The sequence below is a fragment of the Botrytis sinoallii genome (assembly GCF_014898435.1).
Source record: "Botrytis sinoallii strain Bc 23 chromosome Unknown BSIN_005, whole genome shotgun sequence".
NCBI classification, from domain to species: Eukaryota; Fungi; Ascomycota; class Leotiomycetes; order Helotiales; family Sclerotiniaceae; genus Botrytis; species Botrytis sinoallii.
The window spans coordinates 861,421-933,509 of record NW_024066032.1 but is presented as its reverse complement, the minus strand read 5'-3'; the positions used below and the strand labels follow the sequence as shown (position 1 = coordinate 933,509).

The 72,089-nt window shown below is 34.3% G+C and overlaps 7 protein-coding genes across 7 annotated transcripts; 5 read left to right on the top strand and 2 right to left on the bottom strand.

Annotated features, from left to right (window-relative positions):
• Positions 1 to 1,777: 1,777 nt before the first annotated feature.
• Positions 1,778 to 2,766, top strand: EAF02_003473 (uncharacterized protein; the record flags this gene model as incomplete). The annotated part of the gene is given in 5 exon segments (XM_038899521.1): positions 1,778 to 2,022; positions 2,088 to 2,177; positions 2,200 to 2,293; positions 2,309 to 2,597; positions 2,654 to 2,766. 5 exon segments carry the CDS (start codon positions 1,778 to 1,780, stop codon positions 2,764 to 2,766), a joined length of 831 nt encoding a protein of 276 aa, XP_038760448.1.
• Positions 2,767 to 5,455: 2,689 nt separating this feature from the next.
• EAF02_003472 (uncharacterized protein) lies at positions 5,456 to 6,983 on the top strand (the record flags this gene model as incomplete). The annotated part of the gene is made up of 5 exons (XM_038899520.1): positions 5,456 to 5,564; positions 5,623 to 5,688; positions 5,740 to 5,753; positions 5,808 to 5,923; positions 5,978 to 6,983. 5 exons carry the CDS (start codon positions 5,456 to 5,458, stop codon positions 6,981 to 6,983), a joined length of 1,311 nt encoding a protein of 436 aa, XP_038760447.1.
• Positions 6,984 to 48,429: 41,446 nt separating this feature from the next.
• EAF02_003471 (uncharacterized protein) lies at positions 48,430 to 50,089 on the bottom strand (the record flags this gene model as incomplete). The annotated part of the gene is made up of 4 exons (XM_038899519.1): positions 48,430 to 48,494; positions 48,568 to 49,031; positions 49,085 to 49,762; positions 49,833 to 50,089. The coding sequence occupies 4 exons, from the start codon at positions 50,087 to 50,089 to the stop codon at positions 48,430 to 48,432; spliced, it is 1,464 nt and encodes a 487-aa protein (XP_038760446.1).
• Positions 50,090 to 50,999: 910 nt separating this feature from the next.
• Positions 51,000 to 52,506, top strand: EAF02_003470 (uncharacterized protein; the record flags this gene model as incomplete). Its single annotated transcript, XM_038899518.1, has 3 exons — positions 51,000 to 51,469; positions 51,540 to 52,105; positions 52,358 to 52,506. The coding sequence occupies 3 exons, from the start codon at positions 51,000 to 51,002 to the stop codon at positions 52,504 to 52,506; spliced, it is 1,185 nt and encodes a 394-aa protein (XP_038760445.1).
• Positions 52,507 to 53,667: 1,161 nt separating this feature from the next.
• EAF02_003469 (uncharacterized protein) lies at positions 53,668 to 54,481 on the top strand (the record flags this gene model as incomplete). The annotated part of the gene is made up of 4 exons (XM_038899517.1): positions 53,668 to 54,028; positions 54,093 to 54,154; positions 54,211 to 54,285; positions 54,335 to 54,481. 4 exons carry the CDS (start codon positions 53,668 to 53,670, stop codon positions 54,479 to 54,481), a joined length of 645 nt encoding a protein of 214 aa, XP_038760444.1.
• A 31-nt stretch (positions 54,482 to 54,512) lies between these two features.
• Positions 54,513 to 55,827, top strand: EAF02_003468 (uncharacterized protein; the record flags this gene model as incomplete). Its single annotated transcript, XM_038899516.1, has 6 exons — positions 54,513 to 54,604; positions 54,669 to 54,840; positions 54,894 to 55,000; positions 55,064 to 55,148; positions 55,204 to 55,258; positions 55,313 to 55,827. The coding sequence occupies 6 exons, from the start codon at positions 54,513 to 54,515 to the stop codon at positions 55,825 to 55,827; spliced, it is 1,026 nt and encodes a 341-aa protein (XP_038760443.1).
• Positions 55,828 to 59,997: 4,170 nt separating this feature from the next.
• On the bottom strand, positions 59,998 to 61,595 carry EAF02_003467 (uncharacterized protein; the record flags this gene model as incomplete). Its single annotated transcript, XM_038899515.1, has 2 exons — positions 59,998 to 61,435; positions 61,549 to 61,595. 2 exons carry the CDS (start codon positions 61,593 to 61,595, stop codon positions 59,998 to 60,000), a joined length of 1,485 nt encoding a protein of 494 aa, XP_038760442.1.
• Positions 61,596 to 72,089: the final 10,494 nt, after the last annotated feature.

Below are 72,089 nucleotides of genomic sequence, written 5' to 3'. Positions count from 1 at the left end.
GAAGGAAAAACTCCAAAGTCCAAATGTAAGTTCACAAAAGAAAGGTGTTTGAGAAGGGTTAGACTTCTGATTTAAAGTCCGTAGACTGAGGTTTATTTTTGGTAGTTTTGTTTATTTCTGGTTCGACAACACGTAGCTCTATTTTTGCAGTGTGCTTTTTTCACCGAAGCCGCTACAACTCCGTAGATGGGGCTTCTCAGAAGAATGGGACTGAACACCCTAAATAACTGTGCTAACCGATCATACAAACGTGAGCGGTAACTACAATCATGTAGTACAACCCCCACCTTAATCTGTACATCATTCCTGTTCCACTCAAGAAAGCTCCAGAGAATGAATTGGCGGCATGGCATTTACATTGAATTCTACTCTTATTTTCTGATAGGCTCTAGATTATACAGATGAAGCCGAGAGGGACACACGAAGTTGTTGAAAATCTCGGCAGCACTATGGAGCAGTAGACTTGATATCACAACAAAAGTTCCACCAAGCACGATACACTAGTGGGTGTATAGACTGAAGGGATACTGCACAAACTGATTTGGTGATATTTCTTGCAAACTCAGTCTCAATATCCTAATATCTTGAAACTTGTTTTAATGATTAATTGAGAATTGAACAATGAAAAGCATGAGTTTTGGTGTCAAACGATTGAAGAATTAGTTTCTAACAAATCTTCAAGGTAGAGAAGTGCAAATGGTACTACAGAAATCTTAAGAACAATAGTACCTCGTTATAGATACAGAATAACCGCCCCTTCTCACCACTTTTTCATCATACCAGCAGTAAAATGTAGACTGAGATATCGACTATCAATGGATCAAAGTCTAATGACAGTCCCTGTAGTGGTATGTTCCGTAGTTAACGTAACCATCGTTTCGTTAAATACAATAAAAAATTTAATATTTAATATTGTGTTAAAAAAATCATTTGTAAAGTATTAATGTGATTAATCTTATATTTGTATATAATAAGAAAGTTTTGTTTTAACAAGATTTAGAGACTTTTTCGAAATTTCTTGATTTTCAAAGATTCTTGGTTTTCAAAGATTCTAGTTTAAAGCAAATAAAAAACTTTATTTACATTAGAATTAGATTGTTTTCCTATATAAATAATATGTTCTATATTGTATAGCGCAATAATAAAGCTTTTGATTTGAAAAATAAATTGAAAGTAAATAACAAGGAATGAAACCCTTTTTTTTCTTTTAGATTTTCGACTAATACATTTTTCTATTTTTAAATTTCTATATTCACTTTCCTCCTTTTCTTAATTCCTATACTTGTTTCCATTCATTTTTTGATTTCCTCCTAGCTCTTATATATACATACTTTCGTTCATTTGTTCTAAAAAATCTTTAAAAACTTTTCTAGATTCTTAATTTCTTTATATTCATTAAAATTTAGTAATAAATAATTCCAATTTTGAACTAGAAATGCTTGTTACTAACGAATCGATTATTTCATCAATAATAAAAGAAATATTCATGTAATAATTTATATATTAAGAGTTTATATAGAAGTTTATATTAATTTTTATTTTGTATCTAGGTATTAACTTTGTCACTACAGGGAGTAAAAGTCTTATGAAACGGTCCCTACATCAGAAGTATCCATCGGATAATCGAGCCAGAAGTCTACAACAGAACTGGGATCTTCAGCTGCCAATAATCCTGAGTCAACACCGAACAAACCAAGATTATTTTTCAAACTTTCTCTTCCTATCCTAATGCTTGAAGTCTGGGAAGTTGTTTGCCTTGGCAATGGTATTGGCCGCGATGGCTCCACAAGCCTGTAAAGATGTTCTTGGTATGTTTATACATTTGAATCAACAAGTTGCCAAAGCAGTTCAGCTGTTATACCTTGGGAACGATGAAGCATTTTCTGAGTCGCTGCTCGAACAAGTCCGGAACTGCTCCTTAAAGATCGAACGTGTACTCGTGGCGTCAAATGCCCCCACTAATTCTTCTTCTATGGTTCTGATGACACCAGGGATGAGTGTCTATCAACCGGATGGCAGTTTGTGAGTGCGATTTCAACCTGTAGTTCGATCTCCACCAATAACATACTAATAGGTCGCATTACTAGAAACGATGGCCAAGATAGAGCAGCGTGCACGCATATCATCCTCCTAGCAAAAGACGAAGATTCTATGAAGCCTCTGGCTTACCCAACCAGGTATGAACAATAACTGGGTTAGATTTCCGTGGAAAAATCTGTGCGAAAAATGTCCAGTCATCTTGCATCTCCTTGATCACAGTCTCTTACCCCGTGAAGATGTTGAACAGCGTCTCGTGTAAGATCCTCAGAATACCAACTTCCGGAAAGCTTCCTACCACTATGTCGGTGTTTACTTTACAAGATTCATGCGTTACAGGTTCGCCCAAAAGCTGGACGGATACGACAGAGTCAAGGATCTAAATGACTGGGAGGCATTCAGAGCAGTTAGACGCATAGGATTCAGACTGAAAGGCGCCAAGAATTGTGAGAAGGTGGTGGAAGATACGGAAAAGGCAGAGATGATCAACATGAGAAAATTCTTAGGAATGAAAGAAAGCTCGATTAGGGATATCTGCAACAATGGAACCGATACTGACAGTAAGTAGACACTCCATTCGACCGTATCTATCTTGGTGCTGACTTTCCGACAATAGTCACCAGCCTTTCCGGATTAGAGGTGCAGATGCCGCATAAGTTGTTTGAAGGCGACTATGAGTTCGTTTCGTTCGGTGCCTCCTCCCTCAATAAGAAAAGAAAATTTGACTAAAAATGAACAATAGAACATTGAATAGTTGATATAATGGCCATAGAGTCTCAACATGCATTAATATCGGTCTCTGTTTTATGAAAATTGTTCCATTTATGTGCCTTGCGATTATTGTTTTTTCTTTTGAGATTTCATTATGGGAAACATGATACTCGATACCAGCAAAAGATTGCTGATCAGTGCTTTGTGGGTGTGATTAGAGCTCGCAGGCAGCACTTGACGACAAATTGACTGTTTTTATATATGATTGCCCCGGCTAATAGTCTTGACATAACAATCGCACCTGCCTTGTTGAGATAACCGCGGTTTGAGCGGTAATGGATAGCACTAAACTATTATTCCTCGTGTAATTCTTTCTATAAATGTGACAGACCAGCCTTGAGACTAGTAAGTTAACATCATCCAGTGTAGATTCAAACCGAATTGGGTAATAACTTTTGCCAGTCAACAGGTCGTATCATGCTTGCACTGTAATTCCTGTGCATCCAAAGCTCGAATCATCACTAGAATTAAGAGAGAGTTCACAGTCGTATGGATAACGTCTCTTGACAATAAAATCGGGAGGTTAGTCAGGGATCGTGAGTGTTATTGTCTCGCCTTCTCTTATTCACCATACATGGGACGCTGAGAGGGCTAGTTAATTGGGGGAGGAAGGCGCGATGATCATAACATAACATGCCTGCAAAATGTTGAGGGTGAAATATCCAAGCGAATGAGGAAAAATCCCATCCTACGAAAGATTAGTTAATCTCGTAATCTTAGCTCCCGAACGTTGTCAAATAACATATGTTTCGAGTCAAGTTGATGGACGTGAAGTTTGAGTTTAGCGATGAGGTAAGCTTGCTTAGTCATGAATCACGGGGTAATGATCACACATTAACACTGACATAGGTACTGGAGCGTAGCTTGCCTTCAAACTCTAATAAGTTTGGTGTCCTCACAAACTTAGGACATTTTACATCCAAGATTCCAAGCTTGTTGAATTGCTGCCTTGTCTCATATTCAGACCACCAGGACCGATCGGTGGTTACATAATGCATGTTCCAGAATTTGAGGCCATACAATTCAGTCATACAATTTCTCATCAAGCTTGACCAGAATGGCCGTCTGCGAAAGCTTTCACAAGGGTCAAACTTCGATACAAACACCGGCAGTATCGAGCAGTCAAATACTCGGCTTTTGATTTCATGGACGCTGTTGCATCAGCAGTATTTGTGTGTAAGTGCAGCTTCTCATCTCACGTGGAGGAGTGACGCGTCGATCTTAAACATTATGGGGTACAAGCTCATCTGATGCTGGTATTTGCGACATTTCTTTTCAAATACCGACCACGCCAAAGATTATCCTTACAAAAGCACTCTCCACCTCTTGGACTCGGTGGTTAGATTTCGCTTCCACTTCAAGCCCCAAAGACTTAGGTACGCATCGTTGGCTGCAAAATATAGGGGGATGTCGATATCTCGAAAATGGTTAGCGTCCGAATTAATGCCGAAGTTCTTCCTAAGGTCGTTGGTACATCATTTCTCATCCGCTGGGGTTGCGATGGAAGGTTACTAGACACGCCTGACTATTAAGATTCATCACGATGGAAAGATATAATCTCGTGGAGCACGGTTATGACGAAGCATTACTAGGAAGCAGCCAAAGTTTCTTGTTCCACGCGAACTGTGTACACATTTCCTTATCTGCTTATCGCAAAGACCTGTGGGTAAAATTGATCATTCATTCCTTCGGCATAAGTCTTCTGACCGAAATGGACGGATTGAAACATTTGACATATATTCTGAAATCTTGTCCAGGGCCGACTCGAGTGTACACAGAATGCCTGATCAGGTCACCGAGTAACGTTACAATAAGCTTTTTCATCATTCGTTTCATTGAAGCCCTTCAAGCTGAAGTCGTTTTCTCCTAACCGCTGGGGTAAATCCACTTTTTCCTTCATCCCACCAAGTGGCTTATCGGCAATCTTGTACCCCTGACGATCGACCGGGCATTTTATCACCCAGAAGAAGGGCACCTTCCATATTTTGATATTCAATGTTTTGCATGTGCCGGGGAAAGGTAATTCCAGATGTCTCTCACATGCGACTTAATCACCATCCATCAGGATTTAACTCCTTAATTTCCTCAAATTCCGCGCCCGTGATGATTCTTGGAACTGTTTCTTGTTCCCGAGGAGAGTGTTATATCACATTTTCAGTCGAAAGTAGATACTAAGTAGGCCCTCGCGGATATTGAATTCCTTATCGAGAAGTCATTCTAACAACCTCTTACCTCCGTGAGGAATGGACGTGGGCGTCAATGGTTGGAATGTGGGAATCCCAGTTTTGGGAAATTGTCAATATCGTCGTTTGACCTCTTACCTCCAAGAACTCAATCTAAAGTTGTTATTTGATTGCAACCTGATTGACATGTTGCTGTTTGTTAAACTCAATTATCTGGGTAACGTGTGGCCACCTTGAGAGGAGCCACAAATGCACTGCTATGTAATCGCCTGAGTGTTGGTTGTGAAAATAACAAACGTAAGTATAAGAAGGTCGAGTCTACCATCCAAAGAGTGGTTCCAATAAACAACGAGACTTCACTCAAAGTAGACACTTTCGATAGCTGGACTTTTCGAAACTCTCAAGATCCACTCAGTTCATTCTAGACTCACAGTCACAACCGAACTTCAACAATTTCTTCAATTATGCCGTCGCTCTCTGCACTCGCTCCTCTTGCGGGCATTATTACCAGTATTCCTTCTGTGATTGCGGGCTTTGATCCGACCTCGCAGAGTAATGTTGCCGTTTATTGGGGTGAGCTTGCCTGAACGTCTCTAGCATTACTTGTGGATTTTGTATTAACTCAGGAAAGGACAAAACTCATACGGACAGGGCTCTGGAGCTTATGTCCAGCAACGGCTCTCATATTATTGTCAAAGTAAGCTCCCTCAGCCGAACGACATATATTAACAAAGCTAATAAGATAAAGATACGGAAATCAACGTACGGAAATACTCTCAAAGAAGTCCCTATCTAATTTTCTAACCAATCGCGTAGATCATCCCCCTCGCATTTTTGAGTTCTATCAACACGCCAGTCCTCAACTTTGCCAACCAAGGAGACCCATGCACGGTAATTTCAGGATCTACGTTATTTTACTGTTCAGAGCTCGAGTAAGTATAAATTCTTAACTCCTTTTTAGCACCTTCTCTTAACATCCAATCTAGAGCCGACATTACCACATGCCAGGAGACATATGGCAAGACAATTTTGCTTTCTGTTGGCGGGGCCACTTATACCGAGGGCGGTTTTACATCCACACAAGCTGCCACAACCGCTGCAAATAACCTTTGGTCATGGTTTGGACCTGACACCTCAGGTGACATTCGACCTTTCGGAACCGCTGTAATTGATGGATTTGATTTTGACTTCGAAAGCACGGTATCCAATATGCCTGCATTTGGAAATCAGCTCCGCTCGTTGATGGATACAGATAAAAACAAAACATGGCTTCTATCCGCTGCTCCACAGTGTCCTTATCCTGATGCCGCAGATGGACCAATGCTTGCTGGAACAGTATCTTTCGATATCGTTTGGGTGCAATTCTACAACAATTACTGCGGAGTACAATCATTCGTCCCCGGTGTGTCAACGCAGAATAACTTTAATTTTGATACTTGGGACAACTGGGCCAAGACAGTATCACTAAACCCTAACGTTAAAGTCATGCTAGGCATACCATCAAACACTGGAGCTGGAGCTGGGTACACTTCTGGGGCCGCTCTTGCGAGCGTCATCGCATACTCGAAGAGTTTCTCCAGTTTTGGCGGCGTCATGATGTGGGATATGAGTCAACTTTACGCAAATGCCGGATTCCTCGATGCGGTCAACGTGGATCTCGGAAAGCCGGCTGTAACCGTACCAGTCACAACTAGCACTGTTACTAGCACTGTTACTAGCACTGTTACTAGCACTGTTACTAGCACTGTTACTAGCACTAGTACCAGCAAATCTTCAGTCACTTCCACTACTACTTCCGCTACTACAACGACTCCAGGCTCTACTCTCACGACCATAACAACAACTAGCACCAGCCCTACTTCGACTGGCGGTCCGCTTGTCAATGAATGGAACCAATGTGGTGGACAGGGCTGGACTGGAGCCACTAATTGCGTCTCTGGCACAACTTGTGTTGCATATAGCATCTGGTACTCACAGTGCAATCCCAACTAGATTCCGATCTAGTGACAAGGGTGGCGATATTTGAGCCTCAACATATCATGATAGCAAGATGTTATTCATTGTCTCATATTTGTATATTTCTTTCAGATTGTTTCACATACCTTCAACTTATTCGATTCCTTTGTATATACTTGGAGCCGTAGGGTTATTCAACGGTTCGGTCGCTTTTTCTTTCGATTAATCGCACATGTTTCATAAATATGGCAAGTGGATGAGGCATCTTCTTTATCTTTTCAAATAGAATTTTATTTAGTAGCTCATTATATACCAAATTTATAAGACTTTCTGATTCGAGAATGAAACATCCAGACCGTCTATTTCTCGTGATTCCAAGTAGGACTCGATACTTTTTTAACGTGTATGTATTACCCTGTACTCGTGTGTTTCTTCGCATCGACTCCTCGACGTCTTCTTCATGAGAAATACGACATCCCATATCTTCTCTCAAAAATTCTGTGTCTAAGTCGACGTGGATCACTCAGCTTGTTGGGATGGGCTGGTCAACGTTTCCCATGATTCTTGTTCGCCGTGTGGAATTTGATCTTACCTCGTGATTCTACTGTAATGTTATAGAAAAATCAAGTTCTAATCCATCTTTAATTTTTGAAGAGACATTGCATTGATTTAAATACTCGGGAAAGCCAGAAGATTCGAGAGCTAGATAATTTTAGTAGAAAACTAACGATTTAGCTTGAAGGCTTCAATTCAACTCCGTTATACTTTCAAACCTTCAACCCTGTTATTATTCAGCTAGTCAAAAATCTGATTTCAAGCTCTGAAGGTAAACCCCCATTCTTCAATTTCAAAGTTTCGGATGAGCATTTTATGTATTGTTGCGAGGGATACGATGACTCTCACCTGTATGTGGTGTATCCTACGAACCTTCGATCGTGCGATCGGAGAGCTAAGTAGAGTCAGCTGGAGCCGGGTGATGGTTGTACACTAATCGAAGGCCATATTGGGAGCAAAGGTATATATAGCTGATTATCAAAGAGTGATTGTGAAAATATTCGGAACAAAGGATTATTAGTAAAATGGAGATGAAAACCATTTGATGGTGGAAGGGAGATGAAAGTAGGATTGATATGGAACTATATTTTTATGAATTTGTATGAGGAGTAGAGTCAGAGTATATTGTAGCAGAATATTTGTAAAGTAAAATTAGTTTTTGAAATAGCAAATAATGAAGTTTCTATAATATAGCTAAATCTAATTGAAGTTTGTATTAGGAGCAGGGCCAATATCCTTAACTTAATAAACAAAAATCGATAGAACATTTTTGGAGTATTAGTATATAGAGTTTTCACAATCCAATAATACATATAATCTATAAATATACTAAATTGAATATTTACAAATAATAAAGGAAATAATAGAAAGTATATAAAGGACTAAAATAGTATTTATTAAAGCCGGTGGAAGCATATATAGAGTAGGAGAAAAGATGTTTTTAACACTTTATCTCCAAATGTATAGAAGCAATATAAAAATGAAAAGCTCCAGTATAGAAAGAACGCTTTTAGTAAACCATATTCAACAATACTCGATTAATATTACAATAACAAAGAATCTCAGGTAAAAGCTAATCCTACGATATACATATACAACACACTCCTAGCGCTCTACTTTTGACTACAAATTATACATTGAGGGAGTAGATTTTATAAGCAAAGCTTTGATTAGTAGATTGGAAATACTATAAAAGGACTGTTTGGTTAGAGATCTGAAATAGCAAGTCTGCGAGATATAGTCGGCCTTATTGTATAGAAGAGATCCGGCAAGGTAACACAAAACAGCTACTAGCCATGAGGTGTAGTATATAATAACAGTAACAGCAACACTATCTATATAGCTCGAGAGGATAGATATGTATATCGGTTTATAATCGAATACTATAGGGTAGAGAGCATAATGAAGGTATCAGATAGATTTAAGAAACAAACAGGAATAGAGGTGTAAAGGAATAGTTTTGATTCTGACTGAAACTTCCGAAGGTAATCATGCAATAAGTGATTTAATATAATCAGAAGATTCTATAGAAGCCTAGTACTAGTGGCTTTATCACAAGTAAGCTGAGAAAACGTCTATAGGTATAGCGAATCTACTTTGTATTATAATATATTCTAGAAAGTAGTTATAATATAATTCATTTCTGCCAAACAGTACCAGAAATGGGACCCAAAGAGCACGAACAAATGCCCTAAGGAACTAGAACTCTCACGAGCAACTCTCCATCGCATGCTAGCGATCCGCTCAGCACATGACAACTTCGAAAGCTACCACCGATGATTTAAATATAAGGAAGCAATAATTTATTGCTCATGTAGAGCATTCAAATCCCCCGAGCATATTATACATTACCGCAAAGTCCTCGCAATCTATGAAACTTGACCCCTAGATATCAAGTCCAAATATCCACTCTACAATCAAGTAGCTTAAGAACGACTACTAAAACAGTTAATGCATATATCAATCAAATTCGCTAAATTTATTGTTATAATAGATTTTTATAAAAGTATATACCCTAAAACACTATTAGAAGAATAAAAAGAGAGAAGGAAAGGGATCGATTGATTCAGGCGAATATAAATAGGGAGTAAGAAGAAATAGATTTAGAAAAGCTACATAAAAGAAAATTAAAGCACACGGTATACCATGTTACAATAGAATATATATAAAAGCTATCTTTACAGGATAAAGCAGCTTTCAAACAAATATTATATAGAAAATCAGAAAATGCACATAGAGGTATTCAAAGGATTGGAGACAAAGGCACAAATGCACTAGTTATCGCTTGAAAGGCTATTGAGAGTATTGAGACCCCATCCCTAGAAAAAGGGAATTATATAAATTAGAAGATTATCCCGCAGTTAGCCCAACCGTAATGCCCCCTAGGAGGCTCGCCTATACGGCCCGGTTGAAAATTACTAATAATAATAATAATAATAATGTATTGTTGCGAAAGATCCTATAAGTAGGCAGCTAAGTAATTACCAAGGATTTTTCTACTTTATAGTTGAGCTATCCAGACAAGGTAAATGCTAATACTAGTATAAAGTTTACTATGAACGATTCGGTTTTTATCTGTTTTGAAGAGCTGGAAGGCTTGATCATTAATCCAAGAAATCATTTTATCAGAATATAATCTAGATCTATATATAATGACTAGAAGCTTGAGCCCCTCTATATCTACTATATATTTTTAAAAACCTCGTCTAAAGCTAGCAAGAATTGATAATTTAAGCTATTTATTTATTTATTTATTTATTTATTTATTTATAGTGATTAACGTCTAATATCTGATCTCCCAAGGGGTATTCTAGATGTACTAAAGAGCGGGCCTACGGGCCGCTAGTATTCCAGCTGCTCATAGTAGTGTAATGTTAACTAATCAGGGGCTTGTTGCCTCTGGTGTTCTCTTGCTTAGTACTGCTTATAACAATCCTGTAGCTGTTCTGTCTAAGGGTTTGTAGTCCTGTTTTAGAGAGCCTTGTTTTGTATGTTATTTGGGTGTTAGTGGATGATTGGGTTGATCGCTATTGATCGGGAGAGTGTTCAGAGCACTTATAACTAGTCGGTGCGGGTTTTAGATTGATTGGGGTGGAGAGTTTGTCCTTGGGGTACTGGAGCAGATTGATATCTGTATGATTATATATAGTTTGGGCATATCCTAATGTAAAATCTAGATCTAGTGAGAAGATCAGTAAAGCTATATTGTAATCATAGGACGTAGTTAATATATACTATTGTATTCTATTCGGATTGTAATCGGTTTGGTATAAATAACTAGTTGCTGTGTGTCTGATTATTGATTGAATATCGAAAAAAGTGTAATAGGCTTTTCTCGATCCTATATGTATAAATGTTTTTATTATTTTTGTGATTGAATCTGGTATAATAGGTTGTAAAGTCATTGTGTCCGGTTTGTATCGCTATAAGTCTGTGTAATACTCTGTGGGGAAGCTTGAGGTTCCCCGGCTTCGAGGTGTTATATACTGGTTTCCATGTATTGTATGTTTCGGAGATCAGATCTCTTTTTGTATTCTATCACTTACTCTCTAAATACTGATATTTGGCATATAGAACAAAGCGAGAGTTGCTGACGGTGGAGAGGCACGATGGGCTAGGATCAAGTGGTCCAGTTGTATCTTGATTGGCAAAACAATTGGCTGCCTTGTTGCTTTCTATCTCAGTATGCCCAGGGGATTATTTGATTATGATATTGTAGTATTGCATTGCTTGATGGTATTTATAATAAGCTTATTGAAAGAAATCAGTAGTGTTCCCTTGCATTCCCCAGATTACTGAGGTGCTATCAATATATAGCTATATTTGGCCTTGATAAGGGTGTTTGATAATATTCAGAAGGCGTTCCAATCCTTGCTACACACCAATCGCCTTGGTATCAAAGATATATAACTGTTCGCGTACACAGCCGTAATCGCTATCGACCTATTGCTTACCGCAATAAATCGCAAAACCGTATCCTACACGGTAACTGTGTTTATCGTATTATTCAAATCCATCTAAGAATACAAAATAATCTTTTTAGGGAATTAGATTCTACTAATCTTTAAACGTTTCTACAATATCCTCTTTGCTTATACTATTAATTGGATTAGTATGACACTCAGAGAAAAAGTGTAGTTATAGGAGTCTGGAATACTCAATCACAGGGATTGCTTGTTTCATTCTTTACAATCTAGTAATAAGATCTTTCAATATACTTATACCTTATCCTCTCTTTCTGATATACAACTTCAATCGGTTTATAAATAGATATTGTATATCTACTATCTGAAGTTAAAATGTAAACCTCAATCTGGCTTGCTTTAGTGTAACAATTCTAGTTAGGAGATTAGCTTTTATAAAGAGTGTGATTATCGGGATTGTCTTATAGATAGATAAAGCTCCTTATACTGCATTATAAATCGTTTTGCTAACTAGATCGATATATTTCTTGATCCTGATGTCAATTAGAATATAACCTGTATTTAAGTGTTATTTATATAGCTCATCGAACTATATTTTGGAATCAAAAAGAGCAATAAGGAGTATATAGGTAATAATCGCTTTTTATAGGTAGGCTATAGATAATCCGTGGGTTGTATAAGTTATTGATTGGATATAGGATATAATGCGTATAGCTTTCGCGGTATACGTTTTGATATACTATAAGAATATTAAATGTTAATCGAAAAAGACATTAAGCTAGTATAAGATCGGTTATATTCTGTTAATAAATCCTAAAGGGATTGGTGTGATAACTAAATCCTAATTTATCCTTATAACCGGATTTGCAATTTCATATTTTCTTGATATATAAAAAAGCTCAAACTTTTCTAAAGCGAAAAAGACCTTATTCTAATCTCCCCATTATAGGATACATCGAACAGTCCAACAGAATATACATATATTCGTAGATAGGTCCTTAAATGTATAATATATAGCTATATCATTAGTATATCCGAAGCATTGTATTTTATTTTGATTGAAAAGCTCAATAAGGTAAAGGGTATATAGGATTAAAAAGAGTAGTGATTCTTAAAGAGTATCGCATGCAACCGGAAAGTCCTATATTGTAATCCCCTTAAGCCTTACATACACACATCTCTTAGTCAGAAATGAATCAATAAATTGCAAAAGTATTATAGGCTAATTCTATTTCTTTATACATTATAAAAACCATCTTTTAAGGAATACATCATAAACACCTTGTATATCCATTGTTATCAATATAATTATTTTGCTAGTTACTAATACAAGCTCAATATTATGAGTAAAGACAGTTGTAAGATCAATACCGGCTCTTTTCAGCAACACCCCACAATGCTGAGGGCTAATAATATTGTATTTCATAGCCATCCATACAATTTGACTAGCGATATACCTTTTTAATCCTTTTCCAATATACAATATCAATACAATCAGTCTCCACGATCTCGGGGACATTCTATCCTTCTTATCAATCTTGGGAAGCATAACTACTTTAGCGAATTTCCATTTGTTAGGGTAATAGTTGAACCTAAGGCAGATTGCGAAAATCTTATGTATTACACTCTTCATGCTAGGCCAGCATATCTTGAGGAGACGAATGGTTGTTTGATCGACTCCGGGTGACATGCTCCTGATTCCTATTATATGTTTTTCCACTTCCTTTATAGTGATTATTCTTTTCCATAATAAAATTGTCTAACAGCTCTATTCCTATAAAGGGTCGTACTATAGATTGTTCAATGCTTTAAAGTAATTGAATATCATTACAAAAAGTGCTTCGGCTTTTTCCCTAGTATCAATAATCTCCTGACCTTCGATCACCAAAGGAGGAGCCTTAAAGTCTGCTTTTAAGATCAGCTTGTACCAGTTCATAACTTTATATAATTTCTAATCGTCCTATACATTATCCAAACGCTTAATCCAATAGGCTCATTTCGATACTCGCACAACCCTCTATAAATCCTATTGGACAATTGCCATTCCATCAGCAATTCCAGTTTTCCTGGTTTGTATATATATTCGGTATACCTTCTTACACTCATCAATCCACTACAAAAATAATCAATAGAGTTTGCAGCCTTTCTGCCCCACAACTACTACAAAAACGCTCAATGCACTTATAAGTCTAACAATCAGTCTGTCGATATTATAGATAGACCGGAAATCCAGATTCTAAAGATTCATTAAATAGTTAGCTATTATACCTATCAAACAGGGTAAATCTGAATCGTATATCCGGATATACACTTGCTTGTATTCAGAGGTTCTTCTATTCGAGATGATAATAACTTGAGTAATGTGATTGGAGTTACTGTGCAGATCGTTATTGATCATTGTTATAGTAATAATTAGATTGGAAAAGGTCAGATCCAGAACGTGTCCCCTCGTATATATAGGGGCACCAGGAGTCCCGATATACTCCATTCCCTGTTCGACAGCCCATTGTATAAGCGTATCACCTTGATTAACAGTTGCTATTCCGGGTTCCCATAGATTATACTTAGTATTAAAGTCACCTCCAATAACCGTACCAGTTCCTGAAGCGATCTCTAATCCGAGTATGTATTCTATTGTCAGTAAATCAAATGGAGTACGGTAGACATTGAGAATCGAGTATCCATTAACATTAATCCAAAGTAGATTTCTGCTTCCAATTTGCCTTATTTATCTGATCTTCAAATTGCCTCCTTTTTGTATATAGGTGATTACTTGTAGCCCACGCTCAAAGCCATTAGTCGCCCCCTAGGTGTCGATCAGCTGGTATCGATTATATATGGTATGATTTTGGGTTGCTAAGTTATTATACAGTCGGGGTTCTTGAATACAAATAATATCCATATCAGTCTTTCCAGTAACTTATAGGAAGGTAATATGATTGGAGTATTTGCGCTTTATATTCGCTTATGCGATTATAAGCCCTCTTCTCCCTATTGAGTTTGTATTGGTTATACGATTTATACAAAGGTAATGGCGATTTCGTTAGTGTTTGACTCACTCCCCTTACTCATTTCAGAGTTGGGAGGTGAAAAGGCTTTTTCAGTTATAACTGCTATATTATAGTTTATCTCTTTATTAATATAACACAGAGGGTTACAGCCTGAAGTGTAAATCGGACTATTGGAGAGGCCCTCCTCTGATCAGGCTTGTTTAGGTGATCGGTTCACTAGTTGCTATTCGTTCTTGTAGGTAGTAATACAGACCCTTGGTATAGGGAATCTAGAAATAATCACTTGAGACTGTTTGACTAATATTAGAATAAATGCCTTTCTCTTATATACTTCCTGAGTCTCTCTTTGGCCAGCAGTCCTGACTTCTCTCACTTGTTAATGGGTGAGCCTGATCAGTTTTCTATTGACTGATTGTAATGCCGCTGGGCAATTGCTGTATACAAATCGAAAGGGTTCTAGGTATTCTGTATATTGAGCATCGTTTTAATATTGCTTATAGATCTTTCCATTAATATATTTAGTAATCAATTCGCTATATCTAAAACAATGAATCGGGCGATAACATATATACAAGTTATAGTATAGCTAACACCCATTGAAGTATTGTTATAGTTGAGAATATCGCAATCTATTAAGGGGCTTTGAGTATTTATTGATATTAAATAGCCAAAATAGTTTTACTGTTTTTTTAAAACTGATAATTTAGTTAGCTCTCTTTGTAAAAAGGTTTACCCTATATTTAAAGACTTTATATTACATTGATTTCTCTCCTGTTTATATTTTAATCTCTTTTCGAATAATTATATCTGGAAGTATTATAAATATGCTCAGTGTGTTATAAGGGATCTGAAGTATAATATAATTGTATCAGATCTCCGTAGCTTGAACATCATCTACATCAAATATAATAATCAATTATATACGATTTTCATTTTGTAAAAGGTTTTTGCATTCCTTTAGTATTTTGTATCCCAGAGTCCATTTGATTTTATTACAATAAAGCAAGGAGATCAGATCAAGTTTTAATTCAGAAACTGCTTTTATAATCTTTAGTCATAATTCAAAGGGGTTATTGACAATTATCTATTATCTACTTTTTATCTTTATAAAGATTATGCGACTATTTTGCTTCTATCATTTACACTCCTATATCGTTTCCATCGTTTTGGGCGTACTTACCTTAACACCTTTCGATACCTAAGGCACCCCCCCAGTCTTAAGCATATCAGTATAGGATTTAGTAGTTCCCTCTAGGATTGCTTTTGTGATTAATATAGAGATTCTCTGTATAAACCCAGCTTATCTTATAGTCTTAATTATACCATCGATGCACACAAACCTCAACACATTGACATAACTCAGTTCCGTTTTACTTAGAGTTTTAATACATATATCGATCACACTTGCAATCTTTAGGATTACTCATCGCTTTCTGTCCTCCTTATAGAATTGATCGATTATTGCTTTGTAAATAAATTATATATTATCATCTCCACTCGCTTCAGTTATCGATATAGTTATTGTTATTGTTATTAAAGCGATTGGATCGCAACCCAATGCACTCAGCGATACAACAAATCGCTTACAACCGCATATTGATAGTATCATGATATTGTAAGATTCCTTTAATATGATTTGTTATAATATAGACACAATACTATATATATATATATATATGCTTGCTCGTCTTTTTTTGTATAATTGCGATTGATATGAAAGTTGAAGTCAGATAGAAATTCAGTTTATTTAGTTTATCTTTGATTTGACTCAATCTCTTGATAATTTAAGCTATCATGGATTAGGGTTATAGAAACCACTGAAATTGCTTGGTTTGCTTAATCAATGAATTATTCATTAAACGATTCTATTTTCATTTTAATGATATTTTTAATTTTCTAATTTCCACCTTTTTAGAATGATAAATAGAATATCTTAATCTTATCGCTCACTTCTCAATTAATTCATCCTTTTCAAGGCTCAACTTAAATAGTTATCTAGTTTGTTATAATTCAAGAAGGATTCCCTTATTCAATAAAAACTAATTCAACCTCGCATACTTTATTAAAGAATCCTCCTTTAAGAAATCTTTTATTCCCATACAACTCGATATCGAGATTACTAAAGTTATTTTTAGAAACAAAAGCAATCATAGTCAAAATTGACTTTACAAAAGATTTCCATTGATCTTACCTTCCCAAACAAACAAAAATATTTATAATCTCGAAATCAAAAGTTATAATCTGACTCAAAGGGTTCCCTTTCAGAATCAGGAACAAATAAAGAATGCTAACATCTCGTATATTACTTTCACTCACCGAAAGTTTATCATAAATTGCAAAAAAACAAAAGGTTGGGTCGCAAATTATGCTGTGATGCAATTTGTTCACTTCTCTATCATCATCGAGAAGGGCCATGTTTCAGGCCTATGAGGGGGTGTAACAACCTAGCGGCCCGGGCTTCTCAGATGGATAATGGATCTAAGATCTATAGACATAAGGTCTATCCACTGTACCAGCAGGCCATTCGGTCTTCGCGTTACTGACAGAACCTCCATTATTTAATTCTATATACCCGAAATATCGCTTAAGTGTATGACTAAGCATGATGGGTCCACTTTTACTGGCTATACGTAGGAGAAAAAACAGGCCGGAATTGACCACTGCGTAATGGTACGTGCACCCTCACCAAAACAACGCGTAGAGAGAGGTATTACGCATTCGTCAATTCCGGCCTGTTTTTTCTCCTACATAGAGACTGGATCCCGTTCTGGCGTACTGCTCCACGACGAATGATGAAATCCTATATCTTCCCATCACCTTCACGTAAGGAAGCAAGCTTCAGGGTATAGGCAGATATGGAAGCTTCACCCAAAGCATTTAGGCAAGTGCGTCATCATCACAGCAGAACTAGGAAAAACATTGGCAAGTGAGAAATAATACTTGATATCCCAAAATAAGTCAAATGAAAACAAATATTATTTGGAATGGGTCTAAAACGTCATTGATTTTTTTGCTTTTTCCACTGTTTCTAGATAAGTATCCACTAATGAGCCTCGCAACACTCACAATATCGCAAATCGGTAATACCAATATCCCAAGCTTTTTTCAGAATTCAGAAGGTAGCTCACTATCAACCGCAAAGGCTATCCATTGATCTACAACATTGAATACTTTTTTCAATCCCATAGATTATATCTGTTTATATTCATCTTACTCTTTAGCTTAACTGAATCTCAGAATATCCTCAATATAAATTGGTTCGGCCCATATAAAGTCCTTCTTAAGTTTTGCAGTTACTGGATTATAGATTGTGGAGTCATCTCATTCAAGAAGAGAATCAGGATTTCGTTTTTCCTGTCTTCTCCTCACTTCATTTTCTTCGAATAATAAAGCAAGAATAGGAAAGTTTTCAGAGCTTTAAACTCAATGAGAAACCATAAGCTTTGCTAGCCAAATAAAGAGAGAGGTTGATGGATATCCTTATAGTGTTTGAAATCCATATAAAAGGACCGCTGGGCTCTACAGGGTCTTGTAAAATCTTGATCGTGATTATATCCTTTTCTAATAAACTCTATACCTACACTACTGTCAAGATAAGAATAGTAGTATATTTATCAATCCAAAAATTGATAACGGTTATTATTCGATGGCATGAACGTATTATATTGGGCAATTCGATCGATCTTCTTCTTGATATTATTCTATAATCTCGTTATAGCTCATGATCCATTCCCTTGATCACCAACTTTCAGCCTGGGCATGAAGCGCGAGAGAAAATTGCATCGCCTGTCTGTCGACTGCCGGCTGGACTGTAAACTCTTGCAACTACGATATACAAAAAAAGAAATTCCAGAAGCAGTTTAACAGTCACTTAATAATGCGAGCGGTGAACGTTACAAAGAAAACACTTTTTCTCCGATTTTCTAGACAGGATTTAATGGTTTTAGTTTTTACTGAAAAAATTTCACTATCAAATGTTGTATACACGTACTGCAGGAATGATCGCATCTCGAAATTATGCTTCCGAAAGCAAGACATAATTTCATATCAGGAAACATTGATTTTAATCCTCAATGAACGTGACAGAAGCTAGGAAGTCTGGTGATTCAACCTTTCCATGATTTCTGGTATATAATGTCCATCAGGAGGTAGGGATTATTTGATCTCCAGCTCCTGTTGATATTGCTTTAGTACAGAGTCACGTATGAGAACATCAATCAGCCGATATGAATTAGAATCAAGTCTGATAAGATGTGCTAATTGGATGATATGATATCTTTTATATTGAATCATTGAATTGGAGCACCGGTTTAAACCAGCCATTCACCCGAGACGCAGTCTTGTCCTTTAAGTAGGTCCGCAACACCAGTAGCAACCATGTCAATCTTCATCTGCAACAATTTGATATCTAAGTCGGGTACCCCACTTTCGAACCACCCCTTTTTTGGGTTACCTTAAAAAGCTCATTGCAAGAAGGGATTTTTCTTATTTATTCTTTAATAATTTTATAATGCTTGAATTAATTGATTTAAAATTTTGATATATTATTAATTATATTATGCTTAAGATATATATCGAAGTTGATATTAGTATGGCTTTATGTGCGGTGGCGAATGGGCATTCAATCTGACGAGCTGCTTTGGATTATGGGATTTTGAGGGTTACTTTTCAAAACTGTATAAATGGTTATTTATCTTATCAAAAAGGTATGTAATATATACAAAAGATAACCCCAATCTAGGACAAACGATTAGCAGATTGGATATTAGTTTAAAAGTCCTTGGATATTAGTTCTATATATTATCAAATTCATGAAATTGGGGAGCACTTTCTCGATATTAGGGGAAGTGATCTTACATTTGGGAAACAATGGGTTACGAGTTTTCTTTGAAGGAATCTAGAGATTAGTATCAAAAGACAACTTAAGATCGATTCAGTATGTATTAACGGTGCAATTGTCGATATTATTAGTTAATGGTTTCCAAAGCTGGATTTACTCTCAATTCGTTATATTAAGCCTCAATATCGATACAATATGGATGAAGCAGGTATACAAGAAGGCTAGGGACTAAATGGATTAGTTCTGGGAAGTTCAGAATGTTGTTTTATTTAGAAAAAGTAGTTTGGTTCTAAAGCTTGGATGTTATTTATAGAGTGTATTTTAGTTATGGGAAGAGCTTTTGATCCTTTTATTATATTGAAGGGGAAATCAGTATAACAATGATGGTTTCTAGTTGATTTGAATTTTTATAAAGGGTGGCATTTCATTGTTACAGAAAATGGGTGAACTACGAATGATACTGTTCTAGAATGGTTTAAAAAGGTATTTATACCTCAAATAGCCTTTCTTTCATTGGATGAGCCAAGACTCCTTATATTGGACGGATATGGAAGTCATGAAACTACTGAATTTATGTATGAGTGCTTTAAGTACAATATATATTTCTTATTTTTATTACTATATATGTTACACGTTCTATAAGCCTTTTGATTTGTTCGTATTCTTATTTTTCAAAAGAGTATATAGGTATTACCTTAATAAACTGGCTTTCTTATCGGATTCCGGAGTAATTGGAAAGACTAATTTCCTTATATGCTATCAGAAAGTACGACTAGATAGTTTAACAGAGTATAATATATTATCTGAATGGAAAGCTTCAGGTTTATGGCCTCTAAATTGTGCTAAGTCTATTATATCGAGATTGTTGCTTGAGAATAGTAATTGTCACGATCAATCCGCGTAAGGGCTGGCGAGGGCACGTGAGTAGCCCTACAGGCCTACCCCGGGCCGACGCCAATTTGTGTATAATTATAAATTATAGAATTTTTATAGTTTAGAGGAATTAATGAAAAGTTTTTGTGCTACATTATATCTAATTGATTTATTACTATTATTTATTCTAATAATTCTTTTCATTCTATATATAGAGTAATCTGTCAACTATTTCTTAATCAAGTAACTATCAATATCACTATGGTTTCAACAAAAAGAATACTTGTCCTAAGGGGAGAGCGGAATGCCTGTAGTACAATTCAAGATCAATTCGATGAAATTGTTAATCAATTTCTGTAGGGTATTAACAGCAACACTTATTCAATTTCATTACACCCCCCTAGTAATAATAAGGATACATCATTAACCCAACAATTTCAAGAAATAAAAGAAGAAATGATAGCTATAAGAAAAGCTCACAGAATGGCTATAGATTGTATCTTATATACAACCACCCCGATCGAGTATAACCAATCTATAGTTATACCAAATACAATCTATCAGGTTACCAATCTCAATTTAGGAAAACCATTGAAGTTATAGAGATTAAAACAATATAAAGAAAAGAATATCAAGGAAACTAAAAACTTCTTTTTCCAGGTAGAAATTATATTTCAAAGTGATGGTGGATATCATTTCCCTATTAATACAAAGAAGATAGAATATATTATTCAATACTTTAAAAGATAGTTTCTAGCGATTTAGTATTGATATATAAAATAAGTCGAGTTATAAAGAGATAAACTAAAAAAACTTTAGGGAGTATATATATAATACTATTATGGACAAAGGAACTAGATAGTAACGAGCAATTCAAAAGATTGTATATATAAGGCAAAGAAAAGGAGAAACTGTAAATGTATTTGTAACCTATCTAAAAGGTCTTAAAGAAGATATCGAGTAGAAAGCGAAGAGTATTTAGGTTAAAAGGTTTTTAATAGGTTTATTATTTAATATAACCAGAAAAATCAAAAACAAAACACACAACATTATATTAATATATACTCCTTATTTATTTCCCCTGCCCCAGCAGGCTTAATTCTATCAAACCTTGTACTCACAGAAGGCTCCTATCATGCCGATGGCGATACATGCCCCTAATACACCAAGCGGTTCCTCAATTCAGGGAGTGTTCCCTCTTCAAGCAGTCACCAATACCTTAAGGGCTGGTATATAGCTCTTACCAATTATAAGATCACTTACAGGCTCTACTCTTAATGTAATCAAAGAATAATTCGAAAGGATCGATAAGATAGAGAGAAAGAGATAGAAAATGATCGAGACATTCGCGATGCTAACAGATAAGCTTGTATAAAGGTTTCAAGACTAATAATACAAACTTGTCGCGAAGTTTAAGAGTATGATCATTTCTGTTCTGCTAGGAGTAATGGAGACTATTCTTGATTAAGGGAGAAAGCCTGTAACAAAGTAATTATAGTCAGAAAGCAATATACAGAAAATCTATACTGATATACTGAAAACTCAGATGAGGCCTGAGACAGTAAGCCCCATTACAAGCTCCATTAATATAATACGCTCTGCTCCTAGTAGAAGTATAAACACTAAATGCTCAGAAATATACAGACTCAAAAGGGAAAATAATTGAATCGAGAAAACGATCCTTATAATAACTGGCAAGGAAGCTCTGCTCTTAGAGACTAGTCTTTTTCTGCTAAGACTCAGAATAAAAAAGATAGTTGCTGGGATCACACTAGCAGAGATCCCCTTTCTTTAGAAAAATAATATAGACTGGATATTAAGGTACAATTTTGATACTAGTTGGGAGGAGATTATGAAAATAGAAAATGTTGAGTGGATACTTAAAATCCTTTATATAATAAGTATGTGTAAATTAGAAAAATGGTTTATATATGTAGTCCTATAAGTACTATACGATTTTTATTATATCGAAAGTACTCCTACTCCTATATCTATTGAGCTTATTAAGAAGGAGATCACAACTCAAACCGGCAAGCAGTCAATTAACTACAGATTGGCATGTAGTGGGGTTAATCCGATTACTAAAAGAGCCACCTGGATCATTAGCTTTAATATTGCAATATTGTGATTCCGACTATTCAATAACAATTCCTATTTGGTTCTTCTAGACAAACTCCGGGAAATTCAACTTCACAATATTGGCTGCCTAGAATACTATAATCTCTTTATCTACAATAAAGCCCTAAGATACTTGATATACAATAAACTAAATACTAAATATAAAAATATATTTATATATCAGCAATATATTAAAGCAGCTCAATACGCTAATTATCATAGGTCCTTCCATATTAGCTATTCCAACTACCCAGCTACTCTTAGAATCTACATTAAACAACAAATCGTTCTGACCACAAAGGAACTAGCTGCAGTTAGAGCTGTTAGCAGAAAAGACTATGAGATACTGTATAGAGTAGATGCAGATAAAGCGAATTATACTCTTGAATTACTTTTACCTCTTAGAATAACAATTACAGAAATCCCGGTTACTCTGGGGGTGAGGATTATAGTATATGAGAATAAACACCTTAGCAAATACCTACACAGGCTCAGTACAAATCTGCTAATTATACTAATCATGCTATGTATATACCCAGCTTATAGCTAAAGCCAGCGGAATCTCAATATAGAAGTCTTAGCAGAAAAAGCCTTTACTCCAATAGATCTAGAGATAAATAATATAGAGATCTTTATAATAGTAGATATTGTATTTAGATTCTCTCTATAAATAATATAATTGACAAATATATTTAAAGGAATAAAGGTTTTATTATTGCTTGGGCGAATATAGGCTAAGGACACGCGAATTATATTATATTATTATAGCTAGCAGCTAAAACTTAGCTAAATGTAATCTATTTACAGAAGTCAAAACTATACTGGAATTCAACCATGCAAAATCACAATATATATAATTGATATCAGCTAATCAATAACTGGAACCTTCAGGAAGACTTAGAGAAAAACAAATAAGGCCCTCGGGTTATAATATATATACAAAAAGATGTATATTTAAAAATAGAGCAAATAGATTGATTTGAAAACAAAGATCTATTCTGGATACGAGTCAATGAATACTCAATCCTGAATATCTATAGAGCTCTGTGCATTTTAGATATTATTAATTATATTATATACTTAATCTCAAATAAGCATATAATTATAGGAAAGGATTTTAATATAAAGTATGAATTATGGGAATCAGAAATGATCGCAGCCAATCAAGGAGCGTAGTTTGTAATATAGGCAAACAAATAAGGTATGGAGTTTATAGGTACCCTAGGTATATCTACTTATACAAAAGGGTATATACTAGACTTAATCTTCTCTAATATATCATTTGTTTATACAAAGATACTAGAAGAACTCCACTATGAATCTGATTATACTATTCAGATTACCAACCTAGCAAACTACAGAACAACAGAGTAGAACCAATACCACTACCGGATAAAGGAGATGGATCTGCTGAGATTGGATAAACTGATGGCCAATCAGCTAGCTCACCTCAGTAATATAGATATCCAAATTATAATCGAGATCGAGATCCACATTAATGAGCTTGCAAAAGCGCTAGACAAGTTGATCCGAGTAATTAGCAAAATCGATTGAAAGGTAGGGAAAGCCTCGCCATAATGAACGGATAAATGTAGAGAAGCTTATCGAGTATATATAGAAGTATGAAAAGAAATGGACTTAGAAAGAAAGATTTATACTACACATTTTTTACAAAAAGTAATATGATAAGTTAAGAGATTCTATTAGGCTATACATCTAGATAGAGTCAAGAACAATAAAGAACTCTATTGAATCATAAGATAACATAAGTTAACCTCCAAAAGTAATACAAAATCCCTTTTTCTAATAATCGGTAAACAGGAGATTTACAATATAAGAGAGAAAGCGAATATCTTATTTATAGCAATTCTAAATCGATTCAAGACGGACAATGATCTTCCAAACGATTCACTACACAATCAAACATATAAAGGAACCCTCCCCTAAAAAAGAACAATCTCAGCTAAAGAAATAGAAAAGCATATTATAGGAGCTTTGTATACTATACCAAGAATGAATCGAGTTACTATACACCTCCTTAAAATATGCTAATCAAACATCAAGTTATTGATCCGGGAAATATTTACATTATACCTAATTCTAAATTATTATCCAGAAGAATGAAAGCTAGTGGAAATAATAATAATTCTCAAGGTAAGCAAGAAAGACAAAATGTCACCATGATTATAGTGATCAATAGTTTTAATCTTCTATATTAGAAAGGATCTCGAACAATATATAGCCAGCCAAATATCTTGAATAGCTTTAAGATATAAAGTAATCAGTCTATAACACTACAAAGCGCTCCCCAGAAGATCAGAAACAGATTTAGCAGCTGCCTTTATTTATAATACAGAGCTTGTATTAACAATTAGCAATATGGTTTTGATTATTACTATAAATATATAAAAAGCTTTTGATACTCTCTTAAAGCATCAGCTTTTAAGCCGAATAATCAAACAAGAATAGCCAACTTCACTACTCAAACTAATAAACTTATTCTTTACAAACAGAAAAGTCAAAATGAGATTCGAAGGCATTATAACTAAAAAGTATCCAATGGCATACAATACTCCTCAGGGATCCCTACTATTATCTATACTCTATATGCTCTATTTTATTGAGCTTTTTAATCGAGATATGAAATTCCGTTTTGGCTATACAAACAATATTGTGATCTATTATTCTTTCAAGTATCTTTTTATAAATACTAGAATCCTATAATAACGAGTAAGGTAGATTATCAGATGGGGTAAGGAGAACAGAATCTTATTTGCTTTGGAGAAGTTCGAATTACTTTATATTACTAGATAATATAATACTATTAATCCATTATTAGTAGTAAATCCAGATCTGATAATCACTTTAGTATTGATTGTAATAAGCGGAAGCACTTAGCCCACTCTAAGGTGGCTGGGTGTTTTCTTCGATCGCTGGCTTTCGTTTCTATAATATATCAAAACATGCACAGCGAAAGCCATGAAAGTAGCCTTACATATCAGATCGATTGCTTACATTGTATACAGGCCGCCAGCTTCCTCTTTAAGAAAAGCAGTGATCATCTATATTCTCCTAGTAGCATTATTCAGTATGGAAGTATGGTATGCTGGTAAACATAAGCCTAGTCTAGGCTAAAGCGATCCAAGTATAAGTACAGGTATAAAAGGTTATTTCTGTTGTATTAATAGAATAATCAATACTGTTGTAAGAGGAGCGATCCTAGTATACAAGATTATATTGATTGTAACTCTTATTAAAGAAGCGGGCCTGCTATCAGGGATAGTCGTGCTAGAATATACCAAACTGCAATTCGCATTCTGGTTAAAAACGATCGATAATCAATATTTGCTAGTAAATCGTTTGAAGCTAGTAATACGAAAATGTGGATGAGTAGTAGGCACAGCAAAAAGGCCTTTTATAAGAATCCAGTAGTTTAGCTATCTTATTTCAGAGATGCAATGCTTGAAGCTACTTTGCTCACACTTTTTGATTGATTGTAGAATAGATTCAATAAAAGGATTAATCAAAGAAGAAGCAGTTCAAGCTTTCAAAGAGTAATGGTGACAACTTTTTTTCAAAGACTATACAATCTTTTCTAATAGATTAGAATAAATTATTGATTGTAAATATTGTGTTGGCTATGGATATGCAATATATTGTAATGATATTCAAATAGTCTTCGGATTTAAGCAGATTCAAAGCAACTCATATATATTCAATATAGAAGCGATAGGAGTATAGCGCGGATTGGAATATTTAATTATTATACTTGAAGATCCCTTGAATAGCTGGATCTGAATATATATTGATAGTATATTAGTTATTTGAGATATATATGGAAACACATTGTTTATAATGCAATAGGCCTTCCATAAGTATTATAAAGCAATAAAACAATTCGATGTTAGGATAAAGTGATCATTTGGATATATAAAGATCGAAGGCAATAAGGAAACAGATCGCTTAGCAAATACAGGTGCAATTGAGCCTATGGATCAGGCAATCGATAAGTTATTAATAATTAGTAAGATCCGAATGATTATTTATCAGAAGTGTCTATACGCAGAATCTATTTGATGGGAAGAAATGAACTTCTCTTTCTCCACTAGCTATAAGGAGTGGTCTCCTAGATATAATATAAAGAAGCTAAAGGAACTAACTTTACCAAGAGCAATCTTATATCAACTAATAACTATGAAAATAGGCTATAGCGATTATATCACTTATCATTAGCGATTTGATTATCAAAATAATAAGCTGGATTGCTTATGCAATAATATTAAGGAATCATATTATTTCTTTAAATATATTATAAACAATCTAAAGTGTTCAGACTAGCCCCTTGCCCCTATAGAAATGCAATCTAATAAGTAGACAATCATATATATCAAGAAACTTTTATATATATCTAGTAAACTTATTCAGCTGATTATCGACTTAGAGTTTTACACTTAGATCTATCCTAACTACTAAAGGACTCTTAAAAAGCAACAATCTTTTCAATAAAGCTTGCTGCCCACCCCTTATAAACTCATTATTTAACTAATTACTCGAATACACTATACCTCTAAAAACCACAAACCCAATATATAATATAAGAGTCCTACTACTCGGCTAAACAAATAGCAACCCACTCTCGCTTCTTCTCCTCTACCATAGGGATCGAAGCCTACAACGAGTTTATCCATTCGAAAACCAAGCTCTACCTCAACAACAACCCGGATCAAACATTCCCTTCTGGAAATAAAAGCGGATCGCATCTGTAGAAAAGCGAATAGCCTCTGGCATTGAAGTTAAATTGCTAAATTCAATCGCGACGATTATGTTGCTCAAATAGTTCCTTATCTTAGCACGTCTAAATACCCTTAGGGAGGTCCAAAACAGACGTTAATTAATATAATAATAATAATAATAATAATAATAATAATAACCAGAAAAATCTCGGAATCTTTATAACAATTTGAGTTGTGTAATAAGTTTATAAAACAAACCTATAGATTAGAAAATATGGAGAAATTGTTTCAAGAAAAAAATATAAAGGAGTTATAGCGATTCTGCAAATATAATCAATTATTTTTTCAATATCGAAATCCTTCTAAACACTTTTATCTAAAAAATAATCTAACCTTAATTATTAAACCAAAAACTCAAAAATCCAATTAACCTTTTTAAAGAGAACCCTCTAAAACTCTGAAATATTTTGTTGAGGTATTGTATACAGATTGTATTCGAAATGCTATATATTATAAATACCAATAAAAGGAGTATTACACTATGACCTATTAGAACAATATTGTATATAAATATTATAAAGAAAGGCATAAAAAACCCAACTATCAAAATAATCTACCTAAAATTATTCATATAGAAAACACTTAGATCTAGTAATTATAATGAGTGTTCCATTAATACTGGGTCTATATAAGGAAGGGCGGATAATCTTTATAGTTATAGTAATCTTTAATAACAATAGTAAACTAATAGTACTTTGATGCCTTATCGATTTGGGAATGCAAGTCAATATTATATAGCAAAGCAGGTGTATTAAGTAGGGCTGGATCCCTATCAAGAAAAGCATTTTTCTTGTGTTAGTAAATGGTATTACAATTGTATTATATAGGGATTACGAATTCCCTATTAAAATAAAAAATAAAAAAGAGAAAAAGAGAATCTATACCCATAGTTTCATATCAATAATACTGGATCTATTACAGATAAATACTATTCTAGATCTCCTATGGTTATAAATAATCAATCCCGATATCGATTAAAAATCGATATTATTCCGATATCACTGTATTTTGAATAAACTTGAGATTATTCTTACAAAAGAATTTTATTGGAAAATAAAAGAAAACAAAATAATCTTTATAATCTTTTTGAATAAGATAATATTGTATTTAAAGATAAAAGAAGTGTTGGTATCACCATGGGGATGGTGAAGTAATATAGTACTAATAATTCACACTGTTGTAATATTACTTCCTGTTCTAAAAGCTAAAGGCTACGAATGTATATGCTATAGTACAGGGGCGCTAGCGCACGCGCTAGCACGGTCATATGATCCCTGTCCCAATATTGGCGATTCTCTAAAGTTGTTGTATCGTATCTTTTTAGCTAATATCCCTTTTTCAGTGTAACCATTTATACCACTAATCTCTTTCAACTTATTCCATAACCTTAATCTTTATAGTGTTATTATCAATCAAATCCTTTAGGGCTTGATACAGCTTAGATTTAATTATCGTATTTGTTGGATTAGATTCTCTATCAATCTACTTGATCTCTACAATCTCTCGTTTCTCATATACCTTTCGAATCGCTATTACATCAATCATTAATCTCTTTTCAGTAATTATACCAAACTTTGTAAAACAATCATATAATAATCTCGAGTCAATATATATGACCAATGATATCTTACGATTTGAAAAGATCTTATCAAGCGTATTTTTGATTGCCGCACTAATATCAAAGCCCAAACCATACTGTAAAGCTCTAATGCTAGTACGCTCCTAGTAACTCTTTTACATTTGATTAACAACCAATGAATGATATTATTATTATTATTATTATTATTAGTAATTTTCAACCGGGCCGTATAGGCGAGCCTCCCAGGGGGCATTACGGTTGGGCTAACTGCGGGATAATCTCTAATTTACATGATCCCCTTCTCCTAAAAATGAGGTCTCAATACCCTCAGTAGCCTCCCAAGCGATAGCTAGCGCGCTTGCGCTTTTGTCTCCGATCCTCTGAGCGCCTCCGTGCGCGCTTTCCGATCTTTTATATAATGTTTTGATTGAGAGCTGCTTTATTCTGTAAGGGTAGTTTTTGTATGTATTCTAGTGTAGCGCAGAGTATTGCATATATCGATTTTGTTCTATAGCCTTGCTATATCGATCACCTCCTATTCTGTATTTGTGTTCACCCGGATCGGTCAATCCATTTCTATTTCCTCTTCCTATTCTTCTGGTAGTATTCTAGGGTATATGCTCCTGTAGAAATCTGTTATAGTAATAAATTCAGTGAACTTGGTTGGTATGTATATTAGTTGTTTTAGTAGTCGTTCTTGAACTACCCGATTGCAGGGTGAATATTTGGGCCTGATATCTGGGGGCCAGGTTTTGTAGGTCGCAAGGATTTTGCAGTAGTACACGATGTGCTCAGGGGATTTGTATATATTATATGAGCAATGGATTGTTGTTTTTTTGTATTTAAATTGTCAGTAATAGTTTTCGAAATCGTTGTGTGTTGAGTGGATTGCTAGTATGTGATGGAGAGTAGTTTGTAAGAGTTCTAGTTTATTAGGGTATTTGTTTGTGCTCCTTGAATCCTATTTCTGATATTGTTTGGAGAGTATTGGTTTTTATTTGATCCATCATGCTTATACTGCCGATTCCATAGCAGTTTTTGCTATAGAGCGGATACCGCTTGCTGTAGGTCGATTCGCATACCCTGAGGCTGATTTTCTTGTTCCTTTATTAGCGAGTATATTTGTATGCTCATTTCCTTTGATCTCTATATGGTCTGGTGATTATTTGATCTGGATCAAGTGTGTTTGTATTAGTTTGTGATATTTGAGGAAAGCCTATTGCAATATAATAAAGGCTGTGTTTCTCATTCCCCATATCACTAATGTGCTATCGATGTATATACAGATTTCTATTTGTTTTATACCGGTGATATTTCTGATCACTGCTTGAAGGCCTTGATATACCCCGATTGCTTCTGTGTCGAATATATAAAAGTTGTAATACAATCTATTGTTTCCTTTATATACTACCATCTGTCCTCTATATACAACATATTTATATCCTACTCGCCTATCATCCTTATCGATCTGTTCCGATCCATCAGAGAATATAATGATCTGATTGTGTATATGCTTGTTCCACCATTCCTGAAACTGTTTTGTTGTTATCTCTTTCGTAAAACTTCTAATAGAATCTGTTCGATACTCTGGTGTGTAGTGGGGCCTTACTAAAATCATCTCCTTGATTCGGAAAAAGCACTGACTAATCATCTGGATCTTTGTTCTGGCTGGCTGCAATTGGTCTTCCCTGTTACCAAAGGAGTAGGTGGCTTTTATCCCTTGGTGATAAAGAGGGTGTTTTGGATTAATAGTTTGGGTACAGAGGACTGCTCTCCATTTTATTTGTTCTAGTGCTATTTCTACTGATGAGAGAGCGCTGTTCCTTATTATCACTATATTCGGGGTTGTTTGTCAGACTGGGAGGACTTCTCTGATTGCTATTTGTAGGATCTTATTGATAGCTAGAATTGCTCCTCCTAATCAGGCATTCACTACTACTAATATTCTATCTTGGTGCTATCCAGTGGTTTTTGTTTGTTCTGTGTATCATACCTCTGCCCTATAGAATAGGGCTGGGTATAAGCAAGTGATCACTGCTTTCCGTAAGGATGCTGCTGGGGGTCCGTTTGTGATCCGGGCTAGCTCTTGAATGTGATGAGCTAATTTCCGGTCTTTGGCTGTTCGCGTTTCGATATATTGTTTGAATGTGAGTTTGCGATTAAACCATACGCCTAGTTATTGTAGAGCCGATCCTAATGCGATCGGGGAGATAGTACAATCACGGTTTATTTCGTATACCAGGTTGATAGAATGCTTATACCATATTATATGAATCATCTCCATCTTTTCGAGTGCGAAGATTATTTTGTTTCTAGTTTCCCAGTGGAATATACTTTTCACATTTCTTGTTAGTATTGCAACGTTTTATTGAACGCTTGCTGATAATCGGTATAGACAGATATCGTCTGCATATCCGAATCGGAGTTTAGAGTCTTGCTGGAATAGCTCTGTGAGATAAAGTATGTATAGGACTAACAAAAGGGATAAGCCTTATGGGGTACCGCATTCCATTATACTGTAGCTAGTTATTGCTTCGTTAAGTCTAACCCTGAGTTGCCTTTGGGTTAAGAAGGAGTCGATTAGAGCGATCAGGTTTTATAAGAACCTCTATTCTCTCATTCGTTTCAGAAGTCTGTTTTTAAGTAGAGTATCGAATGCTCCTTGTACATCTAGCATAACCATTGTGATCTTGTGGCCTTTGTTGAGCGCTATTTCTACATTGTAAACGAACGATGTTACTAAGTCTATAGCCGATCGTTTCGGAAGGGCATTGCAATATTGTAGGCTGAGTATTTCTTATATTAAGACTATCCACACTAGACATTTTGCTATAATCCTTTCCAGACCCTTCCCAATACAAAAGAGGAGAGCGATAGGCCGCCATGATCGTAAGAATGTTCAGTCTGTCTTCTCCACTTTTAGTAGCATAACTACCTCTACTTGCTTTTATACTATAGGGAAGTAATTGAGCTATAGACACTTATTGAAAATAGTATATAGAACTGGGCCTATTTCTGTTCAGATAGCCTTTAGTAGTTTTACTATAATCCGATCTATCCCCAGGGATGTATTCGAGATCCCTATAGTGTTATATTTCACTTCCTTTATAAAGATAAGCTCCCCCTAGAATAGTTTTTCCCTATTTTGATCATATCCGGAGTCCGGGAGATCGTTAATGGCTTTAAAGCGCTGCAGAATCTCTGAGTGTAGTAGCTCGGCCTTTTTTTTATTCGATATAGTAGTGTATTTGCTTATTATAATCAATGGAGAGTGATATGTGGGGTTCAGATCATATCATCCGATCACTCTATATAGGTCTCGATCTGATTTCATCTCATTAAGGAATTTCCTCCAGTACTTTCTTTTGGCTTATCGTATACACAATAAGAATGCTTTGCATTTTGTAGAATAATCACTATTGGTTATACAACTCCGAAGGTATATATCTCGAGCGATCGTACAGTCAAGTGTTCACCAGGAGGTCGATTTTCCTGTTTTCCGATCCAATCTTCTTGTCATTCTGATTGCCTGTTGTAGTACTTTCTGCATGTTTTCGATGGCTCGATTTAGGGCTATACTTGTAACTACTATCTGTGCTTCCCGTTTGATTCCCACTATATTAGCTAATACCATTCTTTGAAACAGAAATAAATCTTCCTCCCTAATATAATACACATATTAAGATCTCAATACTGAGCTCGCTCTTTATATAATAATAAAGAGAATATTATGATCGAATCCGCATTATATATCAGCCCTTACTTCTATATATATTTCTGAAATATTGAAAAAGACTAGATCGATTACATGTCCTGCTCTGTGTATCGCTTAACCCAGGATGTTCGTGAACTTGAGGCTTTTATCGCTAAATCATTCTGTAAGCCAATTGCCATCATACACTATATTCACATTTGGCTCAAATAGTATATAATAAGTATTAAAGTCTTTCCTAATAATTATATCCCCAGTTGATATTAGATTAAGGATTATCTTTAGGACTCCTAAGGTATTCGATTCCCTATATAAGTTTAATAGTTTAATTCTGTTTATAGAAAGTTATATATAATCTCTATACTCCTCTCCTACTAATTGTAGTACTTATAGTTTAATCTCAGTTCTGATATATATCATTACTCGTAGATGTCCCTACCCTTTCTCGTATGTTCCGCTCCCCCTCTAGGAGGTTACTAGAGATAGGCATTGGTATTCGTTATATATTTAAATATGTATATTGGATACCCAGAGCTCTTATATACATATTACATTGATCTTTTCCTTAAACGCTCGCTGCAATACTGCTGTATGCAGTACAAGACTTTTCCGTGTGTTTATCCAGATAATAAATAGCGGATTCGATTTATTTATATAGATCTTTTATTATTGTATTATATCCCCCAATTATAATCTGATTATTCAGAACTTTAAGATTGAGATTCTTATTGATCTTTACTATTCTACTATAAATGATATATTAATCTTGCGTATTTTACTTTTCATCTATTAAGCTTTGTGAGATATCGTTTGCTTGCTCTCTTTTAGTATTGCTTTTCGAGTTACTATTATCTTTGTGTCGGAAGACTGTATTTATTCTAGATTTCCTTTTCCTTTCTTATACTATCACCGATATTTGAATTGTTACTACTAGTATTGAGGTAATAATAGTATTGATCTCCCCTGCTTATCGGATGATCTAGATCTACTTTCAATCCGGATACATTATCTTACTGTTTACTTGCTGGGGCTTGGTGGGGTAATTGTTATGATCCGCTGGAAAGGGCCCGCAGCATCCTGCGTATTGTATTGAGTAATTACAATTTCCGATTGGCTTATAAATAGATAGTGGGTATGCGCACTTTCTGCATACCGCTTCTCTTTTGCATTTCCAGCTTTTATAGTATTGCTAATACTCTGGGTTGTATCTTCCCAAAGCTCGTTTTCTATTTGCTAGAAACATTCGGATCTCGTTGAATAGGTTATAATAAGATAACTACTCCTAAAAGAATAGTATCAAAGTAATCCAATTCTGCTTATCTACTTCAAACTTGGATCTTGCTATCTATACTGGATGTAATCCCGTCTGATATCAGATTTCTTCCTTCATTTGTTTTTCTCTAATCTTTGTAAACATTCTCAAAAGATCGGTAATAATTATCAGGACTCCTAATGCTATATATATATATTATGGCTCACTGATTACAAGATCTGTAGCTTTAGTAGCTGCTATAGCCTATTGTTTGTTTGCAAGAAGGACTATACAGGCTTCTAGGGAAACTATGACTGCCCACCCAATTCAAGTGAATATTACTATTGCAATAGCTCTAGCCCCTAGAGTAGCAATCTCTGGGATCGTCTTTACTAATACCTGTCTGATCCTCCATAAGGATAACTCCATCTTGATTTGTTTGTTAAATCGGAGGAAGAGTTTTTCATCTATGTGTTTTAATCTTGGTGCTTTACTGATCATCCGCTTGGGCCTGTTTGTAGCTTCTGTTTCTATAGTTGAGCCGAAGGGAGTAGCGGTTGCGGTTTTAGGGGTTCGAAGCATTCCCGCATACGTTTGCATAATTAGCTTCACGCTTTCTATTGTTAGCTTTGAGTTGTAGATCCTTTTTGTACTGTCTGTGATGGCTATTAATACTCTACATACCAGTTCTCCTGTCAATCGGCTCAGATCCTGTTCTACAAATTACACTGCAAACTATACAAGGATCGTCTCGAAGCTAATGAGTACTAAAGCCTTGTCTGCAGTACGCTTCCGTTGTATATCGATCTTCTTCTGAATAGCTGTCTTCATAACTATTTCAATAATGTTCTAACCACTTTCGAACAAGCTTGAAAGAGGATTAGTGTTTTTGTTGCTAATTCACACTCTCTTCGGAACAATGGTTGAGGAGTGATCATCGAGATCGATCGGGGAGTCTGCTATCCCTATAGGTGATAACTGGCTCGCTGGCCCTCTCTGATTCTACTACAACAGCATTCTCGAGCTAAGCAGCTTGGAGCGCTATAGCAATCACGCTGGTATGTATTGTATAATATGATTTCGGGATATCCGTAGATATGGTTGTTATAAGCTCGTGTATTGTTATTGAATCAATAGGCTTTATATCAATAAAGATATTGAATTAAAGACAAATTAGATAAACTGAATTCCTAATTGGTTTTGATAATCAACGAATGAATAATATTAGCTCTATCGAATTTGTCCATTAAAACAATAATATATCCAATCTGAAAGAACAAATCTTTGTTGTTAGCAAAGGACGTATCTATAAATATAACCAATTTAAGAGAATCCATATCAAGTGAAACAAATTATAATCCTCTTTCTGAGTTGTCGATCTGCCATTAAATGCATTTATTGAAAGTATTAGCATTTTCTTCTTTTGAATTAACTATTTATATCGTATATGACAAGTCAAAAACTGCCTCTGATTGATATATAATTACCATATATATTCCTCAAACACATTATATAATATATTAGTCTTTTATTATTACCGACTTTCTAAGCTTGCCACACATGCTTTATATATCAAATGGTTTTGATTTGATTAAACGAAGGTTTTCACATTACTTCTTCTGATTAAGGTAAATCGTATTATCATCCCGCTAAATAATCAGATTACCATTGAACTTAAATAATATATCTAATATAAATATTTTATACTCTTTTATTATAAAATTTACATTTTTAAGCTCAGCCTACTCACAAACTATAAAGACTTTATTAGCTACAATAAATATATCATCCATTTATAATCCAATAATACCGAATATTGTATCGTCTTTAGTTATATATAACAAACATGAATCATAGATTAATTGTATCATTTTGAGAATATTAGTGTAATACTTGTAATAGATACTAAACCAATAATTATCTACTTTCAGAATACTATACAATAGTTATACAACTTACAAGATAAAACCTTCTGAAATATCCATTTCCAATGATAATCGAATATAAAACTTTCGAACTAAGTTTAATATCGATTATGTATATACTTATATAATATTGCGAATACTTATAATTACTTTGTTTTTGAATAGTATCGCTATTACTACTAATATAATATATTAACTAATATATTATATTATTAGCGATTATATTAAAACAATACCTTTTCCTTAATCTTTTTATACTTGTATAATCAATCAGGATTTAGGAAATGCTTTATCAATTCTTTCATTTTTAATCTTATCGACAAAGCGAGAGTTAAAGATCCTTATACTTATAAGGATATCCATAATCTTTATGAGTTAAAAAACACTATTTTCTATAAATCCGTTAATCTCTTTTCATTTTGATTTCACAAAAATTGTTAATAATGTAATATCAATAGTCGCTATATAACATTTAATATATTGTATATCGTTAGGCTTATCTTTATCTAATATAAAGATTGATAAATCCAATAAATATTCTATAGATTCAGTATCTTCTTCTTTCACGAAAAATATTGATTATATCAGAATTACTATTTAAAGGATCCATTACTATTAAAATCAGGAATCCTTAGATATATTTAAAAAAATCTCCTCTGAATTCCTATTCCTGGTGGTAGTTGGTAAGGGAGTAGATATAACTTTGCTAGATTTTGGCAAAGTTGTTCTACTTACATTAGGTATAACAAGTTGTCTTTACTATATCAATCTAACTTATTTATTTATTTATTTATTTATAGTGATTAACATCTTGTGGAGGACCTCCCGAGGGGTATGAAAGACATAGCTAGATCTAGAGTTACAAATACAGAAAGGCGTTGATGTGTATGCTAGTAAAACCTTATAGGGTAAATCCAGTTCCTTTTATATATTCTAAACAAGCCAGTGTAATGATTGCAAATAGGGCTATTTGATTGGCCTTATATTTCTAGCGCTTCCTTTTGCTTATGGAGAGAAGTATTCTGATTGTACAATTATTTTTGTTATAGAATTATATTTTATGAACAGGAGCGGTATGTATAGGTGTGCTGCTTCAAAAAAGCGGGTGTGTGTGTGATGGTGCTTTAGAGGAACGGAGAGTTCGGCTATTAGGCCGTTTAAGAGGAATGACTAAAATAGTAATTCTGCTTGATAGCGGAGTAGCGTATAAGCATAGTGGTGGTGACTAGAGAAGGGATTACTAGTTCCTCTTCAGTACTCGATCGATTGCTTTTGCGGTTTATGGTAGAGAAGCTCTATTAGGGTTAGCGGTAGATTGTCAAAGTTTAGAGGAGTTGTGTTATAAGGTTCACATTAAGGTAGCCTATGAGGCGGTATATAGAGTGGATCTATGTGGATCCTAAAGATGGGGATTGGCCTATATATACGAAGATTTCGTTACTATAGTCTTAAGTCGTAGAATAGTGGAAGAGTGGCCCGATCACTTTATCACTGAACCAGTCGGGCTCCTTGCGGAGGACAATGGTCTTTTTGTCTCAATCTAACTTATATAAATAGTATTTATACTAATTCGATAGGTAATTAGAGTTAATCCTAAAACCAATCCTGTATATCCTTTATATAAGATTTAATCTGAATAGTACAAAATTCCATTAATCTACTTAATAATTGTATTATATATATTTCATTTTTTATATCTAATAAATGATATGGTTCTATCCATTTCTTATATTCTCTTTATATCCAAACCTTCGAATTGACAGGTAAGTTATATAAAGTTATTGTAGACGGTCCATTTCATTAACTCAAAGTATCAGATACTTATTGTGTAGCTTATAGCTTATAAATCTTATTCATTACCTTCTTAATTGCTAACTATCACTATAAAACTATAGATGTGGGTAGATTAGATTCAGATATCCGCAGATATACTTTAAAGATTAAAAGTGTTGGAACTAATCTATTTGATCCTGTAGTATTGTTTATTACTTTTATAGCTATTTATAATATTATCTCTTTTGTGGTAGAGCTACCAAGCTTATCGGAAATAATAGCATATACTCTCTTGATGACTGTATGATAGTGTTTAATTATGCTAACTAATCAGTATATCTCAATTGATATATTCTTTATTCTTATCAACATAATTGCAGTATATTAAACGAATTCCTTATTTATAAAGTTCTTCCTAGTATTATGTATAATAAAATCTAGTGAACTGATGTAAGTATTTATCTAATATTTTCGAAGCATATCGAAAGTGTATTTCGCAATAATATTATTCAGCTATTACATAGCTTGAAATTGTATACCTTTATCAATAATATATAGAATAGAATGAGTATCAATATATATGATATCAATTATTATTGAGTGGTTGAAGTCAATATCATTTTGTAGATTGAACTTAAATCGATCTGATGATTTTTTGTACTTTTGATAATGTTGATAGAACTTGTTGAGCTTGTCAATCTCGGCTTTTGAGATGTTATTGTGATTAGCTCGCTATAATACTTGTAAAAGTCTATATACCAATAGATAATCAAAACAATAGTGTAGGTGTTATAGTTTTGTATCGGTAAGATAACACTTACTATTTTTAATGATTTATTGTATAAACTATTGTATATTTATTTGCTATAATAAAACTGTATACTTGTTATATTGAATGCAAGAATAACTTTTTCTTGTTTTTATAACAACAATGTTGATAATGTTATTGTAGTATATACTGAGACGATTTATGTTATTAAGTGATAGTAGGAATAATGTTTTTGTATCTATAATATGAAATTCAATAGTTCCTAGGGGTAGGTGGAGTTTGATTGATTCGAAAGATTTAACTCTTCTGATCTCGAATATTATATTTGTGATTTCTGTTTTGCTTTTGTTTAAAATAACATTCTCGACAGTTGTTTGTATGCTATATATTGATTGAATCCTATTATAAACTATTCCGCTATAGTTATATCAACAATGATATTCTTGAACTCTTTAAAATCATATCTGTTTATAAATATGGTTTCCTTTTGAGTTTGATATATTAGGGTATAAATAAATGTTTTATTAATCAATCTTGTTATAATCTCTTTATTATTGATAAGTTTGTTTTGAATAACAAAGCTTGAATATGGTTTTTGTTTTAATGAATCTTGAAATTTATATTAAGCGAAATAAGCTTCGATTTTCTTATTAGTATTAATATCAGATTCCTTAATATTATTTTGATTGGGATCTTTATATTCAACAAAAAACTACTCAAAATCTTTATCAAAGTTGTTATTAGTATTCTTAAATCACTCTTTGTATTTATATTGTAATTCGTCGCACTCCTCCTTATTATTTTTAATTAACCAATAATTATCCTTTTTGTAAACAAAATATTTCTTTTTAGTTCATGATTTGAATAATTATCAACCATCTTATTCAAATCTTCTATTCTAATTATATCCTTCTCTATATTAATACTTTCAGTTGATATAGAATATCATATTTTCGTTCGGATGAGCCAGCTCCCATATCATAATAGTTAAACAAAGTTCTTCAAGAAGACTTAGTATATTATCAGCTAGACGAAAACAAGCTAAAGAGCATACTGATACTAGTGTATATACATTAACAATCTTTTAATAAAATAAATCCTCTATCCTAATCATATCACTAAATCCTTTATATAAATAATATAATCTTATCACTATCTGTTATAGATAATAAATAATTGATTTCCTATCATTCTCTAATTGTACTATTACATTCTTTAGTATAACAACTTCCCATTACTATATAATATTCCTCTTGTACTTAGAGCCTTTAAATATATCCACAAACAACTTGTGAATTTTTTATATTAATATCAGTATAATCTCTAAATTCATATAATAAAAATCAAATACTATATCAACAAATATAGCAAGGAATACTCTTAGGAATAGATTGTCAGGTAAATCAATATGTTAGTAATTGTTGAAGAATATATTGAATTTGTGCATGAAATTATTATCTTATCCACTATATTTGTTATTTTTGTTATAAAATTTTACAAGATTTCCAAAAAGTTAACCAATATTTATAACTCTTAATAATAAATTTGGAAAGTTCTCCTAAATACCATAACTATATCCTAAATCACCTCCACCTCCTCCTCCCATACCGCCTCGTCCACCACCATTTCCATTTCCACTATTTCTATTTCTACTATTTCCATTCCCATCATATCCACCACCATTTCCATTTCTATTATATCCACCTTATAGAAAACTGTTTCCTCTACCTCCATTACCTCCTCCACCCTTACTTAACCCATCATCATTATTAAACGAATCACCGAATAATTGACCACCTCTTTTCATTGATAATAGTATTAATTATAGTAATAATAGATTGGATTGCCGAAAAGATTCTTCCAATCGAAAAAGTCCAAAAGTATCCTAAACTGTTTTCAATAATAATAGTTTATTCTAATTATAATATTAGCGTACAATTGATTTATCAGATTTACTACTTTCTTATTGAGGTAGATTGGGATATATACTCTTTGGTACTAACAATGCTTTTTATCCAGTATCAATACCCTTTCTCTTGGTATATAAAGACTTGAATCCTGAAACAGTTTCGATTTGCAATAAAACAATCGGTATCTACAATAATCAATACCGATTAAAACCAAACAATCCGAACTAACCACTCACTTGAAATACCTCGAGTTCTTTTAGTAATTCATATATTCATATATCTTTTTCATTTATTCTCTTCTATATACTTTTCAATCAAAATATAAATCCCTTATCCACAAGAGCATCCTCAATCTCTTTATTAGACTACTCCCTATACAATGATCGGACTATATCAACTAAAGCATTATAAACAGATTGTATCATACATATCTCGTGTTTTGCAACAAATATGCTATACAAACATAGTTTGTATCTGAGCTTATATAAAAGATTCATGCTGATTATTTGAAAAGCTTCCGAATTGAAGTGTTCGAATATATGAAAGTAATCCGATTATAGCTTATTGTTGTAATAACTCGATTATTGATATTTGTAAAGTTTGTACTTGTAAAAATCTCTAACCTCTCTTATACCTACTTTCTTTGTAAAATCAATCAGATTGTCTTACTATCTCTCAGTTATTATATTAAAATTATTACTTATAATGATTGATGGTATAATCGATTCTACTACACTCCTAGTGTTATCATTGGGCTTAGACTTATACTCCATAGAGTTGTTTCTATATGATCCTATTATATTAACAAATAGCAGATAGGTAATAAGATGAAATACATAAATATAATTTTACTAAAATCTGATAAAGTTATATTTAGTTATAAAAGATAATACTTAGCTCGAGCTGATAGCTACTGGTTCGTACTCTTCAACACACATTGCCTTAAAAAATAAAATGTAAACTAAGATTGAGTATAAGGGTTGTTGCTATATTGCCAACTAAATTCAGTTTTTGTTAGTATTAAATTATATTAGATTAATACTGAATACAAGAACTACTGCCACATTACCGATAATCCTTATTCACACAAAAGCAGGTATCAAATCACATTGCTTTAATACAAAAGCTTATACCTTTTTAGAGAAATACCAACCTTAGTCATAAATCCATATTGCATTTGAAATTAAGATACTAAACTTCTGATTTGTGATATTACTGATTAGTATTAATATTATTATGAGAATAGTGAAATAATATAATACTAATGATTTATATTGTTGTAATATTGCTTCCTGTTCTAAAAGCTAAAGGCTATAAACGTATATGCTATAGTGCGGGGGCGTTAGCGTATGCGCTAGCACGGTCATATGATCCCTGTCCCAACAAGAAGACTATCTGATATTTGTATTAATCTTATATAAAATACCAAAGGAATTCTAAGAATATAAGAAAGCTTTTTTTGAAAAAGAAAATAGCCTTTTGCTTGAATATTATTCTATAAAGTACTATATTAATCTTAAACCCGATTCAACCTTTCTATAAAGTTTAATCTATTTCTTATTAAAGAAAGAGTTAGCAATATTATAAGAATATTTAAATAAGTATTAAAAGAAAGAATAGATAAGAAGATCCATCAGCTCAATAAAAGCTTTTATCATATTCATTCTAAAGAAAGGGGAAGGCTATTAATTATATATCGACTATCGAGGATTTAATCGGATTACAAAAAAGAATCGAACTTCTTTACCTTTTATTAATAAATCCCTAGATTAATTCCGACAAGATGCTATATTTACTAAATTAGATTTGAAAGATATGTACCATCGCATTTATATAAAAGCAGGCAATGAGTGGAAGATGGCGTTTCGCATGCGATACGGCCAGTATGAGTATAAGGTGATGCCTTTCGGTCTTATTAATACCTTTGCAATATTTCAGATATATATCAATCAATTATTATTATTATTATTAGTAATTTTCAATCGGGCCGTATAGGCAAGCCTCCCGGGGGGCATTACAGTTGGGCTAACTGTGGGATAATCTTCTAATTTATATAATCCTTCTTTCCTAGAGATAGGGTCTCAATACCCTCAATAGTTTTTCAAGCGATAGCTAGTGTACTTGTACTTTTGTTTTTGATTCTCTAAATATCTTTATACATACTTTCCGATTTCTTATATAATATTTATTTGAAAACTGCTTTATCCTGTAAGGGTAGCTTTTGTATATATTCTCTTGCAATATGGTATACTGCGTGCTTCAATTTTCTTCCATGTAGCTTTTCTAGATCTATTCCCTCCTATTCTCTGCTTATGTTTGTCTGGATCGATCGATTCCTTTCCTTCTCCCCTTCTATTCTTCTGATAACGTTCTAGGGCATATATTCCTATAGAAATCTGTTATAGTAATAAATTTAGCGAATTTGGCTGATATATACATTAGCTGTTTCAGTAGTCGTTCTTGAGCTGCTTAATTACAGGATAGATATTTGAACTTGATATCTAAGGATCAGGTTTTATAGATCGCAAGGACTTTGCAACAGTATACAATGTACTCAAGGGATTTGAATATACCACATAAGTAGTAGATCGTTGCTTCCTCGTGTTTAAATCGTTGGTAATAGCTTTCGAAGTTATTATGTGCTGAGTGGATCGCTAGTATGCAGTGGAAATCGCTTGTGAGAGTTTTAGTTCCTTAGAATATTTGTTGTATTTTTCGGATCCCATTTCTGATACTATTTGAAGAGTGTTGGTATCTGTTTGATCCACCACACCTGTGCTGCCGATTCCATAGCGGTTTTTGCTATAGAGCGGATACCGCTCGCTGTAGGTCGGTTTGCATGTCCTGAGGCTATATATCAATCAAGCGCTAGCAGGATTAGCAAATAATATATATATAGTGTATCTCGATAATATTCTAATCTATTCCAAAAATAGAACTACACATATAGCGGATGTCCGATAGGTGCTTATATGTTTTATTGAGTATAAGCTTTTTGCGAAGTTAAAGAAATGTGTCTTCTATACCAACGAAATCGAATTTCTAGAATTCATTATCTCAGCTAAAAGGGTTATAATAGAACCTGAGCGTATTCAAATTATTACGGAATAATTAATACCTAGTAGTCTAAAGGATATATAAATATTTTTTGACTTCGCAAACTTTTATTAACGATTTATTAGGGCCTATTCAGCAGTGGCCTACAATATAACTGCATTGATAAAAGAAATACAGAAAGAGAAAACAGTGGTTGAGTTCAAGTAGACTGACAAAGTACAAAAGGTGTTCGAAGTATTGAAGAAAGTCTTTACATCAGCATCTATTCTCTGGCATTTCGATCCTTTACTCTGTATAATAATCGAAATCAATATTTCGATTTTTGTATTAGATTATATATTATCACAGCTTTTTTCAAAAAGGATTAAAAATATATTAATTCAATAATAGCACTTTATCATGTTTTATTCGAGAAAGCTAAGCCCAGTGGAGTAGTGATATTTCATTTACAATCAAGAATTATTAATAATATATATTACTTTTATATAATAGTGTTATTATGCGATAAAGAGTTGATTATACTATTATAATTAAATTGAATTACAACAACCTTCAGCACTTTATGATAAAGAAAAGCCTGAATGATTAATAAGCAAGGTAAACAGAGGTTTTAGCTATATACAATTTCGAGATAGTATATAGAACAGGAAAATTGAATCCTACAGATGGACCATCGTATCGCCCTGATTACATTATTAATATAAAGAATATTAATGATATACTTCCAACCCTTTAGAATAAATTGAGGAATAGATTAATAATTATAAAATTATTTCAAAGTTTCTTTATCAAGAAAACGGAGCCTTTATATAATGTTATAAGTCTCTTATAAAGGGAAGAATATAATCTATTGTTTTATGAATAATCGAATTTATTAATTAAAGCTGATTACAAATAATCGATATTATATTAAATAGCTTGTGTTTTAGCAAAAGACGAAATAATATTTGAGCTAATATTGAAGATAATAAGAAATACTTTATTATAGTTTCAAGTAAATAACGATTTATAAAGAATAAAGAATATCTAAATTAAAAACTATATTCTACTGGAATTGCCTTATCTTGGTAGGTAAATGTTAATAGGCTTTTTAGATATAATGGGAATACCTATATACCACCAGATTCTGCTTTGAGAATAAAAATCCTGGAAGCTTATTATAATAATCCTACAGATAAACATTAGAATGTTTTTAAAACTCTAGAAATCTTGAGATCTAAATACTTTTGGCTTTTAATAAAGAAAGATATAAAAATGTATATTAAAATATACACAATATATCAATAGATTATTATTAAAAGACATAAACCCTATAGCAAATTGCAACCTTTTCTATACTTTGTAGATCTTGGAAAGAGATAACTATGGATTTTATTATAGATCTATCCCTATCGAAATTAGGTAAGAATATTTATAATGCAGTTCTAATAATTATTAATAGATTCATGAAAATTGTTTGATATATATCTATTAACAAAGCAATCACTTTACCGGAGCTTATATAAATACTGATACAAAGTATATTCAAAGACTTCAAAGTATTAGAGGGTATTGTTTTGAATAAGGGATTGCAATTTATAAGTAAGTTTTGAAGTAGCTTTCTATTTTACTTTAAAATATAATATAAGCTCTCTACTACATTCTATTCTCAGACTAATAGGCAAACGGAATAGCAAAACCAGAATCTGATTTACTATATCAATTGTTATTCTAATTACCAATAGAACGATTGGGCTTTATTATTACTATTCGCAGAGTTCACTTATAATACTATATGATATAGTATAATAAATACAAGTCTATTCCAAGCGATATATAGATTCCTATTAATATTCCACTATATCGATGAGAACACTGATGATATAGGGAAAACACTAATTATACACAAGCAAATCGCCTTTCTTAATAAAGAAAGGAATAAATTAAAAAAACTGTGGTAAATAGTTATAAACCGAAAATCGAAGAATATAAAGAGTATGGTATCCCAACGATATAATATCAGGGATAAAGTAATATTAAGTATCCAAAATATCAAGCAACTTTAATTTAAGAAAAAGTTTTCGAATAGATTTATAAATCCCTTTCGAGTAATAGGTATAAAAATCAATAATCAAGTATATAAACTTAAGCTATTATTTATCTATAAGATTTACAATATCTTTTATATTTCCTTACTAGAATTATAGTATAAATAACAGGGTACTACTAACCTATTATCATTAAAGGAGATAGACAATTACTTAGAATATAAAGTGAAGAAAATCATAGTATATAGAAAAAAGGATAAAGATATTTAATACCTAATTTGATGGAAGAACTACCAGTTAGTAAAAGATATATAGGAAGCCTCCTATAATCTGGATAATATGAAAAAAGTATTAAAGAAATATAATAAAAAAGGAAACTATCAATACAGAATTCAAAAGAAAAAAGGAAAAAAGCTATAAAATAATAGGGTTATACTGTGTACCTATAAGCGAATCACTAGTAAGTCAAAACTGTTTATAATATTTCTCTTTTTACTGTTTTTTATTCTGATAAGAATAAGGATGTAATCCTTTACTCACCGGTATACCGCATACTACTGCCAAGCATATTAATTCATCCTAATATCTCTTGAATACTTTAGATTTCAACTTGTGAGTATTAGAGTTAATATTAATTGAATCCTTGTTGATACTCGGTATATAGGATTATCATTATTCCTTTTATAAAGCCTCATTTCTTGTAAGGGTACACCTTTAATTAATATAGAGATATTGTTATGAAGACATTGTTATATTAATATATTAAAAGAGTCCTATAGCAAGAATTAACCCTCTCATTATATACATCAAAAGGATCTAATATAGAAAAAAGAATACTAAAGATAATATTATTTATATCACTATTATCATATTTACCCTCCTTCATCAAAGACATATTAACTTCATTCTCATCCTTATTCTCCTTCTCCTTCATTTTTATAAAAGCTTCACTAAACAATCAACCCTTTGTTGGCTGGTTATTAACAATCCGCTAGCACTTGCAGAATCAAATACTTTCAGAAAAACCCGTATAAGTATTAAACTCTCTAGTATAGACATTATGATTTATAAAGGAAATCTTAAACTTTTATGAAATATTATAATCTTAATATCAAGAATTAGATTAAAAATCGGTAGTAGTTAATACTGCCTTTTACTTCGGAACTATTTGGAAAGCTTTACAAAAAGGGAGGATAACTTGAGGGATTGACTTTCTAGTTATAGATCAATAAATAAAAACTATCAAACCCCCAGAAACACACTTCTTTACCTAAAGAGTGATAATATTGATATTGCCTTTGAAAATATGGGAAATATTAGAACATCAAGAGATACCAGTAGTTCAATAAAGAAAAGCAATACCACTATCACTACCAATATTATCCTTATTGTTCTTATTAGGACCAAAAAGGGATTCTTTAGAGTACCTAATTCGATCTTTCTTGTATATTGAGGAACAAACACGAAAATGGGGATAAGATAATGATTTAGTATCGATACAAGGGGATTGATAATCTTTCGAACTAATTATCATATTCATGGTACCCGAAGCCTTACCTCCCACAGGAGCAGGGAGCGAAGCAAGAGCGATGAGAGCGCAGGGATGAACAATTGGGGCAAGGAACTCGCCCTCATTATCTAAATCCATTATAAATACCAGTTTCAGAATAGAACCCGGAACAACAGCATCCAATACAAACAAATTATTTTAGAGTCCAGAATATCAATAAAAAACAATTCTATAAAGGAATGAGGGGTAATTGATAACAGCTTAATAAAAGTCTACAAAACGCTTCATAAGATTATTTATTTGATTTAGCTTCTTTATAACAAATAGAGATAATGCTTTTACTGACTTTGGCTTTTTAATACTATTTTATTGTATTTTTTTCATAAAAAGGCCTTTATACTCTTGATGTAGTGTTTATTTCAGTATATTAGCACATTTTCAGCATCCTATTTCTCTTGACTATTAATAAAAGTAGTTAATCAAAAAGCTTGAGTTTTATATATGAGATTGATATCGGGAATATATTATGAAAGTACTGACTAGCAGACTTTCTTCTGGATACAGTAATAACTATAAAAGGAGTTAGGATCCTTATTATAATAACAGAAATCTTTAGAGATAGAGATTGCAATACACTTAAAGCAATAAAGATATATAGGAATAATTAGATTAGCAGGGTTTGCTACAAACCAAACTGCAATCGCCTGGGAACTGACAGGTTGAGGAGCGGTCATGATGAGATAAGGATTAGAAAGAGAATGGGTAAAGAATAATCTATTAAAAGAGAAAATGCACTTGGGAAAATAAAGGGAATTTATAAGGCCTCTAATAATCTATCGATGAGAGCAGTAAACACATTGAAATATTGTTTATTGATTATTTATAACTTTATGACATTCTTATTTTCTTTTGAAATGCAACCTAGACAAAATCACACGGCACCTCATTTTCTTGTATTACACGAACCGATTTCGGGAGGTAAACATATACGTCTCGGGGCGTGATATGCAAAATGGGCGGTTCTGTTATGGTTAATCCGTATAAGAGCTAGCGAGGATACATAAGTAGCCCTGCGAGCCTACCCCGGGCCGACACCAACCCGCACACAATTATAAATTGTAGAATTTTCATAGTTTAGAGGAATTAATGAAAAGTCTTTGTGCTACATTACACCTAGTTGATTCATTGCTATTATCTACTCTAACAGTAATAAGGAAGTTACGAATCAGAAATTATATTCTAATAATAATCCTATATATCAATGGAATAGGGAGTTTGCAATTTTAACTTTTAAAATGCTTTAAAAAGCTAATGATTTAAGATTATATGCCTATATATTGATTTAGAGCAAAAAGATCAATCTTTATATTCACCGTCAGCTTTTTAGAAAGATTATTAAGGGATTTGATACTAAGTATTATGAACTTCTGTAATCTGGATATCGAATAAAGCAATTGGAGCATTAATTGGAACAAGTTGTTTCTAAAAAGAGATATAAGGTGAAAAACTAGTCCAAATTCGAAGTTTTCTAAGATTAAAGAGATTAGGGAGGCGCAAATTAAGGCGGGAGATTGTGAAATTGATATGGGAGATGCTAATAATGATAATGAAAGTATATCCTCAAGTATTTATTATAATACTGAATAGTTGTTGAATAATTAATGTTTTAATATTATATAATATAAATTTTTAAGGTGGTCCAAAAGGGGGGTGGCCTGAAAGTGGGGTACCCGACTTAAGTTGTGGGAAACAATGTGAAGCAATCATGCCCCCAAAAGCTTCCATCATCACGTACAAAGAATCACTCCATAATTTGAGATACAAGAAATGATGAGCACGAATAAGTCCATCATCACTAGGCACCCAGGTCGAAACCCGCATTCATTTTACCGGTATTCTTAGCAAGATTATTCTGGTATACTATTGATGTATCACGTCAGTGTCTAGATATAGGGGGTCGTCGTTGAAAATTTATGTTGGTTTGGGAACTCACCAAACAAATCGTAACTAGCATTCTTGACACCAAGAAATACCGCCAAGTCGGCCAGGTCTTGGAAATCCCTACTGCTTAACTTTCTTGATGTCAAGCCTTCTGCCCAAGTTCCCAAGTTTGTAAAGGCTCGACCAAGTCTTCCTGTACTGGTGGTGACACTCCTATAGCCAGGCTGATCTTTCATGAACTGAGATCTCATCAATGCTTGAAAATAAATTCTAATCGAGTGACAATCTTCTTTCTTTGGAACAGAGATATCAGGATCATAGACTAGCTTGTCCGCTAAGTCGCCAGGGAGCCGTTGCGTTTGTGTGAATAAAGTGTTTGGAGAAGAGGGAGTTTTCGGAAAATTTTGGCCTTGCTGAAAATTCGGTGTTCTTCTTTGCGGTGGCTTTCGGGAATTGTGTCGATAAATCAGATCTCGGTATTTTTTACCCTGTTTCAAGAATGGAAGATTAGCTAGTCTATTATCATTTTCTTGACAGATCACGCAATTTATTGGTTTGAAGTGACGTACCTATTTAGCTCTGCCTGAATGTTATTCTCACAATCTTGCACATTCCAGATCTTTGGAGTAGGTGCAGAAGCTTCAAGGCTAGAATCGAGAGCGACAACACTTGAAAAGGGTCTTTGATGGCAGCTCCACCAGCAGAGAATGCGCATAGTCTTAGGATCTTCGATCTCGTTGACAGCCGCTCCAAAATACTTAGCCAACGCCAATACACGATCAATAAATGTTTCAATATTTTTCATATCACCAGGTCTAGAGAAGGACATCTTTCGTTCCTGATGCCAAATTATCCAAACTTTCATAAACTCCATCACCGTCTCTGGTGTCTCGTGTTTAATTGACGAAAAGTTGTTTTGGGATTTTGCCAAATCAGAACCTAAAAGCTCTTCGATGTATAAAATCTTATTCTCCCAGAGGAGCTTCTTCACCATCGTTGTTGCGGGGTCAAAGACAATGTGATCGTCATCGGCAGGTGGAGAAAAGAGGTCCTTGTGCAATGCCATGTGGGAGTTAATCGGACGCGATGAATTTCTGAACAACATGCGCAAAAGAGGGAAACAATTGAACGCAGTCTGTTCATCGACACAGAAATATGCAGGCTGACTAGGTGCATCGATTAGCCTGATGGGGTCTTCGTGATGATGCAAAACCAACAGAAAATCTTTGACGGCATAGCGATTGAGGCTGTTTGGTGCGATGCAAGACAGAAATTAGTCCAGATTCTGGATTTAAGGAATATCAGGGTTTGAGCTACCTATCATCCTTGGTTAGATCTCTGTCTTTAACATCTTGATGATCTTTCTGATCAACGTCACAAGAAAAATCTTTGTTATGTTCAAGATCATGCAATTTCGGAGCACCCAGCTTTCCAAGGAGCTTTTCTACAGGTTTGAGTAAACTATCGAGTTCCGCCGCATCTTTCGCGATGAAATTTCCTGTAGAGCTTGCCACAGGTACCACTAATTTTTTGTAAAAGATATCAAGCACATCTTGGGCCGTGGTAGACGACATTTTTTAGGTGATCAAAAGATGCCAAAAATATTTGTAGACTTGGAAAGGTTTATCGCAAGGACAAGAGATTGTGAGACCGTAATGAAATGAGCAATAGAGTGTGGGAGAATACTTTATTGTATTTGACAAGCTCATACAATCTCTTTCTCCAGAAGCAGACCTAGCTAGAGAAAAGAATTGTTAAAGAAATCGCTGTCGCGTCGTTCTCTTCTTGTTGTATTAAGAAGCAAAGCCTGATTGAAGGTGAAAGACTTAAACTCTCAAATGGGTTCTTTGCGAGGTTGAGCTAGCGCAATTCTAGTTGCCTGGGTGAATTTCGCTAATAGTTGGGACGAGATAAGGGGGGCCCTGAAATTCACTCCATTTCCTGTCCAAGTACAGTACCTACCTACCTACACAGGAAATTTATCAACACTGCCAATAGAAACTTATTATTATGTTTCATATATTATAGCACAGTAATAGGCATCTGAGCCTTTTGACAACCCAAAATACTTAGTCGAGGCCAGAGACCATTAAGATGTCATAATCAGACTCCAAATTCTATTTTGCGAACCACGTGCACAATCTAAGTGATGATCTGAAGCTCGCAAAAAGTCCTTCTACAGGATATGAATCCTTTCGATAGGATATATACTTATAATCTGGAAGTCAAATTGAACGATTGCTTCGTTCTTATGAATCGCTCAATCTAAAAATACGGCCCACGTGATGCATTGAATTCACTTCCGATTCTCGCTCTCAACCGTACAACTCCGGCATTGTGGGACATTCAGGCTTCACTCGTCCTTGTAAGTCTCTTGTTCAACAATCTTGTCAAATATTTCAAGATCTGAGCCCCCTTCTTCATTTTTATTGATTTCATACGCCACGGACGCGACACATCAATCTTTCGCAAGAAGAATCAAAAATGAATAAGCGCAAACTATCATCGGAGTCTGACGACTCAGACTTGGTTAAGTTATGTTCATTCCTTCTGCCGGAGGTTCAGAGAATTGTTAATGATCGCAGGGTGTCGGAGAAATCTCCAATCACACCGTTGTTAGAAGATATATTGCGCCATGATGGAATAATTCCCGTTCTCAGAGAATTTTCCAAAGCTATACAGTATCCCTCAACCAGGAAAGCGCATTCAAGCGAGGTACCAAATACTGAATGTTCTAGAGCTTTGGTTTCCACCTTCAACAAAGGCATTCAAAAGGATGGAAAAATTGTGCGAGACTGTTTGCGCACCAAGCCGGCGAATAATAGTAGTCATTATCCGGCAATCCAAGCAGCGAGCAGTCTCCCTTCGAAGTACATCGGTTTCGCAGTGATACCACCTCCAACGCCAATCAATTATGTTCTGAACACGTCAAAGAAGCCCGTACCTAGTACCTTGTAAGTTCGTCCTTCCATGCCGAGTCAATGACGATAAAAAAAGACTATTAACAGTTTACCTGTGTCATAGGGAGATCTCACAAATGCCTCCGCTGAAAGACCGAAGAATATACTTTCTCAAACGGCATGAGACTTCCGACGTCCCATACCTTGCGCAAACCGAATTCCCAGAATTTATTACTGTGGGAGAAGAGAAATTCTTTCAGATGTGTCCTTTCGCAGGTTTTGCATTTGATGTAAAACGAATCGGGATGTTTTCAGATCTGGATGACAAGGCAATCTATGACCCTGAATCAACCCGAAACAAAAAAAGATGCATTGGTAAAGCGAAAATCGTCTACTTGGCTAACTTGATAGACTCTACCTATTTCCATGAGATACGAGGCTCTCAGTCTCCATACGCTATAAGAATACTTTGCGGATGGAGTATTGAGAAGATATGGCGCAACACGAGAACTTGGGTATTGTTCGTCGATGGAAAATCCTTCGAGGAGCGGATTTCTTCTGAGGCGGAATTGGATGAAGTTTGTATGCTTGGTAGTTTTCTCGGTGCGAACACAGAGGGAACTGCTCTCCTACGAAAGAGGTACCGGAACCATAGGTTGAAGGAATATCATAGTGATTCTACTAAAACCGGTAAGCACTCAAGATCGTTTATTATTGTACTGTTATGCAGGTTTCAGTGATCGGGATTGCAGTCTGAAAATACGGGGCTCGAAGGTCTGGATCGACGTGAAACATTCGAATGGTTTGAGTTGTTGAATCCGAGTTGACCATCGAATTGCTGTCAAATTCGAATTACTTGACCTAGTCTTCAATTCCAGAACACTGGGCTCCCTCTGCGCGTGGTTAATAGATTTTGGTCAACTAACCTTTCTTTTCCTACAGGTAATTCTCTTGTAAATAAGAGAGCTCTGGAATCAGGCATATCATCGGTGGATGAGGCACATAGTAAGAGACTACGTGGGAACGATTATGTTGCGGACGAAGCTCAAAACGTGACTTCAGACTTGGGATGGCGACATCGTGATGATTGAGGAAATTTATGGTAGATACCTAGGTAGATATTAGCGTAGCGGATGATGCGGCCGCTTTGGAGGGGCTACCGAACGTGGGGGTTCTGAAGTTGGTCTTCCTTGATGATTCAAGGTGGTAGGGAACGACATAACTTGTTTCTAAATCTGCCAAGCTGGCTGATATTGAAATGATAATGAAACTTTTGGTGAATTTATTGCAGTCGCAAATATGTGCATGTTTTATTTCTCATACTTGTGCTTAATTAATCCCGGTTCAGGTCAATTTTCAACTCCCAGCTAGTTCTCATAGATGATCTTTGATTCATATTTCTTTTTGGCCGCGATTATTCATTCATACATACTATGATTTATCCTCGCTGCATACCACTACAGACATTTCTCATACAAATCATCACTATCAGTCTTGGGATACGATATGAGAAGATCGCCCCGCAGTCATGGGTAGAATGCACATCAAGGATGCGTACCTTGAGCCAATGTGATGCTTCATGGATGCAGCAATCGGTGGTGAAATAATGATGTGATAGCAAAATTCAAGCACGCAACGTCACAATCGCATATAAAGTAATTTGTTGCCATTCAATTCATAATTTGCTTTATCTTGATATCAGGGTCCTGTTTCTTGTGAACGCGTGATCCGTTATAGTGCTTTCAAATTTTCTCACGAAACTATGTCACAGGTTGCAGCAAAACAGTCGGTCAGTCCCTTCAATTCCTGATATCATAATTGATTATTGACATTTAATGGAAGTTTCGGTCTTTTATATGGAATACCGACACACATCTCAAGTCTGTTGAAGAGCGAAAGCTTCTGCGGAAGCTCGATGCTGCTATTCTCAGTATTGGATGCTTAGGCTTTTCGTAAGTAAAGTTATCAGTCCATGCCTCTGGTTAAATGTTGGAACATTACTGAAACTAGTCATCATCAGTTGAAATATCTTGACCAAAACAATCTTACAAATGCCTATGTTAGGTATGGCTAATCATGTCTTTAATTTCGTTTCCGGATATTCTAATTTGAAGTATTACAATAGTGGCATGCAAGAAGACCTTGAGATGTTCGGCAATCGATACACCTATGCTGTGAGCCCGGGAGCTTTTCATTCCCTTCAACATTGAGTGCATGGACTCATAATACGCTCTTTGACCCTTGGTCGTTCCATGAGTCTATGCATCTACTGTTGCTCCCATAGACCAGTGCTCACAATATTTCCTAGGGAACATTTTATACCTGCAACATATGCTATTATGCAGATACCATCGACTCTCATAATTCAAAAAGTCCGACCGAGCTACTGGCTAGGTCTCATGGAAGTTGGCTGGGGAACTTTTACTTTTGCACAAGCTGTAATGCACAGTGTTCCACAGCTGTTACGCCTTTCGCTTTCTGGTTGGGCTTTTCGAAAGTTCATTGTTCCCATGTATGCTTTTTATACTTGGCTCGTGGTAGGTAAGCCCTATCATGAATTCTCAAACCAGAAACTAACAATAAATCAACACAGGTATACCAAGACTGAGCTCGGTAAGTTCTAAGACATAACCTAAACTAATACCGCAAGTCTCTGATATCTCCTGGGTCTGAATAGCGAAGCGTATTGCTATATTTCACATGACTGCCCCGCTCGGAACAGCGTTTAGCGGTTATCTGGTAAGCAAATTCAGTTCCTGAACTCCCTGAACTTCCTGAAACTCCTAAATGTCTAGCAAGCTGCGGTTTACACAAATCTTAACGGACGCCATTGGCTTGCGGGCTGGCGATGGCTCTATATTGTGTGTGGGGTAAGCGTTTTCCAGTCTTGTTCAGGGATTTCGTATAACATATTTCCAGATCATGACTCATCCCGTTGGGTTTGCAACAATATTCCTTCTCCCTGACACACCACATACCACTCGCACCCGGTACTTAACAAAACACGAATGTGCCCTTGCGATTGAACGAGTCGAAAAGCCGGAAAGACAGCTCCCGTACCAATAACATGGACCAAAATTAGACGCATGTTTACCAGATGGAGTATGCCAGACCAACTCTTTTGATTGTGTGTGATCAGATTGCTGATGTTTTCCGACAGGGTGGTATGCGCTTGTATTGGGCTATATCGTAAGGTGATCGTAAACCTACACTTTCCACTTACTAATTTGATGAATTAGTTGTACGGGACAAGTTGTGCAGCAAGTAGCTATTTTGCTATTTGGCTGAAATCCGAGAAGTTCTCTGTCACTTTGCGAAACGTTATCCCATCAGGTGCCAGCTTGATATCCGCTTTCTGTGTCATTCTATGGGGCTTTGGGGCAAATTACTCTGGAAGTCGTTTTGCATTTGTGATCGGACCATTAGTAAGTTACTGGCTCGGATTTGACCGTGAAGCCCAACAACTGATCCAAAAAAGACTTATGGGTTGATTCCCAACGGCATTCTTGCCATTTGGCCAAAAAGCGTAAAATTGAAAGAGTTTGCTTTTCTCACAGACGGTGTTCAAATCATGACTGCAGTCTTGTAAGTTGTATATCTGCCGGCTTTTTTTTTAATAAAATTGCTAATATCGGATTGGACTATTAGTTATGCATGGGCAAATGAAATATGTGCAGGAGATAGCGAGGAGCGAGCTATTGTTATAAGCAGTATGAATGGCTTGCAGTACGCTGTCAGTAACTTTGGCGACTCGGCTTCGGTCAAATTACTCACCCGTGTAAACACAGGTAGCGGGGTGGCTTCCAATTGTCATCTTTCCACAAACCGAAGCACCCACATTTCGTAGGTGACCTTGTAAGCCTTTTCAACAGAGGACAGCTGCTAACTTTTAAACAGGTCGTGGCTTCCCAGCTACATTTGGATTCGTTATCACAGCTCTCCTCGCCATCTTACTTATCCAGTTCCTCCACACGCGCGAGTTGAAGCAAACAGCAGAAATGAACCACGAAGACACCGAAGCAATAAATTCCGAGGAGGTATTACATATCGACAGTGGGCCAACTAAGGGAATTGAGAGTGGCGAGTTCCGAGGAGTACCAGTAGCTGATCTGGTGTGTCCTGATAGAATGAGATGGGAGACTGAAGGTGTAGACTGGCGAAATGCTCTCGATGCAGTCAAGAAGATGTGGTCAAGAAGATGTATTAAGAGTTCGAAAACAAAAAATGACTGTACCTTAGCGGTTTATACAATAAGAATCTGTGGGGGGGGGGGGGATAGCGTTGTTTCATTGGTGGCTCAATTGGTAAGAATTTACTGTTATCCCGAAACAAAAACTCGTCTAGACTTCAATGAAATTTTGACTCTTCGAGTATATCTGCGGTTTACCAGACCTGAGAGTTTCGTGGAATGAGTTCCGCATACAGTTTTATGAAATGTAAAGGACCGCTGGAGAGATTTCTGGTAGTCTGCGTTACCAATGCAGTGGGTGTCATTCCAGACCGATTAACCCCTTCTTCTTTTAGTGAGTCTATCTGAAACAAAGATCTATTGAACTTGGCGACTGCAGACTTCTAAGACCTCTTTTACTTCCATCTTGCGAGCCTTGATCGTAATAGCATTTGAAACCTCATGTACTATGTTCTTACTGATCACTTGCATGGGATGATCAGATCCTATTCAGCTGCAATCGAAACATATATATTGAATCCTGTATCGCACTATCGTGTTTTATGATTGGCCAACATCTTCCACTTGTTATTGACATGCCCCCACAAAAGTAGCCGTCGTCTAATTCCACGAAGAGAGAGGATCCGAAGATCCACAATTAAGTCAGTCGCGATCAAAAGCAAGTAATAATACAACTCTGCAAAACAGTCAAATTTGCAAATTAAAAAACAAAACAATGTAGTGATTATGTCTGCTGTATATTTCGAACAAAAGAAAGTAGTTATCAAAGCAAACTCGTTATTGGATGATACGTTCGAATTGAGATGCTTTGATACAGGAGCCGAGTTAGTATTGGGATAAGTAATAGACAATGTAAAATTATGTTATATTTCATTTCTTCTAAGAATAGCTTGTTACAAAATATTATACAAGTACCTAGGTATGTTGAGTACTAGCATCTCATTACACATATGATATTTCGGGGCGAGTAAACTCGCTAGTATGATAATAATAATAATAATAATAATAATAATAATAATAATAATAATAATAATAATAATAATAATAATAATAATAATAATAATAATAATAATAATAATAATAATAATAATAATAATAATAATAATGTTAGAAAAGGTGCTCATACCGTATATCACACTATGCTATATCGGGATTAGCCCGCATGTGACACTGTCGAGTCCACACATATATATTGTATTGTTATATAGAACTTAATAATATTAAGGCTTTTCTATCAACTCATATATGATCTTTTAATAGGTTATAAGCCCGGGTTCGCGTAGTATTAGGATTAGTCTTCCGGAGTTACTTGATTAAAGCTACGACAGATAATAGCTATTCTATCAAATCCGGAGACTGTCGTCTTTGTAAATATAATTCAATCCTAAAGATATCTAGATAGTATCTAGTTCAATACGATTGAGCAATTAGGGGAGCACAACTCCGCTCGGCAAATGAATCTAGCTTTGGTGTTGTTATAAGATTCCGGTATTCTGTATAGTGTTGTAAAGCGCGCGGTGCTATTATAGTAGAGACTGTAATGAATACTCAGATATATAGTACTAAAGCGATTTAATCTACAGAATTAAAAACAATAAAAATTATACAAAATACTCAAATGTACAGTACTACAGTAATTCAATCTACAGGGTTAAAGAGGGCAATAAAGCTTTGGTAGACGACTACCATCCACTCTTATTTTCTTTCGATAATTCGAGAATTTTAGTTATAGTATAATTCCCTCAATCCATTTTCAATTCTTTTCTTTTCAATCCCCATAAGCCTTACATCGATGGCAACAATGTGATATAAGCAATCAGCAATGCTTTACAAATCGATTAAATTTTATATAATTGAAAATTACCTATAGAAAATCTTGAAGTTGAGAATGCTTTGAATATAGTTTATAGGGGAATTACAAAACCTATCTGATTTAATAAAGATTTTTCTTCGTCTCAGAAATTTTCCTATCACCCTCTCTCCATTTCTTTAATAATTTTCTAATTATTTATATCTACAATCTAATAAATATAATGATTATTGGATTATTGTTTTTATTTAATACTAGTTTTTATAGGATTTAATTTGTTTCACTTATTAGTTCCGTTATTTTATAATATCTCAGCTTTTAATCTTATCTCCTTTCGACTTTAATATTCTTTTACTTACCTATAGTTTGTATAATATATCCTGTTCTGATAGATTAGTATATATTACTAAGTACAGATCAACTATCTTTCTTTTCGATCACTATCTTCATACAATTTCGACTTCGATCTTCTTTGTCGATAATAGCTACACTAGCAATCGAGGGAGAGGGAGAGTATATAGAAAGCCGAAGAGTCTATAAGAACCCAAAGGCATTAAGTGTAGAGAGCTGGAGGTCCCAAAAGGAACCGGAGGCGATCCGAAATCATATATAAAGGAAAAGCGAATAACTATAATAATAAAAGAACACATACTACTATACTTAGGGGAACACTTTAATATTCCATTATATAAAAGATGATGGAATTATCTCCTACACTCCTTATAATAAAGGAAAGTAAGGATCAAGAGATTCTATATAATCAAAGTGATTATATAGGATACTATATCCCAACTCCTACAAGAGGTAGAATGATAGAACACACTCTATAAAAGAGTACTTCCAGTATTCCACTATATAGGAATAGATATCTCCTATACCCTCGAGAAGGAAAATAAGGATCAAAAGATTCTACATAACCAGGGTGATTATGTAGGGACCCGCATCCCAACTCCTACAAGAGGAACAGAGCTGTAGAAGTACAGGTTTTATAAGCCAATAGGGATTGTACCAATAATATAATATCTACATCCTTAGAGAAGTGTTTATATTAGATATTGAATAGTCCTAGAGGAAACGATTTTCTTTAAAAATTGATTAAAAATATTGGTTTCTGGAAAAGGTATTATCAGCGATCAAACACTCCCATGATCATATTACTTGCTGATTCGAGAACGCTTCCTGGCGGTATGTGAGATCTGATCCATTGATCCTATAGCGGTTTTGATAACTACAATCTCAAAGCGCTTTCTAGCATCCATTAAAATCAACTCGCTAGCTTTAAGATACTTGTTAGCGATCCTCGAGATTCACCGAATGAAAATAATCAAATGCTATACACATACCTATACGATACAGATCATACCGTTTAGCTTGATTGAGATTAATTATAGCCTCAACTTACGATATAGCTTTCCATAGCTTTCGATAAGCTACATAGTTTTAGATATACAATATCAGCATGAGGGAGTGTTAGAAAAGGTGCTCATACCACATATCACACTATGCTATATCGGGATTAGCCTGTATATAACACTATCGAGTCCATACATATATATCGTATCGTTATGTAGAACTTAATAATATTAAGGCTTTTCCACCAACTCATATATGACCTTCTAACAAATAATAATAATGAGATAAATCTTTAGTAAGTTTTTAACATTAAATAATTGATGATAAAGTTTGATATTTATTTTTTTAATATTTATCTACATAATTATATACAAATTGAATTCTTGAGTATCAAAATATAATCTATATGACACTATATAAAAATTCCGTAAAATCCGACGCATAAGTTTCTTCCGCTACGCTCCGAAACACAGCGCAAACTTGTCAACAACATTCGCGACGAACGAATCTCTAACAGTAATATGGCGCAAATTGAGCGTCAAGAAGATCTAATCATCACAGCAACGGCTAACGTTGACATCAACTTGCAAGCTGACTTAAAAGCTGCCCCTGAAGAAAACGCTGGTGATTCAATCATGGAGAGCTCTCCGCAATACGCCTCCACAACTAGTAAATTTGCACTCATTAGGAATTTCGTGACAGCTAAGTTTCTATGCTAATGGAGATAACAAGTTTCTGATCCAGGATCCCCAAATACTACCACATCACGTAACAACTTTCATGTGATTGAGGACAGTAACAAAGTCCCAGTACAAACGGTACAACCTATCACATTACCCAAGAACACGTTCGGCTTTACAAGATCGGCAAGAAAAGCTCGGCTCCGATGAAAGACGGAAGAGAGAAAACAGATTGCTTTGGGAATCTACCGCAAAGATGAAATCCCAGAAGATGTCGACGCTACCAAAAAAGAAGCAAAGCGCCAATATAGATTGAAGCGGGAGTCTTACATAAATATTGAGAACGCTGCCGTCAAAATTTCTGTATGAGAAGTTTTTTTCTCTTCCAAAATCCTCAAAATTACAGTAATATCCTTGCACGCTATCCCCTCCCCTACTCTGACGAAAAAAGCTTTGTCTGTCTTGCTCCTATCATTTCCATGAACAATATTGATCGCTGAACCGGAAAGTACATCCAGAATACGGTTTCAAGATTGAAATCACAACTAGCCTAGACATCTTTCGCCCTAGGAGTAGCCTTCACAAACATGTCGAGATAGTTGGCGAGAGCTAAATCTTGCTCATCCCAATCTTGCCACAAAGTACGATCCAGTTGACACCGCTCAATGAACATCACCATGGGCGTCCAGCGATCATCTTCACTCCATGATAGCATATTCTCCACCACATTTCCAGGTACGCTGAAGTATTTCAATACCTCATCCCAAACTAACATAGGTTTCCCGTTGCGACCCTTCCCAACAACTTTCGACATTTCTCCGGTGTTAAAGAATCCCATGTGCAAGTCCTGCAGTAGTCGGCCAATCAGTCCTGAGACTTTCATTGCTGAATCTATGTGCACATGAAGAAAGCTACCGTATGTTTCGTTAAGGCTAATATAAGCGTCAATTGGCATAGATTGAGGACCTTGACGGGAAAATTTTGATCGAGTTGCTTCTATTAGCGTCCTGGAGGTAGTAATTTGATGTAGTTTTTCGTTCGATCTTCGTAGAGTGGGAGTTGATTGTTTTGGTTTCTTTTGTCCCTTTGAAATTTGGTTCGATTGTATTGAGCTTCTCGAATTGTGTAGATTAGCAGCTGGCTGATTCCCATTATTTGACTTCTGTGGATTCAGTTTTGACTGTGCTGCCTGAATGGACTTTTTTAATGTAGAACCAGGAGGAGGTTCGGTCCCCAAGCTCTTTGGAATAGAAGCCAATTGGCCTGCATTTAATTTCTGCGACTTGGGCGCTGATCGTAATTTCTCCTTAATAGTCTTAGGGGCACTAATTTGATCTTCCTCGGTCAAGTCAATGATCTCAGCTTGTCCGGAGTTGTTCCTATTAAACATTTTCGCACGATTCGTTATTTCGGATGTTTTCTCCAAGGAACTGCTAGAATTTGCGAATTCAGAGGTAGGAAGCCGGCGCATATATGAAATCAACGCGTTGCGCACAGTTTTCTTATCTATCTCAGTGCATCCAAGGTATATTGCCAGTACTTCAATACCTATCAATTCCAGGTCCCAATGTTTTTCCATAAGACCCATCTTAGAATCGAGAGGCAAAGGTTTCCCATCCAAGAAGCGTACAAGGCAATCAATCATTGTCCAAAGCGTTCCAGTGTTCCATTTCACAATTTGTTCGTATTCCCGTCCTCTGTTCTTGAGGCTTGACTGGATCAAATTGTACATATAGACTATCTTTTCTGAGATTTTGGGGAATGCGGGCCTTTCCGTTCTTGCGTGCTCTGGATCATAAAAAATTTGATCTTTGTCGTCTTTGAACGTCCCATTAAGTTTTGAGTCAAATAGTACCTGAATCAAAGGTAATTTCTCGAATATGATGGCTTCTGATGCCTTGGTTGTGCGAATCTGTTCCTGATCATTCTTAAGGAATGTTGATTGGAAGGTGATGAGTTTCGGGGGTTTATGGTCTTTGTTTAGGGTACTAGAACAATGAAAAATGTTAGTCTTGCTGAAATGAAGGCTGATGGTTGATGGCTCTTGTTTCCATTCTCAAGGGGCAGTGTTCTGAGCTACGAGCAAAAATACACAACCTACGGATTTCTGGAGACAGTGGACATGTCGTTTTCCGTAAAGAATGTCATGACTTCTGCTAGCAAAAGCGTCTTGATAAAAATTCTGTCGGCTTTCACAAATAGTTTTTTAACAACTATTTGAATTGGAATTGGAAGGTCTAGCTACCGTCAAACTTGAGAACATTGTCAAGTCTGTTCAAAGGGTCATGTGATCCATCGCTTAAGTAAGATACGGCTCAGCAGGTAAGAGTTCTGAAACCTTACTCACTGCACCCCATATGGTTTTGTAACAAAATCCCTACAAAAATGACGCTTTCCCATACAAATTAAAAAAATTAATAGCATTTTCAATTCAAAATATTTCATTTCGATAACTCACTTATATATAAATTATATTATAAATTAATTAAAAAAAATTGAATATTTTATTTTTTAATATTTTTGTTAAAAAATTATATAAGTTTGAAATTGAAAAAATTGATATTTTTTAACTTGTAACACTTTTCCCATACAAAATAAGCGATTTTTTCGAAAATTTCATGAATTTTGGCTTCAATACCTTATAACTTTATAAATAAATTAAAGAAAAATAAATTGGCCATTTTTTATAATAATTTGAATGAATACAAATCACTTTTAATTTTATTTAATTTTTTATATAAAAATATAACAATTAAACAGGGATTTTAAAAGTTGAATAATTGATGATTTTAGCGGGGAAAACAATATGTATGCGGTAAGTAGGTTCCAGAACTCTTACATCCATGGATCAGTGCGTGTACGAACTCATGGGACTTTGTGAAAGATTTTTTGATAATACTTGTCGTCCAGTTCTATCGTAGGTCATGAGCTAGTATATGAGTATATAGTATATAAGAGGGAATAGACTAATATTAGTCTATTATGGGAAGCTGGCTCGTATTAACAACTAAACAGCTATGAAACACGTGATTTTCATGAACAGTATATTTGTATTGAATTTCTTATCCTATATTAAGAGGGAAAAAGCTCATATTATATACCTTTTCCATTCTAATCTAGCTTTCCGCTTTCGTTTATCTCTCGTAGATCTCTTCCTAATCCGGCCATTCCTTCGAAATAGAGCTCCTTTTCATATTCTTTATTAGTAGTCGTTTTCGGAAACTAATATGGTCGTTTTCGGAAGCTAAATACGGTCGTTTTCGTATGGTTGCTTTCGGAAGCTTATAAGCGACGATCACGTGATTGATCATGTGATTCGATACTAGTATAGGACTTTATTCTATATATATTCAAAAAGATATATTATTATATTATTTTATAATAAAACAATAAGTTCAATCAACTGTAATCATTGGCTGATGAAGACATGAAATCTGATATTTGTCACGGGATCACCTCTGGGAGTATTCAGAAGCTTTACCGCTGAGCTAAACGCCCAAAAGACTAGGAGGTAGAACTGGAAGTTCTACCTTACTCTCACATATATAGCAGGACAGGACAGGACAGAAAGGGCTTAGTGTCACCCCGTGACAATATTAAAAAATCTAATAACAAAATTTTTGATGAATTCTGAGGGTTGATTAGGTAGTATCTGGTTAGTCTCTACATTCACTGGCGGTAGGCTCAGCATCAACCTCGTGATTCATTTTGATATATTTTCAAAACAGTCATTTCCGAGGAGAAACTCACCGTAACCTTGGTTTCATGAGCTAGGTATCTTGTACACTAGATAAAATAGACAGATCTACAGTCACCGTGCACTGCTACTAGCCGTTTTCTAAAACCCCACCAAAATTCATCAAAATTCACAGAATGTATTTATGATTTTGATATTATTAAACTTGATATTTATTATAAAAAATCATATTATTGAATAAATATTTGATTAAAATATATTAAAAAATTTATGATTTATTTTTAATAATTTTATTCATTATAGAATATAGAATTAAAAATTAAGAAAATTAAAATTTCTTAAAAAGGTTGAAATTTGTTAGTAAAATAAGCGAAAATCATAAACTTTTATAATTCGATTTTTAAACAATATAATTAAGTATTTAAATAAAATCTGAAAGCTTTGAAATTTTTATTTTATTAAATATTAATATCGAAATATTATTTATTTATTTATTTATTTATTTATAGTGATTAACATCTAATGTCTAACCTCCCGAAGAATATTCTAGATGTACTAAGGAGTGGGCCTACGGATTACTAATGTTTTGCTGCTTATAGTAATATAATGTTAACTAATCAGAAGCTTATTGCTTTTAATATTCCTTTATTTAATATCGCTCATAGCAATCCTACAACTATTTTGTCTAAGGGTTTGTAATCCTTTTTCAAAGGATTTTGTTTTATATATTATCCAGATATCGGCAAATAATCAGATTGATTATTATTGATCGAGAATATATTTGAAGTGTATATAACTAATCAGTGCAAATCTTAGATTGTTCGGGGTAAAGAGTTTATTCTCGAGGTATTGGAGCAAGTTGGTGTTCATGCGATTTCGTATAGTTTGGGTATATTCTAATATAAAACCTGAATCTGGTAAGGAAATTAGTAAAACTGTTTTGTATCCGCAGGATACAGTTGACATATGCTATCGTATCCCATTCGGATTGAAGATGACTTGATATAAACAATTAATCGCTGCGCGTCTGATTATTAATCGAATATTGAAAGAAGTACAATAAGCTTTTTTCAATTCCATATATACAGGTATTTATACTATTTTCATAATTAAATCTGGTGTGATAGGCTATAAAGTTATTGTATCCGATCCTTATTGCTATAAGTCTGTGAAATATCCTACAGGGGAATTTAAGGTTTCTTGATTTCGAGGTATTATATACCGATTTCTATATATCATATATCTTAAAAATCAGATCTCTCTTTTCCTTTCACTATCTGCTTTTGAAGTGTAGATATTTAGCATATAGATAGAACAAGTACTACTAAACTATGGGGAGGTAGGAAAGGCCAAAATCAAGTGGTTCAATTATACTCTGATTGGCAAGGCGATTGGCTGCTTCGTTATCTTCAATTTTAGTATGCCCAGGGGATTATCTAATTGCAATATCGTAATGTTGTATTGCTCAATGGTATTTGTGGTATGCTTATTGGGAGGAGATAGTTGTATTACCTTATATTCCCCAGATTACTGATATACTATCAATATATAACCATATCTATTTTTAGTAAAGGTGATTAATAGTGTTTAGGAAATGTTTTAGCCTTTGCTATGTGTTGATTGCTTTAGTATTAAAGATATGCGATTGTTTGTATACTCGGTTATAACTACTGTTAATCTGTTGTTTATTATGATATATCGCAAAGCCGTATCTTATACAATAATTGTTTTCGTTGTACTGTTCAGACTCATCTGAGAATACAGAGTAATTGTCTTGAGGGATTAAGTTCTACTATTCTTTGAATACTCTTGTAACATTCTCTTTATTTATATTATTCATTAAATTAATATAATATTTGGAAGAGTAATATAACTATAAAAGTCTAGAGTATTCGGTGATAGGAATCGCCTGTCCTATCCTTTGTAGTTTTGTATCGGGGCTCTTTAGAGTATTTATACCTTATCCTTTTTTCCTAATACCTAGTTTTAGTTGATTTACAAGTAAATATTGTATATCCATTATCTATAATTGAAATGCGAATCTCAATTTGGCTTATTCTAATATAACAATCTTTGCTAGAAGACCGGCCTTTATAAGGAAAGTAGTTATTGAGGTTGTCTTGTAGACAGATAGAGCTCCCCGTACTGTATTGTGAATTGTTTTGCTGACTAAATCGATATGTTTTCTGATCCCAATACTGATTGGAGTATAGCCTACACTTGTATATTGTTTGTATAATCCATCGAACCATACCTCGGAGCTGTAGAGAGCGATGGGGAATATACAGGTAATAATTACTTTTCGCAGGCAGGCTGTAGAGAATCCGTAGGCTATATAAGCTATTGATTGGATATGAAATATAACACATATAACTTTCGCGGTACATATTTTGATATACTATAGGAATGTTAGACATTGATCAAAGAAGATGTCAAACCAATATAACACCAATTATACTTTATTAATAAATCCTAAGAGAATTAGTATAATAATCAGATCCCGATTTATCCTTATAATCGGATTTGCAATTTCATGCTTCCTCGATATATAAAGTAACTCAAACTTTTCCGGAGCAAAAAAGACCTTATTGTAGTCTCCCCATCTTAGAATACATTGTATGGTTTGGCGGAGCATATATACATTCATGGATAGGTCTCTAAATATATGATATATAGCTATATTGTTAGTATAATCGAAATGCTATACTCTATCTTGATTGAGGAACTCCGCAAAGTAAAGAGTGTATAGGATTGGGAAAAGCAGCAATCCCTGGGGGGTGCTATATACAATCGGAAAGTTCTTTGTTGTAATTCCCTCAAGCCTTATACGTATATGTCTTTTAGTTAGGAATGAGTCAACAAGTTGTAGAAACGCTATAAACCAATCTTACTTCTTTATATATTGTAGGAGCCATCTTTTAAGGAGCATATCATAAACACCTTGTACATCCATTATTACTAGTATAACTACTTTACCCACTACTAATACAAGCTCGGCATTATAAGTGAAGACAGCCATAAGATCAATACCAGCTCTTTTCAATAGCGCTTTATAGTGCTGAGGGCTGATAATATTATATTTTATAATCATCCATATAATTTGATTAGCAATATACCTTTTTAATCCTTTTCCGATATATAATATCAATACAATTAGCCTTCACAATCTTGGGGATGATCTGTCTTTCTTATCAACCTTGAGCAATATGATTATTTCAATGAGTTTCTATTTGTTAAAATAATAGTTAAGTCTCAGACAGATTATAAAGATCTTATATATTATATTCTTGATACTAAACCAATACACCTTGAGAAGGCGAATGGTTACCTGATCGATTCCGGGCAATGTGTTTCTGATTCTTATTATATGTTTTTTTATTTTCTTTACAATAATCATTCTTTTCTATAGTAAGGTTATCTGATAGCCCTCTTCCTGTAATAGATTATACTATAAATCATTCAATACTTTGAAGCAATCGAGTACTGTTACAAAAGCGCTTTAGCCTTTTCCCTGATATCAATAATCTCCTGACCCTCGATTACTAAAGGAAGGCCTTGAGATTTGCTTCTGGGATCAGTTTGTACTAGTTCATGACTTTATATAATTCCTAATCGTCCTGTATATCATCCAGGCGCTTAGTCCAATAGGACTCGTTTCATACTTGTATAACCCTCTATAGGTTTTGTTGAGCAATTGTTATATTATCAGTTATAACAGTTTCCCTAGCTTATATATATATGCAGTATGCCTCCTTATATTTATCAGTTCATCATGGGAATAACCGGTAGGGTTTGTGGCCTTTTTGTTCTATAATTTCTATAAAGATATTCAATATATTTGTAAATCTGGTAATTAGTTTATCAATATTGTGGGTAAATCGGGGATTAGAGTTCTGAAGATTCGTTAAGCAATTAGCTATTATACCTATTAAACAAAGTAAATCTGATTGTATATCTGGGATGTGTGTTTGCTTGTACTCAAAGGTTTCTCTATTCGGGATGGTGGTGACTTGAGTAAATATGATTGGAATTACTGTGCACATTGTTATCAATTATTGTTTATAGTGGTAGTAGATTGGAAAAGGTCAGATCTAGGATATATCCTTTTGTATGTATAGAGGTATTGGAGTTTGATATATTCTATTCCCTATTTGGTAGTTCAATATACAAGTGTGTCGTTTTGGTTGGCGATTGTTATTTTGGGTTCCCATAGATTATACTTGATATTAAAGTTACCTCTAATGATTATATTAATCCCTAGGATAATCTCTAATTCGAAGTATATAGTCTATTATTATTGGGTCGAGTGGAATGTGATAGATATTGAGAATCGAATATCTATTAATATTGACCCATAATAGGTTTCTGCTTTTAATCTATCTTATTATCTAATCTTCAAATCGCTTCCTTTATATATATAAATAATTACTCAAGGCCTGTATTTAAGACTATCAATTGCTTTCCAAATATTGATTAGCTGATATCGATTATATACAGTATGATTTTGGATTATTGAATTGTTATATAAATAAAGCTCTTGAATATAAATAATATCTATCTCAGCTTCTCTTACAATCTGCAGGAGGGTGATATGATTAGAGTATCCATATTTTATATTTGCTTACACGATTATAAGCCCCCTCCCCCTTATTGAGTTTGCATCAGTTATATAACTCATACAAGAAGTAATAACAGCTTCATTGGCGTTAACTCATTTCCCTCGCTTATTTCAGAATCGGGAGGTAAGAAGGCCTTTTCAGCTATAGCTACTATATTATAGTTTATTTTTTTATTAATATAATATAAAGAGTTATAGCTCAGAGTATATATTAGACTATTAGATAAATCCTCCTTTGAGTAGGTCTGTTTAGATAATCGATTTACCAATTTGCCATTTATTCTTATAAGCAATAATATAAATCCCTGATATAAAGAGTTTGGGAATACCATTTAAGGCTATTTAGCTAATATTGAAGCAAATGCCTTTTCTTTACATACTTCCTGAATCTCTCTTCAATCAGTGATTCTGATTTCTCTCACTTATCGATAAATAAGCCTAATCAGTTTTTCCATTAACTGATTGTGATATTGCTAGGCAATTGTTATATACAGATCAAAAGAGTTCTAGATATTCTGTATATTGAGTATTGTTTTGGTATTACTTATAAATCTTTCTATCAATATATTTAATAATCAGTTCGCTATATCTAAAATAACAAGCCGGGCAATAACATATATATGAGTTATAGTATAGCTAATACTTATTGAAATATTATTGTAGTTAAAAATATTATAATTTATCAAAAGACTTCGAGTATTCATTGATATTAAATAGCCTAAATAATTTTATTATCTTTTTGAAACTAATAATCCAGTTAACCCTCTTTGTAAAAGGGTTCACCCTATATTTAGAGACTCTATATTACATCGATTCCTCTCCTGCCTATACTTTAATCTTTTTTCAAATAATCATATCTGAAAGTGTTATAAACACACCCAATATATTGTAAGAAACCTGGGGTACAACATAGTTATATTAGATCTCCACAGCTTGAGTATTATCCGCATTAAGCATAGTGATCAGCCGTATACGATTTTTGTCTTGCAAGAGGTTTTTGTATTCCTTTAGCGTTTTGTATTCCAGAGTCCACCCCATCCTGTTACAATAAAGCAAGGGGATTAGTTCAAGTCTTAATCCAGGAATTGCTTTTATAATCTTTAGTTGTAGTTCAAAGGAATTATTAGTGATTATCTGTTGCCCATTTCCTATCTTTATAAGAATTGTACAGCTATTTCGCTCCCGTTGTTTGCATTCCTATATGTCTTTGTTGTTTTGGGTATACTTGTTTTAACACTCTTTAATGTCTAAAGTACTCCTTCAGTTTTGAATATATCAGTATAGGATTTAGTAATTCCCTTTAGGGTTACTTTTGTGATTGATATAAAGGTTTTCTATATAGGCCCGACTTGTTCTATAATCTTGATTATATTATTAATATATACAAATCTCAGTATATTGGTGTGGCTCAGTTTTGTTTTGCTCAAGGTTTTAATATATATATTAATCATATTTGCGATCTTTAAGGTTACTTATTGCTTTCCATTCTCCTTATAAAATTGATTGATTATTGTTTTGTAGATAAACTATATATCATTATTTCTATTCACTTAGTTATTGATAAGCCTAGGCAATCGACAAGTTACTAACAATCAGTGGGGTCCGAACGATCGTCCGTCAGAAGCGCCTACACGCAGAATCTACCTGGTGGGAAGAGATGAACTCCTCTCTCTCCGCTGGCTACAAGAAGTGGTCTCCTAGATACAGTACAAAGGAGCCAAAGGAACTAACTCTACCAAGAGCAGTCTTACATCGATTGATAGCTATGAAAACAGGCCACGGCGACTACGCCGCTTACCATCAGCGATTTGATCATCAAAACAACAAGCTGGACTGCTCATATAGCAGCACTAAGGAAACCATATCACTTCTTTAAATACACTATAAACAACCTAAAGCATTCAGACTGACCCTTGCCCCTATAGAAATGCAATCTAACAAGCAGGCGATCACATATATCAAGAAACTCTTACACACACCTAGCAAGCTCACTCAGCTGATCACCGACTCAGAGTTCTACACTCAGATCTATCCTAACTACTAAAGGACCCTTAGAAAGCAACAATCTTTTCAACAAAGCTTGCTGCCCATCCCTTATAAACTCATCACTCAACTGATCACTCGAATACACTACACCCTAAAAACCGCAAACCCAATATATAACACAAGAGCCCTGCTGCTCGGCTAAACAAATAGCAACCCACTCTCGCTTCTTCTCCTCTACCATAGGGATCGAAGCCCACAACGAGCCTATCCACCCGGGAACCAAGCTCTGCCTCAACAACAACCCGGATCAGACATTCCCTTCTGGAAACAGAAGCGGATCGCACCCGCAGAGGAGCGAATAGCCCCTGGCATTGAAGTTAAATTGCTAAATTCGGTTGCGACGATCACGCCGCTCAAATAGTTCCTTATCTTAGCACGTCTAAATACCCTTAGGGAGGTCCAAAACAGACGTTAATTAATATAAATAAATAAAAAAATTAGTTATTGATATGATTATTATTGTTGTTATTAAAGCGATTGAATTACAACTCAATATGTTCGGCGGCGTGACAGATCGTTCACAACCGCATATTGATAGTATCATGGTGAGTCTTTGAGGCTACTTTTCCTTTATTATATATATAATGGAAATATGAATAATAGATTGTTCTTTTTGATATGACGGGAAGGTATGTAATTTTATACTATGTTGAATATCGAAATATTATATTTATCAAAATTCAAATAAAAATATTGATTTAAAGCTATTAATTTTATAAAACAAAAGTAGTAAAACACTTAACGTGATTTATCAATGCGTGGCCTATATTAGTGGATGGCCTACTTTCATTTCAATTTATACTTTCAAATTTATATTTCTTAACAATCTTTGAATCAATTGATTAAAGCTATTATAAATTTAATAATTTAGGATTTATTATATCATTTTTATAGGTTTTGTATTATGATCTGTCTTTCTATATTTGTTATAATATCGATTAGAGGATGCCTCTGTATTGGAATTTCCTCCATTTTGATGTCTGTCGTGTTGAATTTGATATCAATCTCTTGTTGAGATAATATATCTGTAGCTTTTTGTTTAATAAGTATTCTTTCTTGATGTAATTGGGTTTTTTTTGTATGTCGATGTTTACTTAATGCTTTATTGTTTTTTGAAGTATACAAATCTTTACATTCAAAAGTGTATTCTTATTTATTTATTTATTTATTTATAGTGATTAATATCTAATATCTGATCTCCAAAAGGTATTCTAGATGTATTAAGAAGCGGGCCTACGGACTGCTAGTATTCCAGCCGCTTATAGTAGTGTAATGTTAGCTAATCAAAAGCTTATTGCCTCTGATGTTTCTCTGCTCAGTATCGCTTATAGCGATCCTGCAACTATTCTGTCTAAGGGTTTGTAATTCTGTTTTAAGAGCCTTATTTTGTATACTATCTAGGTGTTGACGGATAATTAGGTCGATTGCTGTCGATTGGGAGAATGTTCGAAACGCTTATGGCTGGTTGGTGCGGGTTTTAGGTTGATTAGGGTGGAGAGTTTATTCTTGGAGTATTAGAGCAAATTGGAATTCGTATAGTTTTGTGTAATTTGAGTATATCCTAATATAGAATTCGGATTTAGCGAGAAGGTTAATAAAGCTATATTGTATTTGCAGAATGCAATTGATATATACTATCGTATCCTATTCGGATTGAAATCGATTTGATGTAAACAGTTAGTTGCTATACATCTGATTATTAATTAAATATTGAAAGAAGTATAATAGGCTTTTCTCAATCTTATATATATAGATATTCATACTATTTTCGTAATTAAATCTAATGTGATAAGCTACAAAGTCATTATATCCAATCCGCATCGCTATAAATTTGTATAATACCCCGCGAAGAAGCTTGAAGCTTTCTGGCTTCAAGGTATTATATACCGGTTTCTATATATCATACATTTCGGAGATCAAGCCTCTTTTTCCTTCCACTATCTACTCTCAGAGTATCGATATTTAGCATATAGAATAAAACAGGAGCTGCTAACTATAGGGAGGCAGAATAAGCTAGGGTCAAGCAGCCCAGTTATGCTTTGATCAACAAGACAATCGGCTACCTCGTTGCTCTTAATCTTAGTATACTTAGGGAACTATTTGATTACAATATCGTAGTATTGTATTACTTAATGATATTTGTGATATACTTATTAAGAGAAAGCAATGGTACTTCCTTACATTTTCCAGATTACTGAAGTGCTATCAATACATAACCATATTCATCCCTAATAAAAGCAATCAATAATACTCAGAAAGCATTTTAATCTTTGTTATACGC